Genomic DNA, 72,089 nt, shown 5'->3' with positions numbered 1-72,089 from the left:
GACAAGGCCATACAAGTATCCATATATATGACATATGTCTACAAGCCTCTAAGAGTACATAAACGTCATAAAGGTCGGGAGAGGGTCCTGCCATACCAATCAATACATGTCCAAATCATACTGACAAAATAGGCAACTCCGGAGCAAATGAAGTGCACCAACACCTTCCGCTGAGCTGATAGCCTACTAGGAGGACTCTTAACCTATCTATCGGGACCTGCGGGCATGAAATGCAGCATCCCCAGGCAAAAGAAATGTTAATACAAATACCGAGTATGTAAGGCATGAAAGAAACATGGAGTAAAGAACTCAACCTGTAAGTCTGAATAACTCTGTGAATCATGAAACATTTATAATGTCATGCATATGCGTATAAATGTCATATCATCCATAGGTATATGTGTACATAACATCATCAAGCCTCTGAGGGCATCCCATCATATCATCTCGGCCTCTGTTGGCGAATTCATTAATGTATACTAGCTGATCAAGTGGTGGTACGTATATAACGCCGTAACCTTTTCTCATACCCCATATACGTATAATATACGCGTATAAAATGCTATCTGGTCATGGGTCAATATACATGGGTAAATGAATGCAATGCATAATGAAGTAAGTCAATAAGATCTCTCGAAATGTCATAAGATCAATATGCCTTCGGTTAATATCATGAAATAAACTTTATCAACTTACGTATTTTCTGAGACCCATGAATAGACGATATAATAATAGGACCGATGGGGAATCAAGAACATAGGCACCCCTAGTACTTCTAAGAATAGACTCATTTGTGAAAGTTTCACATTTGCTCATTTCGTTTGTATCATATGGATCATGATAAAAGGAAAGAAGGGATAGCCTTAACATACCTCAAATTGTCAATGCAACTCAACAACAAGCTTATGACAACTAGCGCGCCAACTCTATAACAAAGAAATACATGTACAACTTAGATGGCGTTAGTATATCACGTATCTCAAACGATAACTCAATTCTAAAATAAAACGGACAGCATTTCCCCTGATTTTACTGCTCCCTCAAGCCTACTATAGGCGAGATACAAACACAATACAATCAGCAACTCAAAAAAAATCCAACTACAATTCGGGACCTTCAATACAACAAAAATCTCAAATATACCATAACACACCCAATCAATAAGTTATCAATTAGCCTGAATTTACAACGATGAGCGACCAGCCTACTATCCTACCATATGTGGAATTTATCCACGCCCTTCATCCTTCCAAACTACATAAATCAGCTGCACAATAGGCCAACACGAGTGGACTACAAAACAATCCACTAAAGGTGAAATAAATCGAACTCACAGCTTTCGATCACCGTCCTGTGAGTTCTGACTATTAGGAAACGAATTTATCAACCTTTTTTGATATTTAAAAGCTTAAATATAGAAAGTAGGTATTTTCTTAACTATGAAGTACCTTCCAAACTCCAACTAAAAAGAAAAAGAGAGACGGTATAATGATACTTACGTCGTAGGGATCGTTCTAATGTTATCGCTTCTTGATTTCGTGAAAGGAATGTTGATCTTGCTTGAAATTTCTTGTAAAAGTCCTTGGAGAGCTTGAGAGTGTTTTGATGTTTGTATTCTCTATATATTGACGAGATATAATGGGAAAAGACACACTTATAAGACCACTGCCTCAATTCTCCAAGCAGGTGGGTAAGCTACCTGCTTGGTAGCTTGAGCAGTGCAACTTCGGACGCTTGTATGGATAAACGGTTTGCAGCGTTAGAAACTAGACACATGTGTATTTAATGCCATATAAAAAACTCCATGTAACCCGCAATATATTTGGAGAAAACTGTCTCGCAACCTCGCCTATAAACCTGCCAGTTTCTCCGAAGTGCGGCGACGTGAATTGGTGCCCCTACTTTAAAAATCCATATTTCTCTACCCCGACGTCGTATGAATAAATGGTTTTGACAATTGGAAACTAGGTTCCAAGACCTTCATTTTTATATGAGATATGTCCCAAATTTACATCATAAAGCTTACGAATTTAATTTCTCAAAACAGCTCGTTACAAGGAAAATCTTAGCTTGATATTTCCGCAACTTAAATCCGATTTGTCTCAAACTTTATATTTTATATCCAAACATCATATATAGTCATATAATGACTTTAAACACATTTAAATCATGATTAACAAGTCTCCTATTCATCTTAACTTACTTAAAACTTCGGTAAACCTTTCTTATCCTTGTAGAAAGATTTCGTCCTTTTTGAGCTTACATCAGATAATCCTATAATGACAGTGACGTCTGAAGTACGGGGTGTAAAAACATTAAATCACTTCATATACTTTCAAAGAGGATCTCATTTACGAGCTTATATCAACTGACTTACGACGTACTTTCACGTACAAAAACATGGGTGTAATAATAGGGCTAAAACACGTTGTTCATCAAGTGCATGGAAGCTGCTGGGGCATTTGTCAGCCCAAACGACATCAACAAAAACTCATAATGTTCATAAAGGGTCTAGGAAAGCAGTGTCCAGAATAGATGAAGCCCTAATATTCAACTGATGATACCCCGATCTCAAATCAATCTTTGAGAACACCCTAGCACTCCGAAGCTGATCAAATAAGTCATCAATACGCGGTAGTGGGTATTTGTTCTTGATAATAACCTTGTTCAACTACATGTAGTCAATGCACATCCTCGTAGAACCATCTTTCTTTTTGACAAATAGTACTAATGCACCCCAAGGCGACACACTGGGACTGATGAAACCCTTATCAAGAAATTCTTATAATTGTTCCTTCAATTACTTCAACTCCATTAAAGCATGCGATATGGTAGAATAGAGATAGGCTGAGTGTCGGACATCAGATCAATACCAAAATTAATATCCGTATCGGGCAGCATGCCCAGCAGGTCTGCAGGAAACACATCTGGGAACTTCCTCACTATTGGAACTGACTCAACAGTAGGAGTATCAACACTAACATCTCTCACGAAGGCCAAATACACCAAACACCCCTTCTCAATCATCTGTTGAGCCTTCAAAAAGACACCACTCTATTAGGAACATGATCCAGGGAACCTCTCCACTCTACCCGAGGCAACCCCAGCATCACCAACATCAAAATCTTAGCGTGACAATTAGGAATGGCATGATATGGTGACAACCAATCCATGGTCAAAGTCACATCAAAATCCACCATGCTGAGGAATAAAAGATCAACTCTAGTCTCATAACCCCCAATGGTCACCACACAAGACTGATACACACGGTCCACCATAATAGAATCATCCAACGGCATACGCGACTTAGAGATCGCAAATACAAAAATGCCTAGGCAGATTGTATTTAATTGAGGGTTTGTTCATTTTATCACATTTGGAGTTTTGGAGCCCGGTATTGAGCGATTTTGGAGAGGTATTTCACAACATGGATTGGGGTAAGTATTTTTGACTTGGTTTTTATTATATTCCATTGTTCCATCTTCAATATTTGCATTTGATTGATGATTTTAAAAGAGAAATTGGGATTTTGTTTGTCTAAAGTTTCCTAAAAATGAATTATTGAGTTTTGAACATCTATTCAGAGTCGGATTTGAGTAAAATTAGTATGGCTTGACTCGTATTCAAATGGGTTGTCAGAATTTGTGAGTTTTTTGGGTTCTGAGGTGCAGTCGTGGGTTGACTTTTTGGTTGACTTTGAGTATTTGATTAAAGATTCGACCTTTATCGCTTGGGTTTGTTTCCTATGGCATTAAATGATTTTTTGAGTTACTTTTGGCTAGTTTAGAGCTGTTCAGAGGTTGATTCATGCGGGATAGCATTTCTAGAGTATTGTTTAGCTTGCTTGGTGTTCGTTTTGGCTTGTTAAAGGTAAGTAACATATCTAAACTTGGATTTTAGGATAATTATCCTTGAGAACTATGATATTTGAGATGAGCTGGGGGTGACGCACGTGCTAGGTGACGGGCTTGTGTATGCGTACCAAGGTATTCATGATTCGAGTAGTTCGGAGGCTATTATGTGTCATGTGTTACTATCATGCTTCATGATATCATGTTTTCCCTAGTGGTATGATTACGTGAGTTGTTATTCATGCTAGAAATCATGTCTAGGCCATCTGATTTATTATTTGAGACTCGATATGGTTATTTTGCCAAGTTGAGCTATTTGCCTTAGCCGTAGTCATACTGTTTCAGTCATGATAGTTATATCCAAATGTTATATCTCTGCCTCTGTGCATTCTTGATATGCTGTCTCATATGTTATTGGTGTCTTAGTACGTGACATAAGTTTGAGCTGTATTTGAGGCACATTGTGGTATTCTGGGTTATATGATTGGATTATGTTTCTGTGATATGTTGATATATGGAGACTTGAGCAGATTGATGACTGATGTAGATCGTAGAGTCGTGTTGTGAGTTATGTAGGATCAGGTTGCACGCCGCAGGAGTTATATTGTTATTGAGGTGACGCGTATGCTAGTGTAAGGCCCCGTAAAATTTCACCGAGGAATTCAAGTTTTGTGGTGCGGAGGTAGGGTAATGTGTGCGGAGGTAGTAGTTAATCTTTGTGGCTCACAAGATCGCCGCGGTACGGACTTTTTGGATTGTAGAATGCATTGAAGGTGGTGGAATTTTTGGCATAAGAAGGCAATTATGTGGTCAGATTCGCGACCGCAGATCCATTCTGTGGACTGCTTACCTGTCACATAGTTGAGCAGATAAATGGTTGAATTTTGAAGGTCATTTTGCGGTCCATTATGCGATCTCATATCTATTTTGCGGTCCGCACTTCCGCCACAGATTTGGCATGAAGAATTTTAGAGAGTGATTCTGCGGTCCACTCTACGGCCGCATAAGTGGTACGCGGACCGCAGATATATCGCAGACCGGTCCAGGCCATCCCGATTTTTGGCATCTCTTTCGCGGTCCATTTTGCGGGCCGCATATCTGTTCTGCAGTCCATTCTGCGACCGCAAACATGAGCTCAGAGGGTCCATTTTCCTATTTTTATAACCCGATCCCATTTTGATAAATAGCCTTTGGGGCTCATTTTAAAGTGAATGTATGATGATTTTAGAGAGAGGTAAGAGTATTTTAGAGAGAGAAAGAGAAGACCTAGAATTCTAATCATCCATTCTTGCACCAATCTTAAAGAATCATGGAAGCCACTCACTAGACCACCATCTATCCGGGTAAGTTCTTATCCTACATCACCCATGCAAGTTATTTTAGGGTCTAAGTATATTGTGGGGTCAGAAATAGGCCATGCATGTGACAGTAGGTTGTAGTATGTAAGGTTATTGGTCTATTTTGGGTAGTATCTGGTTGAAATTGGTTGAAGGAGGAAGGGATTACCATTGTAAAGCCTTGTAGTCTATTTTACATGATAGGTGTTTGACATAATTCCTAAGAGAGTTACATCATGAGAATCCTTCTAATTATTAACCGATTTTCGCTATCTTCCTATAGAATATTATTGCTAGAAGTGTTGGGATGTTGTAGTAATTAAGGAAAGCTCAATCAAGGTATGTTGGCTAAACTTCTCTTTTAGAATTGAATTTCATGATGTCCCCGTAAGTTTCAAGTATGGTGGGCCCAAGTTCCTAGTTCCCATGTTCCGGGTTATCCCTTATAAATTTTACTATTTCGAATAAGCTTGTGGTGAAAGATATGTACTAGAAATGAGTGTCGAACGCTCCTATCGTATTGTGCTCTCCTTCGGGGATGTATTCAAATGTGACCAATGTGTCGGAATATTATAGTTTCAATCATGTTTTTATTGCAAGTTATTATACCAAGTTGTGGAAGAAAACTCAATGTGCTAAGACTCTTATTGTTATATACATATCAAATCTCGATTCCCAAATGACCTTATTGTTGATAAACTATGACTATGTTTGGAAGTGAAAGAAGTAAGAGTGAGATATAGATGTGGCCATGGATGTTGTAGTCAGTGCACTTGATGTGAATTCGTGTTTCAATCGTAAATCACCATGCTCCCCTTTATAAATATTTCCAATGTGATTATAGTTGTTACATACTCATGTGTTGAGATTGTGTATTGCCCTTTTTGGGAAAAAGTATTTCAAGAATAAATAGTGTATTGCTCGTTTATGATTTTATCTTATGCTTCAATTGCTAGTCATTTTGCTCCATACTTTGGAAAGAAATATATTGTGGTTAAAGCCTTCACTTCTAATGAGTTTAAAGTGATGATTTCCGGAATATTCTATGTGTGTATGTTGATAATGGTGATCCTTGAAAGTAAAGCAATGAAGGTGTGAAACATAGATAACGGTCACCGTGCCTTGAATGGAGAATCATATGAATGTGGTTGAAATTACTAATAAAACTATATAAATGGTGTGAAAGGTTATGAGGTGTAGGTATTTGTATCTCTGTTTCCTTAGTACTCAAAGCAAAAAGATATTTTTGGGTGTATCGTCAGTCACCGAGGAAGGGTAGGTTGAAATAACCTAACCTTGGAACTACAAGTGCAGGTGTAGGAGTGCATTGTGATTATTCCCCTTATTTTGGGATGAGATTGATGTGATGAGAATATTCCCCTAAATTGGGATGAGATGATTGCTAGCTGAGGGTGATGTTGATCCACACGGCATTTTGGTGAGATTGCCTAGCCGATCGGGTCGTGATCAGACGCTATGCCACACACATGGTGGTGATTGTCATTGTGATTAAACCTTCACTTGCACACATTGGGGTGAGGTGGCATGGCCGATTTGTGTAGAGATTGTCATTGTGATTACACCTCCACCCGCACTCATTGTGGTGAGGCGGCAGGGCCGCTTTGTGTAGATATTGTGATTGTGATTGTGATTACACCTCCACCTGCACACATTGGGGTGAGGCGGCAGGGCCAATTTGTGTAGAGATTGTGATTGTGATTACACCTCCACCCGCACACATTGGGGTGAGGCGGCAAAGCCGCTTTGTGTAGAGATTGTGATTGTGATTACACCTCCACACACACACATTGAGGTGAGGCAGCGGGGCCGCTTTGTGTAGATAAAATGTCTTCGGGTGAGATGGCCTAGCCGATCGGAACGTGATCGGACTCCTTGCTAAAATCACGGTGGTATATCGGTACTAAAGATCTCCCAACCAAAAATAATATTACTTTCGTATTTTGAAAATTGTTATGTTTGGCATTTGGATATCATTGGTTGTTGTTGTTGTTTCCATGGTTTTCCCTTTGTTCTATTGGTATTCTATTTCAAAAGAGGTCATTTAGCTTTACATACTAGTACTATTCCATATGTATGAACGTCTCTTTTATTGGAGGTGCTGCATCTTCAATAGATACAGGTGGTTCATTAGTGGGCGATCTTGATCCTTGTTAGCAGTTACTCTCTAACGTCTCTATTCATTTGACATTGTATTTTGTGCTTTGAAATATAGCCGGGGCCTTGTCGCCGGCACTTCCATACTACTCTTATGTTGTACTTAGAGGCTCCCTAGACAGGTTATGGGTGGTGTTTGATGTTGGAAATTAAACTAGAAGTGTTGGTATTTGGAAAACATATTTTTCATCATATCTATAAACTTGTAATATTTTGGAAATCGTAAATGAATCTCTTTGAGTAATGGAAAAAGAATGTGGAACACTTTACTCTCCTCATGTATATCTCTTGATATTGATTTTTTTATATTGTTCATGGGTAAGTTTGGATAGAAGGCATCAAGTAGGCTTGCTTGACCGGGGTATCTTGAGCATCGGTCACGCTCCCCGAGGTCGGGGAGTGATAGCCAAGCCCTATATTTGGCTAAGTGTTACTGATTTTGAGGCTACGAGTGCACCAGTCCCTAGCGATTGGGCTATGTGATTATGATTAGTGCTTGGGAAGGATCTGCCCCTCTGGAGTCTGACATACTAGCAGTGGGCGCTTGCAGAGTGTTTTATATACATGCTTTAGTGATGGGCATTTATGCCAGGCACCGGTATAGTGCTAAATATTGTGTGTGATGGTGAGGCCTTGGGCCGGGCACCGTGAGTGTGCTAAGTGTGGTTATTCTTGATTATTTCACTATTATGATATTGAGTTAACATGAATATTTGATATGTAGGCATAGGGATGCATTATTTCTCATGCTAGATGGTAATATGACATTTGATGAGTTGACATGTATATTTGACATATATGCATAGAGATGTATATTCCTTATGCTAGACGGTATATGATAATTGATGACTTGACATATATATTGACAAGTAGGCATAGAGATGTACTTTTCTCATGCTAATTAGTAAACGGAAATTCGTATCCGGTGTTGTGAATTGGTGAATACAGTTCTTTCGATAAACTCATGTTTAGTTGATTTTCAGTGGTAAGACTTGGACTTGACTGTTATACTTGAAAAGCATGCCTACTTTCTTATAACTGTGAACGAGCTGGGTATATATCTCTTAAGTTATTTACCTTTACTCTCCTCATTATATTATTAGGAGTTTTTATTGGCTATTGTTGGTTGATACTGACCATCTTCCGAGGTCGTCAGTACTTTCAACCTGAGGTTAGGTTTGTTACTTATTTAATACATGGGGTCGCTTATACTCATACTGGATCATGGAGCTGATGTTGCTGTGTATGGAGAGAGTTGGCATTGAAGATGTACCTGCATTCCAGTCATAGCTGCCATTTGTCCTTGGTAGCATTAGATTTTCAAATCTATCTATGTATATTTCGAATAGATGATGTATTTATTTCTTACCAGCTTTGTAAATTCTAAGTCTTAGAAGCTCATGATTTGTGCTACCAATCCTTAGGATTTTGTATAGAAGTTCAATTATTGTTCTCATTGACTCCTATATTTCTTATTGAGTTGTGTTGACTGTTATTTGGACTTACCTAAAGGGTTGGGTTAGATGCCATCACGACTAGCCGAATTTTGTATCGTGACAGAAGGCATGTCAATATCAACTAACAACTCACTAAAGTACATGACGAAGTTTTAAGAAAAACATGCATATAAACAAAAATATCAACCCCATTTCATTACATAAACAACATCAAAAGAAACACCCCCAAATAAAACATAACATCATTTACAATTCCACCCTTATTTCTTCGCTACATGCTCATATCACCACCTTTATTTTGCCACGTGGGCAATCCGAGAAAATGTCACCCTTATTACATCCCACGCGCACAACAATAATAATAATCGCACAACAAAGACCTCGTGCCAAAACCCAATCAATCTACTCAACATGTCCACATGTGCCACAATATTACAAAACAATAATGCCACAAAGTCATCAAATATATAAGTTCATAATTTATCAACAAGGTGCACATACACATGAAAATAGTAAAATGCGGATGTGTGTTTAACATATAAAGCATTACTATTGCTAAAACAATTGTAGTGATCATGTTCACGTAGCCACAAAGTGATTAACCATGTTTCATATAAAATACATCCTCAAATTAAGGCATGTTAATAGCCTAAGGTCTAATCCGGTCATAAGCCACACATAGCACTTGTGTACACGCTCGTCACTTCGTGTACACGTCATTTTTCACATAAAACGAATAAATAATTAACTCCAAATCCTAAGGGTATTCCCTCACACAAGGTTAGGAAAGATACTTACCTCAAACAAGTCAAATCATTACTCTAAAAAACACTTGCCTCTCCAATCAGCCTTAGAACGGGTCAAATCTAGCCAAAAACAACACAATAACATTAAACACAGCTATAGAAATCGATTCTAAGTAATAAAGCTCCAATCTTTATCAAATATCAAAAAAGTCAACCAAACATTCAACCCGAGCCTGCCTCCCGAAACCCGACAAAAGTCACAAATCTCAATAACCCATTCGAATACCATTCCAAATAGATAAGTTTCATCCAAAACCGACTCCAAATCGGAGCTCAAATCTCCATTTTTCTCTTTAGTTGGTTTGCCAAAACCCCTAATTTTTCTCTCTTAGATTCACCAATCAAATGCCAAAATTAAAGATAAAATCATGAATAACAATTAAACCCGAGTCAAGAACACTTACCCAATCCAAGTGGGTGACAATTGCCACAAATATTACCTCAATCCGAGCTCCAAATCTCAAAATATGATTAAATAAGCTCGAAGTCCCAAAAATAACAACTTAAAGGTCTGCCCATCGCAGCCTCGCTTTCGCGAAGCACAAAATTACACTGCCCAGAAAATACATTTCGCAAATGCGGACCCCACCCCACAAACGCAATGCACAAGCTTCCCAGAACTACGTGAACATGATATGCCTCTCGCAAACACGAAGGCTTAAATCTAGCATGTCCCCAACCTTCCATCCTCTTACACGAACATGATGCCCATGTCGCGAACACGAAGACCAACTGCTTTAATTCACCGCGAACGTGACTTCCACTTTGCGAATGAGAAAAACATAAATTCCTCTTCCAAATTAAGCCTTCGCGATCGCGAGACCTGCTTCGTGATTGCGAAGCATAGCAGACACCAACAACTTCAGCAAATTCCAAACTTCACGAAATGATCCGAAAACCATCTGAAATACTCCCAAGCCCCTTGGGACCCTGTCCAAATATACCAAAAAATCCCAAAATATAACACGGACATGCTCAAGGTCTCAAATTACACAAAATAACATAAAAGCTACAAATCGCACATTAATTCAAGCTTACTGAACTCATCAACTTCCAACTTTCAAAACTCTTGCCGAACCACGTTTAATCAACTCGGAATAACGCCAAATTTTGCAAACAAGTCCTAAATTACATAAGGAGCCTATTCCAACTCCCAGAACAACAATCCAAATGAGATATCCTCAAAGACAACTCCCGGCCAAACCTATGAACTTTTAAACCTTCAAATTTCTAATTTTTACCAAAAAGAACCAAATCAAACTAGGAACCTTCAAATCCAAATCCGAACATACGACTAAGTCTAAAATTACCATACAAACCTATTGGAACCATCAAAATATTATTCCTGGGTCTTTTACACAAAAATCAAACCTGGGTCAACTTTTATAACTTAAGCTTCCAACCTTGGAACTAAGTATTCTAATTCACTCCAAAACCTTCTATAACGTAAACCAAGTATCCTTGGAAGTCACATAACAATAAATACAAATACATGGAGCATCAAATGGGGAAATAGAGCTCAAATACATAAAACAACCGGCTGGGTCGATATAACATGGTCATGTGTTATAATAGTGTCTGGACTAAGGGATGCTTGCGGATTAGTTATGCCTTGAAGAGGATAACTCGAGAAAGAAAATTGTTGGATGCATGATGTACTATACATTAGGGATATATAGAGATCTTGGAACAATTCAGGTTTGACATTCGTTATGGATGTAGTGTTCAAGGAAAATGAATAGCTTGGTTGCTTCTTTTTGGGTATTTATGTGCTGGTACAGCATAAGTCGTTGCACGTATTAGTTATGCATTGGAGATTAGATCAGAGTGGATGAATCTTGAGAAGATCCTAATGGGTTTAAGATTTATATGTGATGTCTAAGGATTCCCAAATTTGCGTACGACTAAGATCTGAGATTTGCACTTGATGGTGTTGAGACTTTCTATATTTCTATATCATTATTGATACCTTTCAGTATTTGAGAGATAAAAAAATGACTTCAAATTCATAAAAAGTCTTGTCAATTTAGGCATTTTGGTCTGCGGTACTATCGGGTGCATAAGAGGGAATAAAGTGGATTATAGGTCTTAAGACGACATGGTTTCATGTTAGGATAATTTTGGGTGAGTTTTGATCGAGGACTATCGCATACTAGTGAATAGAAGTATTATCTTGAGGGAAAGTCAAGAGGAACTTGAAGAATGATTGGTTTCTTTAATATGATTGGGATTTACATGTGTTTTATGGCAATACTTTTGGGTTTGGTAGGCTGCGTGACTTGGTAGGCTTAGATGGGTTTAGTACTGGTGGCTAGGTTATGTTCAAATGGGTTCGAAGTGTTCATGATGGTTTTGACCATGACTCGAGGTTGATGTCTTCTACGGGTATAGAAGGTTTGTTACGTGTTGCGATGTTCTCCCAAATTGAGTTAAGTGGATGGTTTCTGGTTGATAGGGTGTCTACCCTGCTTGTGATTCAGAGTTGATTATGAGGTTCTCGCATTTTCATATGATAAAGATGGTGCATCGTATGGGAGATTTTCATGGATAAGGTTGCGGTTCAATTTCGAAAGGAAGGTCATGAGTTCTAGTCAGCATGGGAGATTTCAGATGTTTACGAGAATGTTGGCATGATCTGGTATCACCTGAGAAAGTGTGTTTTGTAGAAGACACATTGTGTTTTAAGTTGTTGATTCTTGATTGGTACTATAAAGATCACATGGTTGTTGACCATTGATGTTCAGGTTTTTTGCTCGGCGTGGAAGATTTATGGGAGTAAGTGTCACAAGGTGATTGTGTATGAGTGACGTATCAGTCATTTGAGTAGGAAAGTTGGAGATCATATATGGAGATTCATGGATTCTTGAAGTTTAAAGACCGGATGTTCTCATAGGCAGACTATTCCTTGGTTGCAGATTGTGAATGTGTGTTACGGGATAGAAAACTGATTGTATGTGTTATTGATAGGTTACTATGGACATTTGAAAGGTTATTTACCTATTTTGGGATGATCAAAATTGAGTTGGGCCCATTGATAGGCCTAATGAAAATGTGTATTCTACATCAGATCGGGTTTGCTTACTCTTACCCAACATTTACTCTGGGTGTATCGTCAAGCATAATGGATGTTATTCAAGTCCTGATTGTTTCATGTGTTACTCTCTTATGCTATGATGGCCTGTTAGATTACTTGACTATTCACATGCATGATGTGGTTCCGTTAAGGCCTTGTGGCGAGATTTGAGCGAGATGGCTCTTGGGGTGTTGAGATGTTTATTGTACCTTAGTCATGCTTTTCCATTATGTGGTATATAGTTCTATTCGTTTCTCCATGGTTATGGTTATGCGCTTCACGCGCATGCTGTTGATACACATATTTGTTGAGTATGAGCATTTTGGTTCGATGGGTATTCCATATGGATTGATATGTTAGATCGGGTTACGCATTGCAGCGGAGTTATGTTGGAATGTGATTCCTTGTGTATTCCGTGTATTTTGTTTCTCCCTTGTGGGATAGATTCATAGCGTTGTGCTTTTCTGGTTGTATCTATTGAACTTGTTGGACAGTTCTCTTATTTGGTTCTCTTTCCATTATTGGTCACATTCGAGTTGTTATTTCTTTGATGCACGAATTGTGTTGTATGTGGTTCTAATTGTTATTTCGTGTGGCCTCACAGCTGAGCATCTTGTATTGGGTGAAATTAGGTTATTGGACCTGGAATTAGTGCAATCAGACTTAGTTGGGGTATGTTTGGAAGAAAAATGTCATTGATCAACATAGAATTTGGCAATGGTCCTTTTCGGGCAAGAGTGTTCCACGACTTGTTTCTTGGGTGGGTGATTATGAGTTTCTACATGTTTTTTTTTTATCATTAGCAGTGTTTTTAAGGTATGAAACAAGGTTTATTTGATATGAGGTATATTATCGTTACCAGATTTAGTAATGTGCAGCTATTTCGATCTGAAGATATTACTATGACTACATGAGTTATGTGGTACATCATGTGGTTATATCTTGGGAATATAGTCATGGCTTGATGCATCTTGTTGAGATTTATACGGTATATGTATGCGAGAATCAAATCTTATAAGGAATTTTGTATGTTAGAGTTTGGTTCTAAGATTTATGAGCTAAGTTTGAAGAAAGAATCTTCAGTCGGGTTTGCGCTAATGGACTATATGAATTTTGGTGATGTGTGATCACTCATGGGTATGTGTATGATGAGTTATATAGTAATTGGATGACTTTGGAATGATTCTTGGCATGTTCGAGGATGAACTATGTTTAAGTGGGGGGAAAATGTAACCATCCGACTGGTCATTTTAAGTTCTAGCATTTCATACTGTGATTTGAGACTTTGATCAGCTTCATATAATGTATTACGACTTGCATGCATTGTTGGTTTTGATTTTCAAGAGGCTCGGAATGTATTTGATAGAGTGATTCTCAATTTGAGAAGCTTTAAGTTGGAAGAGTTGAGGTTTGGCTTTTCAGTAAACGTCCGCGGATTGGTGATTTGATGATTTCAACAGGTTTGCATGTTGATTTTATACTTGGGCGTATATTCAAATTTGAATGTGGATATCCTTATGTTTGGATTTGAATTTGGATATTCCTAAAAGGTTTTGGCTTTATTTTTCGAAAGTTGGCAACTTGAAAAATTGGAGAGTTCATAGGTTTAAATGGGAGTTGACTTCGGTGTTATCAGACTCATATTGTGGTTTTTAGACCTTGTATAAGTTCTCTTAGTTGATTGAAACTTGTGTGAAAAGATTGGTTGTGATACAGAATGTTTAAGTAAGACTCGGACGCATTCGGCAAAGTTTAAGGTTTGAAAGTTAAGAGAATGATTTTGATCTTCGATCCTTGGTTTTGATGCTATTTGTGGTATTTTGAGCCTTTGGATAGGTTTGGATATTGTATATGGACTTGTTGGTATGATTGAATTGGGCCCTGAGGTGCCCGAGTATGTTTCGGGGTGGTTTTCCACCGCTTCTATTCGAAGCATAAGATTTTACTGGTGTCTGGTGTTCATCACGTTTGCGATGGTGGCATCGCATTCACGATGAAGGATTTTTGGCAGGCGAGATTTTTGTGCTTCGTGTTCGCATCAGAGGCTCGCGTTCGCGAAGGGAAATGGGCCAAAGGAACTTGGTGCTCCGCGTTTGCGAAGGGTAAGGTCAGTTGTGCATCGCGAATGCGATGGTCTTGCCACGTTCGCGAAGAAGGACTGGATGGTTAGTGTGATTTGTGCTTCGCATTAGCGAAGTGTTGGCCTGGAATGTGATGAAGGATTTCGGCCATGGGTATATTTTGTCCAGAAATTCGAAAATTACTTATTTTTCTCTATTTTGAGTTTTGAAGCTCGGGAAGAGGTGATTTTGGAGGAGACTTTCACTACTATTTCATGGGTAAGTTATTTTTACTCGAATTTGATTATATATCTTGTGTTTTCATGGATTTACACACTTTAATCATAGAATTTTGATGGATAAATTTGGGAGGTTTTGACTACACTTTAAAAGAGTGTATTTTAAGGATTTGAGTATCGATTTGGACTCAGTTTTGAAATCTAATTATATATTTGAACTTGGCAGGTTATGGATGATCAGATTTTGGTATTGGTTCTGGTTTTCGGGCATGTGAGCCTGACTTGACTTTTGTTGACTTTTTAAAAAAAAGATCGAAGCTTTATAGAATGGGCTCGCTTTTTGTAACATTGTTCGACTTTATTGGATGATGATTGGCTTGGATTTGTGTGATTGGAGGGCTAGAGAGAGATTTCAACGCGATTGGTGGTTGAAGGCTAGCCCAGAGAAGGTAAGTATCTTGCATAATATTGTTGAGGGAATAACCCTTGGGATATGAATTTGTTTGCCTAATCGAAATATGTGAGAAGCAACGTATATGTGAGTTGACGAGTGTATATACGGGTGAAATGTATGATTCATGACCGGAATAGTCTTTAGGTTGTACTATGCTTTGATTTGGATATCGTGCTTCTTACTATCATGCTTTTTTATGTTTGTATGACTCCCTGAACTTCGTGAATCATACTAGAGATCATGTGTAGGTGTTGATTCCTTATTTGTGCATGATAATTGCATTTTTATGGAACGTGAGTTGTCCATGCGGTTATGGCACATGAGTTGCCCGTGCAACATGTGGACAAGGATCTATCCCCTTAAGGTCACCCTCTCATGTTTCTCTCTTGATGGTGTACATGCAGGATGTGAGAAACCGACGGGTTTCTAATTGGCATGGAGTATGGAAATTGAATCATTGATTGGATTTTTCATCTCTTCTCTATTTGCAAACTCCTTGGATTTATATATGATTTTCATTGCATATATTCTCTATATGCTAGCTCCGAAATGTATACATGCCTTTTATGCATATCTTCTCTAGATGCGACTTTACTTGATGAGATGAATCATGGTACATATCTTCTCTATATGTGGATTCGTTTAACTAGACTTGCTAAATCATGCATATCCTCTCAATATGCAACTATTGATAGATTACTTGACATTCCATGTGTATCTTCTCTATGTAAAATTTTTGACGGACTACTTGATATTACATGCATATTTTCTCTATATACAATTGTTGAGGAACTATTTGATATTTTATGCATATCTTCTTTATATGCAAGCTTTAATGATGTAATGATGTTAGACACATATCTTCTCTATATGCTAAGCTGTTAAACTGGTATGATACTTGTGCATAGCCTCTCTATATGCAATTGTTGATCGGTTATCTGGTATCAAATACATATATTCTCTATATGTTGAACTGCTATAAGACTTACACACATTTTCTCCATGTGCCTTAATTGGTTATACCTGAATTTCATGCTTAGATTTTGATATTGTTGCTGGTACATGTATATCTTATTGAGCTATACAGGTTATGTAAAGTGAGTATCCTTGACCTGAGACCTCGTCACCACTTCACCGATTTTAGTCAAGATACTTACTAAGTACATGGGGTAGGTTATACTCATACTAGACATCTACACCTTACATGCAGATTTTGGAGCTGAGCTGCTGTGAATGATGGAGGCTGGCATTGAAGATGTACCTGCATTACGGATATAGCTACCACTTGTTCTGGGTAGTTTAGGATTTGTACTTCTATTCATGTATATTCCAAACAAATATTGTATTTATTTTCAAACCAGTTTTGTAATCCAAAAATCTTAGAGTTTCATGACTTGTAGTACCAATCCTTGGGATACTATATGGAATCTAGCTATTTTTATTCATTGATATTGATGATCTTTCACTTGAGTTGTCATTGTTTAACTTACGCAGCATGTTAGGGTTAGGTTTCATCACGACTAGGTAGGATTTTGGATCGTGACATAAAGCTTGGCTTTAGGACCCCATTTATATTGAGCCACCCTTTCCTGAAACACTAAGACTCTATTCAGTTAACAAGCATACTCATACAGAAATGCATTTTTGAATTCCAAAGTTTTAGCAAAACTTTTAGGAAGTTGATATTAAACTCATCACAATTTTCTTTCCGATTACTTTTCTTTCACTCTTCTTTCTTATTCAGGTACCTTTTCTTTGTATCAAAAAATCAAAACCATATTACTTAATTTCTTTTCCACTATTACCAAAGAAGATTAGTTTAGATTGAATTACTGAAATAAATTTTTGGTGTGTGGGACTTGCTTTTTTAATTATCAAAATTGATCTCATTTTGAATTTGAAGATTTCCAAGAGATACTTTGAAGATTTACGGTTTTAATTTCGAAATTCATGGATAACATTTTCTCACTTGAGCAATATTTTTTTTGAGTTTTTAGAATATGATAAAGCAACAATTCAGATTCAAGAGCTTAGGAATGAATGACAGTCTAAAATTTTAATACATATAAAATAGTACTACCTTTACAAATTCTAGAATAAGAAGTATATAAAAGGAGAAGAGGATGAAATCAAACTCACCACCACACCTTCAAAGACTTGGTTGAGAACAACCACTCTTTTTCTTCTTCTTCTTTACCAACAGTGTTGTAACGATCCGAGTGGTTGTTTTGAGTATTTTTACTTTGTTCGGTCGTTTGAGGTCTTGAGTAGCTTCATATGGTGTATTATGACTTGAACGTATTGCCGGTTTTGGTTTTCGGGTGGTTAGAGATAGATTTGGAAGAATGATTCTCATTTTAGAAGCTTTAAGTTGGAAGGGTTAACCAAGGTTGACGTTTATGTATTTGACCCCGGATCAGAATTTTGATAGTTCTGTTAGGTCCGGATGGTAATTTAGGACTTGGGCATATTCCCAGATTTACATTTGGATGTTTCTAGAAGGTTTTGGCTATAATTGGTGAAAGTTGGCAACTTGAAGGTTTAGAAAGTTCATAGGTTTAACCGGGAATTGAATTCGATGTTATCGAGTTCGGATTATTTTTCGGGAGTTGAAATAAGTTCATTATGTTATTTAGGACTTGTGTGCAAAATTTGAGGTGATTCCAAGTTTTATAGAGGTGTTCGGCATAAGTTCAAAATTTGGAAATTTGAAATGGTTCATTAAGCTTGATTTGAGGTGCGATTCATGGTTTTGATATTGTTATGTGTGATTCAAGGCCTCAAATAGATCCGTGTTATATTTTGGGACTTGTTGGTATGTTCATAAGAGGTCCTGAGGGCCTCGGGTATGTTTAGAAATGGTTACAGATCATTTTTGTGTTATATAGGTTCTGCTTCTGGTGTCCTCTCATCTGCGGGGGATTGGTTGCAGATACGAGCCCGCATATGCGAATATGTTGTCGCAAAGGGGAAGTTGGCTGGGGAAGGAAGGAACTGCAGATGCAGTTGGATGAGCGCGGGAGCGCATCTGCGGCGAGAGGTCGCAGATGTGAGTACGCAGGTGTGCTTCTTTGACCGCAGATGCTGTAGGTCAGCAGTAGGGTTGCTATCACAAATGCGAGATATCTACTGTAGAAGCGGCTGTTGTAGATACAACTTAATGACCGCAAAAGCGGATTCATTGGCAGATTGTATTTAATTCGAGGGTTTGTTCATTTTATCACATTTGGAGATTTGGAGCTCGATTTTGGACGATTTTGAAGAGGATTTTTGCCACATGGATTGGGGTAAGTACTTTTGACTCGGATTTGCTTATATTTCATGATTATAAACTCGATTTTAGGGTTTGATTGATCATTTGAATTGGACAAATTGAGAATTTTAGTAAAAACTTTTCGAAAACATAAAATTGTGATTTGAAGGTCGATTTGATGTCAAAATTGAATGGTTTTGGTATGGTTGGACTCGTATTGGAATGAGTGTTCAATATTTTTGAGTTTTTCGGGTTTCGGAGTGCGGGCCCGAGGTTGACTTTTGAGTTAAATTTTTGATTTTAGTTAATAATCTTAACTTTATTAATCGAAATTCGTTTCTCTTGCATTGCTTGTTAATATTAAGTCATTTTCGACTATATTTTCGGCGAGCAAAGGTGAATTTTAAGGGAAAAGCTCTTTTGAGTGATGAATTGGCCTACTTGAGGTAAGTATCTTGCCTAACCTTGTATGGGGGAACTTCCCAATAGGATTTGGTCAGACTGCACTATTTCAATTATGTTAAAGACGTGCACATGAGGTGATGAGCGTGAACACGAGCTTATATGTGTCATTTGATCGGTTTAAAATCTTAGGTTATTTATATGCCCTTAATTGAAGTTGTTATTTCATGGAACATCTTTCATTGTTGAGATTATTCTTTCTGCTTCATTGTGTTGTTGAAATTGTTGAACGTATTGTTGTTGAGCTGATGACTATATGTGGCTTCGATTGGATTAGACCGCGGGCTATTAATATTCCTTTTATGTGATAGTGAACTTTATATAAAACATGTTGATATCACTATATGACTACTTGATCATACTCATTACATTGATTTAGCCATAATCATGCTTTATTTAATTGAACACCCCTCCACTGTTATGATTATTTGCTATGTCCTTGTGCACTATTATCGAAAGTTGTAAGATTATATCTCGATATGACTTGGTATCATTATTGTGATAATGTGGCACTTGGTATTGTTGTTTTGTGGTATCATGGCTTGTGGACATGTTGAGTTGATTGATTGGGGGTGTCAGCACGGGGTTTTGCCATGCGATTGTATCTATTGTTGTGCGCGTGGGGAGAAATAAGGGTGGCTTTATTTCGGGCTGCCCACATGGCAATATAACGGTGGCTATATGCGCATATGGCGAAATAAGGGTGGCGTATCATGTTTACGTGCACATGCGGTGAAATAAGGGTGGCTACATGGGGATGTTATGTGATGGCATGGGGGCGTGTTGTTGATGAAAGAGGAGTATCCTGGTTGTTACTTTTTACTTGTGTGTGTCATGCATATTACGTGATTCATTGTGTTGTGCCCAATGTGCTACTCAGTGTCTCTGATATGACTTGGTGATTTGAGTTGTGATAGTATACTTGCACATGCATACACCATAAAATGTCATTTATACCAGTCCAGGATTATGAAACTTGATGTCCATTGATCATGTACACGTATTCTTGTATATCTGCTTTCTCTCTGATATAGTTGGAACTAGTAGCCTGCGACCATGCTGGGTGGATTATGATATTGAGCCTGTTAACATATTGATCCGGTGAACATGCCGGGCGGTTGTGATATTGGCACGTGAGTTGTCTATGCATCACATGAGTTATCCGTGCGGTTGTGACTTATATTGTGGCACGAGATCTTTGTCATACGAGGGTGATTGATAATGTGGGCACAAGGTGCCATATGTATAATATTCGTGATTTGTGACCTTAGATTTGTGGTTATGAGGTGTGGTTCCTTGAGGTGACTCTTGTTGTAAATCCTTTGACGAAACGATTTATTTATTAAAATTGTTGTTGATTTTACTTAATTGATTCCACTTGTATTTTATTTGTGCCTTGATTATTTTGTTATTTTATCCTATGATTACTATTCGTTTCCATTTATTGATTTCGTTTTCTGTTGTAAGATTTATATTGATATTCTGTACAGGTTATTTGATTAGTAAGTGTCTTGACTTGAACCTCGTCACTATTCTACCGAGGTTAGTCTTGATACTTATTGGGTACTGACCGTGGTGTACTCATACTACTCATCTGCATATTTTTTATGCAGATCCGGCTATTGGGGATAACGATCCCAGGCAGAGTTGGCTTCTAGATCACGAGGATTCAAGGTGGAGCCGCCTGATCGTCGCAGTCCCTTGGAGTCCTTCCCTTTACATTTAAACTTTCAAATTTCTATTCGATCGGTATTGTTTTTTGAGCTATTATTATGTATTCAGCTAGAGTTCGTGACTTTGTACTACCTAATCTTAGGGATTTATTGTGATTATTGCCGTGTTGGCTTGTATCACCTTTACTCTTTGCTTTTATATTAAACTTTGCTTCATATTATCATTTTTTAATGGTTTAACTGTTGTAAGTGATCGATTTACCTAGTTTTAGAGACTAGGTGTCATCACGATCCTTAATTTGGGATTTCGGATCATGACAATTTGGTATCGGAGCTCTGGGTTAATAGGTTATACGAGTCACGAGAACGTTTAGTGGAGTCTTGCGGATTGGTACATAGACGTCTGTACTTATCTTCGAGAGGCTATGGAACTATTAAGAAATTCCACTTCTTTCATTCCTTATCATGCGGTATTGATTCAGTTTGAAGAGTATATATTGTATTCCCTTACATCCACTTGTATATGATGTTGTGCACTCAGTATTAGCGATGCACCGACGGCTTGTAATGTTGTGGAGGTGTTACGAGGGGCTATGGATGCCTGATTATTGTCTCGAAGTTTTTTCCAGACTGAGGATGTAGATGTGATGGTAGGACTCTCAGTTGTTCACGTGTGGGATGCAACAGGTTTCGGTATTTGGTTGGTGAGTATGAGATTGGGAGGATTTAATTGATTGCCTGGTTGTTGTAATCGTGGTAGAGTCATGGGAGAATGTTGATTTGAGGCTATTCGGTGGTATTCGAGGTTATGTGTGTTGTATGGGACTTCTATTTAGTGGAAGGTACATATTTCCATTCAAGGCACTTGAGGAAGCGGTCTTTACTATCACAAGAATGAATGTGCACTTAGTAGATGATTTGAGGTATCTATGATTGGTGCTATACGAGCTTATGAAGGCTGGTACTGTGGACATCAAATGTTATGTCCTATGGCTTCACGCCAAGTGGATGAGTCTTCTATCACCTATCATATTTCTTGGTCATATGTTATATTAGTTTTGGTCTAAGGTATATATGTGGTATGAGAGGGTTCCTTGAAATTGTATAGGGCTAAGAGATGAGGTTTGAATGCGATAGTGTTGAGACTTGAGATATTTCTGTATCATTATTAATTTTACATTTGAGTATCAGAGTGGTTAGAGAAATAACTTCAGATTCACAAAAGGTCTCTTCAGAGTCGGTATCTCGGTTGCCGCATTATTGAGTGTTTCATAGGAAATACAGTAATTTATGGGCTTTCAGACGACGTGGTTCATTCCAGGATCTTTTGCGGTGAGCTTTGGTTTAGGACCATAGTGTACCGACAAGGAGAAGTGCTAACTTGAAGGCAAGTAGAGGAGGATTCGAAGAAATGGGTAAGTTTGGTGGTGTTGGGTCAACATAGTAATCTAGGTAATTAGCTCCTTTGGTGCGGTGATGCTTTATCGGTGTTTTGTGATAATACTCTTTGGTTTGGCAGCCTACATGACTTGGTTGAATTGGGGAAATTAAGTTTTGAAGGCTTGGTTATGTGCCTACGGGTTTCGAAGGGTTCTTGATAGTGTCGACCACGACTTGGGCCGGATGTTTACTGCCGGCATAAGGTATAGGTTGCGTGTTATGATTTTTTCTCCTAGATGGGGTCACGATTTCTTGATAGCATGGGCTATTTTAGATGTTTAGAAGAATGCTAGAATTATCTGGTATCACCTGAGAAAGGTGCACTGTGTTTCAACTTGCGGATACCTGACTGGTATTACGGTAATCGTCTAGTTGATCGACCACTGATGTTTAGATTTTTCTATGTGGTATGAAAGAATTATGGAAGTATTTCTCATGAGATGATTGTGCACGAGCGATGTGTCAGTCATTTGAGTGGTGGAGTTGGGATCAGACATGAAGATTCTTGTATTTTAGGGATTTGAAGGCTAGGAGGGTTCTCGGAGGTAGATTGTTTCTTGGTTGCGGACGGTGAAGGTATGTTAAGAGTTGACGGCTGATTGTACGTGTTATGGATAGGTCATTGTAGACTTTTCCGAGGTTGTCTACCTATTTCAAGAGGATTATAATAGATTTGTAGGCCACTAGTAGGCTTAATGAAAATGTGTATTCTACATCGGGTCGGATTTGTTTACTCAACACATCTATTATTGAGGGTGATGTTTCCAGTTGGAGTTGATCTTATTTGTGTTCTGATGCATTCCATGGGTTACTCTCCTATGCTACGATGGGTTGTGATCTGGTTGTGATTTGCGCACCTAATGCAGTATTGTTGGACCTTGTGGCAGAATTCGAGCGAGATGGCACTTGGGGTGTTGCATGATTGGCTGCGCCTCAGTTATAGTTTTCCTATTTGTGGTACATTGTGTTATCCATTTTTCCATGGTTATGCTTGTGCAATTCACGTGTTTGCTGTTGATATGTATATGGCTACGGATTGTGAGCATCAGGGCTCGAGATGTCCCATGAGGTCTGGTGTTTGGATTGTGTCATGCATTGTAGCGACGTTATATTGGGATATGAGCCTTTATATTTATTTTGTGTGTTTTGGTTTCCCCTTTTGTGATGGATTTATGGCAATGTGCTTTCTATTGTGATATTTGTTGGGCTTGCGGGACAGTTCTCTTATTTGATTCTCTTTCCATCATTAGGTACATTCGAGTTCTTTCTTGTTTGGTGCAAAGATTGCACGATGTGTGGCTTGAGGTGGTGCTGGTGTGGTATGTTGGCCGAACAACGTGTACTGGGTGAGATGAGGTTATTGGACTTGAATGAGCGCTATGCGATTTGATTAAGGTATGTTGGGAAGGATAACAATGCTAGTCAGCTTAGAATTTAGCTATGGTTCTTGTTGGGCAGGAGAGATCCACAACGTGTTCATCTGATGGGTAGTTATGAGTATATGCATATTTCTTTCATTATTGGCAGTGTACGACAGGTTCAGAACATGGTTTTAGTTGATATGCAGTTTGTTATCAGTACTGGGTTTGTTATTGAGCAGCTATTACGGTCAGAAGTTATTGTATGGGTATTTGAGTTATGTGGTATATCATGTGATTATGTCTTGGAATGTGGTTATGGATTGATAGTACTTGTTCATACTTATACAGTGTACAGATGCAATAATCGGGTCTTATAATGAGTTCTGGATGTTTGGGAGTTGGGGTCTAAGGATCATAGACTAAGGTTGAATAGGATCTTAAGTTATTATCAGGCTTATATGGATTGAGGTGACGTCGGATCACCCATGGTTATGTGTATGGTGAGGTTATATGGTGATTTGATGGCTTTTGAATGACTCTTCGCACATTTGAGGACGAACCATATTCCATATTTAAGTGGGGAAGAATGTAACAACCCGACCGATCGTTTTGAGCATTTGAACTTTATTCAGTTGTTTGAGGTCTTGAGTAGCTTCATAGGGTGTATTATGACTTGCGTGTATCACTGGTTTGGTTTTCTGGTAGTTCGGGATCGATTTGGAAGAATGATTCTCATTTTAGAAACTTTAAGTTAGAGAGGTTGACCAACGTTGACTTTTGTGTATTTCACCTCGGATCGGAGTTTTGATGGTTCAATTAGGTCCAGATGTTGATTTTGGACTTGGGCGTATTCCCATATTTGCATTTGGATATTTCTAGAAGGTTTTGACTATAATTGGCGAAAGTCGGCAATGTGAAGGTTTGGAAAGGTCATAGAGTTGACCGGGAGTTGACTTTGATGTTATCAGCTTTGGATTGTAGTTCCGGGAGTTGTAATATGTTAATTATGTCATTTGGGACTTGTGTACAAAATTTGAGGTGATTCCGAGTTGTTTAGAGGTGTTCAAATTTGAAATTTTAAAATGGTTCACTAAGCTTGATTTGAGGTGTGATTCGTGGTTTTGATGTTGTTTTGTGTGATTCGAGGCTTATAGTAGGTCTGTTTTATGTTTTGGGACTTGTTGTATGTTCAGACAGAGTCCCAAGGGTCTCGGGTATGTTTAGAATTGGTTACAGATCATTTTTGGGTTACGTAGCTTTGCTGTAGGTTTTGGTTCTGCTGTCTCTGCATCTGCGGAGGGTTGGTCACATATGCGAGCCCGCAGTTGCGAATATGTTGTCGCAGAGGCGAAGTTGGCTGGGGAAAGAATTAATTGCAGATGCGGTCGATTGAGCGCAGCAGTGGGAGTGCATCTGCGGTGCGGGATCGCAGTTGCAAGTGCGCAGGTGCACTTCTTTGACCGCAGATGCGGTAGGTCGGTTGTGGGGCTACTATCGCAAATGTGAGATATATACTGCAGAAGCAGCTGTCGCGGATGCGACTTAGTGACCGCAAAAGCGGATTCAATTCTAGATTGTAATTAATTCAAGGGTTTGTTCATTTCATCACATTTGGAGATTTGGAGCTTGGTTTTGGACGATTTTGTAGAGGATTTTCGCCTCATGAATTGGGGGTAAGTGTTTGTTTTTATTTCATGATTCTAAACTCGATTTTAGTATTTGATTGATGATTTGAATTGGAGAAATTGGGGAATTTAGTAAAAACTTTTCCAAAACATAAAATGGTGATTTGAAGGTCGATTTAAGGTCGGAATTTGATATTTTTGTATGATTGGACTTGTATCGGAATGGGTGTTCAGAATTTGTGAGTTTTTTTTGGTTCCATGGTGCGAGCTCGAGGTTGACTTAAGAGTTGACTCTTTGATTTTAGTTAAAGATCCTAACTTTATTAATCGGAATTGGTTTTTTGCATTGCTTATTAATATTAAGTCGTTTTTGGCTAGATTTGAGCAGAGAAGAGGTACATTTTAAAGGAAAAGCTTTTTTTGAGTGATGAATGTGCCTCATTGAGGTAAGTATCTTGCTTAACTTTGTGTAGAGGAACCTCCCCATAGGATTTGGTTTAATTGCACTATTTGAATTATGTGAAGGACGTACATGAGGTGACGAGCGTGATAGGCTTACCTAGTCGTAGAGATTAGGTGCCATCAACGATCCTTAAGATGGGATTTTGGGGTCGTGACAAGTTGGTATCAGAGCTCTAGGTTCATAGGTTCTACGAGCCATAAGCAAGTTTAGTAGAGTCTTACGGATCAGTACAAAGATGTATGTACTTATCTTCGAGAGGCTACATAACTATTAGGATATTACACTTATTTCATTCCTTATCATGCGACATTGATTCAGTTTGAAGCATTTATCTTATATTCCTTTACATCCACTCGTATATGATGTTGCACACTCGGTATCAGCTACGCGCCGACGGTTTGTGATGCTACATGTGGGTACAAGGGGTCTATGGATGCTCGATCATTGTCTGAATGTGTTTGTCAAGACTGAAGACGCGAATGTGTTGGTAGATCTTTTAGTTTCTCACGTGTGGGATGCAGCGGGTTCTTGTATCTGGTTGGTGAGTACGATCTTGGGAGGATTTAATTAATGGCTAGTTGTTGTGATCGTCATGAGAGAATGTTGATTTGAGGCTAGTCTGTGGTATTAGAGGTTATGTGTTTTGTATGGGACTTCTATTCGGTGGAAGGTACATATTATCATCCAAGGAACTTGAAAAAGCGAGCTTGACTGTCACGAGGATGGATATGTGCTTAGTAAATGATTTGAGGTATCTTATAATTGGTGCTATACGAGTTTATAAAGCTTGGTATTATGGATCATCGCATGTTATGTCCTATGGCTTCACGCCAAGTGGGGGAGTCTTCTATTGACGATCAGATTGCATGGTCATGTGTTATACTAGTTTTGGTCTGAGGTATATATGTGTTATTTGAGGGTTCCCCGAAATTGTATATGGCTAAGATCTGAGATTTGCATGAGATAGCGCTGAGACTTACAGTATTTCTATATCATTATTAATTATACATTTCATATCAGAAAGGTTAGAAAACAGCTTCATATTCACAGAAGGTCTCTTCAGAGTAGGTATCTTCGTTGCGACATTATTGGGTACTTTAGAGGAAATACAGTGGTTTATGGGCTTTCGGATGATGTGGTTCCTGCTAGGATCTCTTGTGGTGAACTTGGGTTAAGGATTATAGTGTACTGACAAGGAGATGTGTTAACTCGAAGGTGAGTCGAGAGGAATTCGAAGAAATGGGTCAGCTTGGTGGTGTTGGGTCAACATAGTAATAAAGGTAATTAGCTCCCTCGGTGTGGTGATGCTCTACCGGTGCTTTGTGGGAATACTCTTGGGTTGGGCGACCTATGTGACTTGGTTTATTTGCGAAATTCAGTAATAATGGCTTTTTATGTGCGAACGGGTTTTTTAAAGTTATTGATAGTGTCGACCACGGCTTAGGCCGGATGTTTGCTATTGGCATAAGGAATATGTTGTGTGTTATGATTTGTTTCCTGGATGGGGTCACGATTTCTAGACAGCAGGGATGATTTAAGATTTTTTGAAGAATGCTAGCATTTTTGGTACCACCTGATAAGGGTGCACATTTAAGAAAGTGCATAGTGTTTTGAAATGCGGATGCTTGACTAGTATTACGGTAATCACCTGGTTGACTTACTGTTGATGTTTAGATTCTACTATATGGCACGAAAGTATTATGGAGGTATTTCTCATGGGATGATCGCGTATGAGGAATGTGTCAGACATTTGAGTAGTGTAGTTGGGATCGAGTATGGAGATTTTGGTATTCTAAGGATTTGAAGACTAAGAGGGTTCTCAGAGGCAGATTGTTCCATAGTTGTGAATGGTGACGGTATGTTAAGAGGTTGACAACTACGTGCGTGCGCTATGGATATGTCATTTTTGACTTTTCGGAAGTTATCTACCTATTCCGGGAGGATCAGAATTTATTTGGAGGCCACTGATAGGCCTAATGGGAATGTGTGTTCTACATCATGTCGAATTTTTCTACCCAGCACAGTTATTTTGGAGGGGTGTGTTATCGGTTGGAGTGGATCTCATTCGTATTATGATATGTTCCGTGAGTTACTCTCCTATGTTACGATGGGTTGTGATTTGTTGGTTATTTTTACACCTGATGCGGTTCTGTTAGGGCCTTGTGGCAAAATGCGAGCGAGATGATTCTTAGGGTGTTGAATGGTTGATTGCGCCTAGGTTATGGTATTTCTGTTTGTGGTACATTGTGCTATTCGTTTCTCCATGGTTATAGGCATGCACTTCGCGTATTTGTTGTTGGTATGCATATGATCATTGATTGTGAGCATCATGGCTCGACGTATTCCATGTGGACAGTGTTTGGATTGGGTCATACATCATGGTGGAGTTATGTTGGGATATGATCCTTTGTGCTTATTTTGTATGTTTTGTTTCTCCTTTGTGTGATGGGTTCATAGCATTGCGCTTCGTGGGGGTATTCGTTGAGCTTGTGTGGTGGTTCTCTCAGTTGATTATCTTTCCATCATTTGGTACAGTTGAGTTGTTTCTTGTTTGGTGCACATATTGCATGTTATGTGCTTCTAGGTAGGATTGGTGTGGCTTGTTGGTAGAGCAACTTGTGTTGGGTGAGGTGAAGTTATTGGGACTGAAATGAGTGCCATCAGATTTGATTAAGGTATGTTTGGAAGAATAGTGTCACTAGTCAGCTTAGAATTTAGTTGTGGTTCTTGTCGGGCAAGAGAGCCCCATGACGTGTTGATGTGATGGGTGGTTATGAGTTTTTGCGTGTTTCTTTCATCATTTGCAGTGAATGAAGATTTGGAACAAGGGTTTTATTGATAGGAGGTTAGATGTCGGACCGGGTTTGCTAATTGAGCAGCTATTGTGGTCGGAAACTATTGCTATGTGTATCTGAGTAATGTGGAATATCATGTGATGATACTTGGGATATGGTTATGTCTCGATGCATCTTGATTAAGACTTATACAACGTACAGATGCGAGAATCGTGTCTTATAATGAATTTCAGAAGTTGGAGATTGGGTTCTAAGGATTGTGAGCTAATGTTAAGGTAAAGATCTCCGGTTAGATTGTGTTTTTGAACTTATATGAATTGGGATAATGTGAGATCACCCATGGGTATAGGCATGGTGAGTTTATACACTGATTTCACATCTTTGGAACGACTCTTGGCACGTTCGAGGACGAATGTATGTTTAAGGGGGGAGAATGTAACGACCCGACCGGACATCTTGAACATTTGTATTCAATTCGCTGGTTTGAGGTCACGAGTAGCTTTGTATGGTGTATTATGACTTGCGTATATCATTGGTTTTGATTTCCGAGTGGTTCGGAATTTGATTTGGAAGAATGATTCTCGACTAGCAAGCTTTAAGTTGGAAGAGTTGACCAAGTTTGACTTTTGTGTATTTGACCTCGGGTCAGAGTTTTTATGGTACTAATAGGTTTGTATGGTGATTTTGGACTTAGGCGTATGCCCGTAATTGAATTCGGAGGTTTCTAGGTTGAGTTAGCTTGTTGTGTCGAAAGTTAGAAATTTGAAGGTTTAGAAATATCTTAAGTTTGAGTGTAGGTTGTCTTTATAGCTATCGGGTTCAGATTGTTGTTTTGGAACTTTGAATAGGTTTGTTTTGTCATTTGGAACTTGTCTGCAAAATTTGGTGTCATTCCGAGTTGGTTTGATAGGAACCAGATGCATAGTTTTGTTTCTAGTAATTCTTGTGTTTCATTGTAATTTTCATGTGTTTTGGTATTTTGATCGCACGAGCGAGTTCATATGATATTTTTAGACTTGTGTGGATGTTTGGTGTGGATCCCCGGGGACTCGGGTGAGTTTTGGACGCATTCCAGAGAGTTTGAGTAAGGTTTAGCTTTTCCTGGTGCATTATTCTCGCATTTGCGAGGGGATGGTCACATTTGGGACCACCGCATTTGCGACCAATGCATTTGCGGACCAGTGTTCACATTTGCGGAAGCTGGTTCGCATTTGTGACTGATGCCGTGTTCGTATATACGGACCCGTGTTCGCATTTGCGATGGGGAGCTGGGGCTTGAGCAGGCCGCTTTTGCGATTGATCTCTCGCATTTGCAAGCATGCTAGGATCGCATTCGCGCATAATTTATCGCATTTGCAAGAGTCTTAGGCTTGGTAGGCTTCAGCCTGTATCGCATTTGCGGAGGTCGCATTTGCAAACCTCCTGTCGCAAATGCGACATCTGCAGCTAATTATATGTAGTGTATTTCGGGACATAGTCTCTTTTTATCACATTTAGAGCCTTAGACTCGGTGGGAGGCGATTTTGAGGAGAGATTTTCATACCAAACTATTGGGTAAGTGATTATAATCAAATTTTATTTATATTACATGATTGTTTAAGAGATTTAACATCTAAAACGAAAAAGCAACCCAGTGCACTAAGCTCCCGCTATGTGCGGTGTCCGGGAAAGGGCCGAACCACAAGGGTGTATTATAAGCAGCCTTACCCTGCATTTCTACAAAAGGCTATTTTCACGGCTTGAATCTGTGACTTCTTGGTCACATGGAAGAAACTTTACCAGTTACGTCAAGGCTCCCCTTAATGAGATTTAACATCTAATACATGGAATTTGAAGAGAAGTTTTCGAAAATTTTGACTGTGTTTTAAAACATGAAAATTTGAGATTTGAGAGTCGAATTGGACTCGGATTTGAAAACAAAAATATATTGACTCGTGGGGTTATGGGTAGTCAAGATCTACCCTCGAACTCGGGTTTTGACCGGGCAACCCGAGGTTGACTTTTGTTGACTTGTGGGAAATTTTATAAAGATCTTAACTTTAATTATGGAAATTGATTTCTCTTGCATTGTTTTGATGATATTAAGCCATTTTTAATTACATTTGAGTCGTGCGGGGGCGAATTTTAAAGGAAAAGCTATTTTTGAGTGTTGATTGACCTAATTGAGGTAAGTATCTTACCTAACTTTGTGTGGGGGGAATTTTCCCGTATGATTTGGTCTAATTTCACTATTTGAATTAGGCGAAAGACGTGTATGTGAGGTGACGAGCGTGTACATGGGCTTATATGTGGTATTTGACCGGTTAGACTCTTAGGCCTTTAATATGCCTTTAATTGAAGTTGTTATATGGAACACCTTACATTATTGATTTATTTTTTGTTTCATTTTGTTGTTGAAATTATTGTACACCTTGTTGTTGAGCCATGGGCTATGTATTATTGTGACATTGTTATTGTTATATGAGAAATGTTGTGGCATTGGTATTGTTGTTTGAGAAATGTTGTAGCATATGGGCATGTGGTGTGCGGTTGATGGTGTGTTGTGATTGAGATGCGTATGCGGCGGCATAAGAGTGGTGTGTATATTGATGCGCATGTGGCGAGATAAGGGGTTACTTATGTGCGTAATGCTAGTAAGGGGAATTACTTCATTTTGAAGCACACGCGGCAAGATAAGGGGGCTAAAGTGCGTGAAGCTATTTCGGAAAAAAATATTTTAAATCTAAAGCTCGTGCGGCATCATAAGGATGATATGTGATTATGATATGTGGCACATCGAGGTGACACTTTTGTGGCTTCTTGTGTGTATCATGCATTTTATGTGATTTGATGTGTTGTATTAATGTGCTAATCTATGTTTCCGTTGTTACTTGATGATTTGGTTGTCAAGTTGGACTTACTTATGTGGAGTTTTTATCTCATATATTGTTGAGTTGTTGGTAACATAACGGATTTAAATAAAGAAATTGTTATCATATTTTATTTTAATTGATTCTTAAAACAAACTCATTATCTCATTTAATGTTTGTTTTACTTTATTTAAATTATCATCATGCTTTACTTTATTTAATTCTTATATTAAACTCATTATCTCATTTGATGCTTTACTTTATTTAAATTGCTATCTTGCTTTACTTTATTTAATTCTTAAATTAAACTTATTATCATGTTCGATGCTTTACTATATTTATATAAACTTTCTGAACATGTTATTGGTAATTGACATGGATATGGGGTACGTGGTGGCACGAGGTCTTTGTTGTGCAAAGATGATTGATAATGTGGGCACGAGGTGCCATGTGTATAAGATTTGTTATTTGTGACTTGTGAATGGTGATTATGAGGTATGGTACCTCGGGGTGACTCTTGTTGTAAATTCTGTGTTGGAATGGCTTGATGATTTGAACTATTATTGCTTTCCTTAATTTATTTCACTTGTATTTTAGCAGTGTTTTGATTATTCTGTTGCTTATTACATGTTTACTCCTGTTGCCATTTATTGCTTTTACTTTCTGTTGTTAGCTTTACATTAATATTCTGCTCAGGTTTTCATGTCTAGTGAGTATTTTGACTTGTACCTCATAACTACTCCACCGAGGTTAATCTTGATAAATACTGGGTACCGTTGTGGTGTACTCATACTACGCTTCTGCATATTATTATGCAGATCTAGGTTTTTCAGATCGTGTTAGTTTGGGAGTGGTGCATGTGCGATTGGAGACTTCAAGGTATACCTATTGTTCCGTTCGTAGGCCTTGGAGTCACCCTCTTACTTCATCTATGCTACTGTTAAATTGTGATTCATAACAGTATTGTATTTTGGAATATCTTGTGTACTCTCCGTACAGCTTATGACTCTGTATTACCGAGTTTTGGGATTGTGAAAGTCATATATGATATTGGCTATGTTTTGGGCCATTTTTCTCATCTTTATTTAATATTAAGTTTTTATATCCTGTATATTGTTATTGTGTGATAGGCTTACCTAGTCGTAGAGACTAGGTACCATCACGATTCTTAAGTTGGGATTTTAGGGTCATGACACATTTGAAATTTTTTTCCCGAAATAGCTTCACGCGCATAAGCCCCCTTATCTTGCACACATAAGCCCGTGTGCTTCATAATGAAGTATTTTCCCTTACTAGCAACACGCGCATAAATTCCCATTATCTCGTCGCATGTGCATCAATTCACACCATCCTTATGTCGCCGCATGCGCATCTCAATCATTGCACAACAATAATCTCGCACCTCACGTACACATATATCATAGCATTGCCCAAACAACAATACCAAAGCAACAACAATGCATAGCACATGACTCAACAACAAGGTATACAAGAATTTCAACAATAACACAATGAAACGGAGAATAACTCTACAGTGAAATGTGTTTCATATAACAACAACTTCAATTCAAGGCATATTAATAGCCTAAGAGGTAAATCCAATCAAATTTGCACACATAAGCCTGTGTACACACTCTCACCTCATTGATAAAGTCAAAAACCGAGTCGAAGGGTATATCTCGACTACCCATAGCCCCACGAGTCCATATATGTGTTTTGTTTTCAAATTCGAGTCCAATTCAACTCTCAAATCTCAAATTTTTATTTTTATAAAGCATAGTCAACATTTCTCTTCAATTATCAATATTGAGATGTTAAATCTCATAAGCAATCATATGAGGTAATAAAAATGGATCAAAATATAACTTACCCAAAAGTTTTCTATGAAAGTTTCTCCTCAAAATCGCCTCCCAAAGAGTCTAGGGCTCAAAATGTGACAAATGAGACTAAGTCCCAAAATTCCAACCTTTTGTTCAACTGTAGAAGTTGAAAATACGAACCAGGTTTTGCAATTGCGAACCCCCACAAATGCGGAAAACCTAGCGCAAATGCAGCGACTGACAAACCCAGGGAATGTCGCAAATGCGACACTAACTTTGCATTTGCGAAGTCAGTCCCTTTCGCAAATGCGGTCAATTGGTCGCAAAAGCGACCTGCCCAGCCAAGGACCAACATTCGCAATTGCGATCAATGTGTCGCAATTGTGATACCTGAGACCCCCTACCAACTTTGCAATCGCGATAATTGCACCAGCACACCAGCAACCTAAAAGAAGTCCAAACAAATCCGAAACTCACCCGAGCCATCGGGGATCCACACCAAACATTCACATAAGTTTAAAAATATCATACAAACTTGCTCGCGCGAAATAACATTTGGAATTAAGTCAAACTTATGGAATTCACAATGAAACTTAAGAATTGCCAAAATTACAACCAAGTGCCCGATTCCGATCAAACCAAATCAGAATGACACTAAACTTTGCATGCAAGTTCAAAAACAAAAATGGGCCTATTCCTAGTCCCCAAACCAAAATTCGAACTCGATAGCCATAAAGTCAACCTGTGGTCAAACTTATAAAAATTTTAAACTTTAAAATTGCCAACTTACGGCAAAACAAGCCAAATTAACCTAGGAACCTCCTAATTCAATCTCTGGCATACGCCTAAGTCAAACATCACCACACGAACATATTGAAACCCTTAATATACCGTTCCGGTGTCGTTTTCATAAAAGTCAAACCTCGTTCAACATTTCCATCTTAAGCTTCCAAACTAAGAGGAAATTAATCCAAATCATTCCAAAACCTCCCCGAAACTAAACCAATCATCCCCACAAGTCATAAAATCATAAATATAGATACGGAAAATTTTAAAACTGGAAACAAGGCTCAAATACACAAAACGGCCGATCATGTTGTTATATTCGCAAAGCACAAAAGCTCAATGCCCAGAAAACCTCCTTCACGAACACGAATGGCGTCTTTCGAATGTGAAGGCCAAATTCCCCCTCCCCTTTGCGAATGCGACTTGCACCCTCGCGAAAGCAAAGTCGTACTACCTAGATCTACCTCCTTCTTCGCTAACGTGGCTGCCCCTCCTTGAACAAGAAGAGAAAAAAATCCCTAGATCCCAAATCCTTTATCGCAAACATGTGAACCCACGTGAACACGAATAACATCAGATTGTTTTGTAGCTACCCACTTGAGAAATTAAATTCGTAAGCTTTATGATGTTATTTTGTGACATATCTCATACCAAAATGATGGACTTGGAACCTAGTTTCCAATGGTCCAAACCATTTATTCATACAATATCGGATAGAGAAATATGAAATTTTAAAGTAGGGTTGCCAAGTCACATCGCCGCACTTCGGAGAAACTGGCAGGTTTATAGGCTAGGTTGCGAGGCCATTTTCTCCCAATCTATTGAGAGTTACAGGGATATATTTATATAAAATTAAAACCCCATGTGTCTAGTTTCCAACGCTGTAAATTATTTGTCAATACGATGTCGGAGTAGAGAGATACAAGAGTCCAAAATTGCACCGCTCAAGTTGCCAAGCAGGCAGCTTACCCACCTGCTTGGAGAAATGAGGCGGTGGGCTTATAAGTGACCTTTTCCCTTGTATATCTCGTCAATATAAAGAGAAAATTACACCAAAACACTCTCAAGCTCTCCAAGAATGTTCCAAGAAATTCCAAGCAAAATCAACATCCCTTTCACTAAATTAAGAAGTGATAACATTAGAACGATCCTTACGATGTAAATATCATTATACCGCCTCTTTTTTTTGTAGTTTGAGTTTTGGATGGTACTTCATGGTTAAGAAAACACCTACTTTCTGTATTTAAGCTTTTTAAATCTCAAGGAAGGTTGATAAATTCATTTCCTTATAGTCAGAACTTACGGGACGGTGATCGAAAGTCGTGAGTTCGATTTATTTTACTTGCAGTGGATTGTTTTGTAGTCCACTAGTGTTGGCCTCTTGTGCTACTGATTTATGGAGTTTGAAAGGATAAAGGGCATGGAGAAATGCCACATGTGCAAGGATAGTGGGTTGGTCGCTTGTTGTTGCAATTTCAGGCTAATTGATAACTTGTTGATTGGGTGTGTTATGATATATTTGGGCTTTTTGTTGTATTTAAGGTCCCAAATTGTAGTTAGGTTGTTTTTGAGTTGCTGATTGTATTGTGTTGTTTTCTCGCCTATAGTAGGCTTAAGGAAGCAGTAAAATCAGAGGAAATGTTGTCCATTTTGTTACAAATTAAGTTACTTTCTTTATTTAAATGAGAGAGTCATTCGTAGCTTGACAATAGCTTCACTGTCATTGTTGTAGATTAAGGTGAAGTGAGCTGCATTTCGCATTGTTATTGGACAGATTTCTATAAGGTATGTTGAAGCTATCCCTTCTTTCCTCTTGGCATGATCCATATGATACAAACAAAACGAGAAAATTCGGAACTTTCACAAATGACTCTATTGTTAGAAGTAATAGGGATGCTCGTATTCTTGATTCCCCATGTGTCCTATTATTATATCGTCTATTCATGGGTCTCAGAAAATATGTAAGTTGATAAAGTTTATTTCATGATATTAACCGAAGGCATATTGATCTTATGACATCCCGAGAGTTTGTTTTGACGTACTTCTTATGTATTGCATTCATTTATACATATACAATGACCCATGATCAGATGACATTATATACATGTATATTATATATATATGGGGTATGGGAAAATTTTATGCAGTTATATACGCACCACCACCTGATCAGTTGGTATACGTTGATGATTTCGCCCATGGAGCTGAGATGATATGATAGGATGCCCTCAGAGGCTTGATGATGCTATGTACGCATATACCTATGCATGGTATGACATTTATACACAAGCGATCAGCCCACTATCCTAGAACATGTGGCATTTCTCCACGCCCTTTATCCTTTCAAACTCCATAAATTAGCAGCACAAGAGGCCGGCATGAGTGGACAACAAAACAGTCCACTACAAGTAGAATAAATCGAACTCACGGCTTCCGATTATCGTTCTGTGAGTTCTGACTATTAGAAAACTACTTTATCAACCTTCCTTGAGATTTAAAAAACTTAAATACAGAAAGTAGGTGTTTTCTTAATCATGAAGTACCTTCCAAAACTAAAACTATAAATAAAAAGAGAGGAAGTATAATGATACTTACGTCGTAGGGATCCTTCGAATGTTATCGCTTCTTGATTTCGTGAAAGGGATGTTGATCTTGCTTGGAAAAGCCTTGGAGAGCTTGAGAGTGTTTTGATTTAAGTGTTCTCTATATATTGACGAGATATATAAGGTAAAAGATCACTTATAAGCCCACCGCCTCAATTTTCCAAGCAGGTGGGTAAGCTGCTTGCTTGGCAGCTTGGGCGGTGCAATTTCGGACGCTTGTATCTCTCTACTCCGATATAGTATTAATAAACGATTTATAGAGTTGGAAACTAGACACACGGGGACTTAATTCCATATAAATATCTCCCTGTAACTCTCAACAAATTGGGAGAAAACTGCCTCGCAACCTGGCCTATAAACCTGTCAGTTTCTCCAAAGTGCGGCGATGTGACTTGGCAACCCTATTTTAAAAATTCCTATTCCTCTACCCCAATGTCGCATGAATAAATGGTTTGGACCATTGGAAATTAGGTTCCAAGACATTCATTTTGGTATGAGATATATCCCAAAATGACATCATAAAGCTTAAATATTTAATTTCTCAAAAAGGCTCATTACAAGGCAAATCTTAACTCGATTTTTTCGTAAGTTAAATTTGATTTTTTTCAAACTTTATATTTTATATCAAAACATCATATATAGTATTATTATGACTTTAAACTCATTAAAATAATAATAAACAAGTCTCATATTCATTATACGTCACTTTGGGATGCACAGAATGTAATAATTATCTCATTTGTTTTTTCCCAAGTCTCATTCATATTAACTTACTTAAGACTTTGATAAAATTTCCTTATCATTGTAGAAGGATTTCATCCATTTTGATCTTACATTAGATAACCTTATAATGACAGTAACGTCTGAAATACGTGGGGTAACATCCTTCCCCCCTTAGGAACATTCGTCCCCGAATGTTAACTCTTAAAGGCTTGCGAAAACGGGGTGTAACATCATTAAATCGCTTTATATACTTTCAAAGAGGATCTCATTTCTGAGATTACATCAGTTGATTTAGGACGTACTTTCACGTACAAAAACATGGGGTGTAACATATTAAAACTTGTTGGCATGACTGGACGGGGTTCTGGGAGGCTCGGGAGTGTTTCGGGGGTGGTTTTGGACCATTCCCATGAGTTTTGAAACATCAAATTATTGTTATTGTCTTATGTTATTCGTGTTCACGTGGGTTCATCGTGTTTGCGATGAAAGATTTGGGAGATAGGGAGTTTTTTTCTCTTTGCGTTCAAGGAGGGGCAGCCACGTTAGCGAAGAAGGAGGTAGAGCTGGGTAGTAGGACTTCGCTTTCACAAGGGTGCAGGTCGCATTCGCAAAGGGGTGAAATTTGGCCTTCACATTCGGAAGACGCCATTCGTGTTCGCGAAGGAGGTGTTCTGGGCAGTGAGCTTTAGTGCTTCGCAAATATAATAGCTTGACCAGTCGTTTTGTGTATTTGAGCCTTGTTTTCTAAAATTCTCGTATGTGTGTAATTTTATGACTTGTGGGGATGATTGGTTTAGTTTCGGGGAGGTTTTGGAATGATTTGGATTAATTGGCTCTTAGTTTGGAAGCTTAAGATGGAAATGTTACCGATGTTTGACTTTTGTGGAAACAACCCCGGAATAGTGTTTTAAGGGTTTCAATATGTTCGTGTGGTATATTCGGACGGGGTCACGAGAGGCTCGGGTGAGTTTTGGGGTGGTTTCAGACCATCTTTAGGCCTTTTTTAGTTACTGGTTTTTGGCTACATGGGTGTGCATCATATCATGGACTTTGGGTTGCGTTCGTGAAGAGAAAATGGTTGTTTGGGCATTCTGAATCGCGAGCGTGGAAGCCATTCTATCGAGCACGGAAGCCATTCTCGCGATCGCATATAGGAAGTTCTGCTGTCACATGACTGACTTCGGACTCTTATGTCTTGAAATCTATAAGGAACTTGGAGATGATCCAAAAATGAAAGTTGTAGCCCTTTGTGTATAGTTTTAAAAAGATTAAACCATTTGTCATTTGAAATTCTGTACAAAAGTTATAGCTATTATATTAGAGGCTATCTGGAAGAGTTGGGTAAGCTTATTGGAATTTGTTCATCGCGATTGTGGGGACATGGTTGCGATCGGCTAAGCCATCTCACCCCGAGACATCCAATCACAACATAACCATGTGCGCGGCATGGCATCCGATCTCAGGCCGATCGGCTAAGCCGTCTCACCACAATGCCGTATGGGTCGACATCGCATCACATCCCGCTAGCAATCATCGCATCCCATTTAATGGAAAATATCTCAACACATCAGTCTCATCCCATATAAGGGGAAACAATCTCATCATATAAACATGGGGATTTTACCCCACAATCACTCCTACACTGGCATGTGCAGTTTTGGAGTTAGGTTATTTCAACCTACCCTTCCTTGGTGGCTAAATAATACTCCCAAAATATTTATTATTTAAAGTATTTTCACACTTCTTTCCATTTCCTTGGCACTAGTGGCCACGATTGTAATATCATTCTTGGCACGTCTGCCATATTTCATATTTCATACTATAACATTCAAGCATCATCATGGATTTTAAACAATACGGGAGTTTCTAATCAAAGTCTAAGTGTATATATGAGCAATAAGAGTCTTAATCATGTTGAGTTTTTCTTCCACAATTAGGCATACTAACTTGAAATTGAAACATAATTTTTAAATAACAACACCTTTAATACATTGGTAATACTAGATTACATTCTCGGAGGGAATCATGATATGATGGGAACATTTGGAACATATTTTGAGTACATACGTCTTTCAACACAACACTTATTTTAGAATGATCAAATTTATTAGGAAGTACTCGAATCATGAGAAACAAGAAATTGAAGCAATCATAATTGCCACTTACGAGGACAACATGGAATTCTATTTTTAAAATTTAGTCAATATACCTCGCTTGAGACTTCCTTAAATTACTACAACGTTCCGTAAATCCTAGCGACTTCAATCTAGTAGAGACATGACAAATTTGAACCACAATTAAAAAGATACTCGAGGGTTCAGCTCATTTGAGCATTTTATTAAACACTAGGCGGGCATTATGATTCCAAGGTTCTCCTATGGTGGATTCCTTCATCCCACAACCCAATGTTTACCCATTTGAGCTCAAAAACCTTCCCACCAACCTTGATGGTACATGCATGCATAAATAACACTCTCACACCCAAGAATCATACTCCCCATTACCTATTTGAGATCAATAACCTTCCCACCAACCTTGATGGTACATGCATGCATAAATAACACTCTCACATCCAAGAATCATACTCTCCATTACCTATCTTCTTTCCCAAATTCGAAATAGAAAGCTAGGGCAAGAACCTTACCTCTTTAGAAGACAACTAGTAAGGTTTCCTTGTGTATTCTCCAACACTTGAGCAAAGATTGATGAAACAATAGCTTAGGGATTCCTCTTCTCACTCTAGAGCACCTTCCTCTCTCTAAAATAGTAGTTTGAACTTTCTAAAATAACCCCCCAAGTCTTATTATAAAAATGGGATCTGGTGAAAATTCCAAAACTTAAACTTTACGAAGTCGGTTCTGCGATCGTAGATCGTATCACAAAATAGTTATGTGGTCCGTAAAAGGGACCACAGAAGTTGTCCCAAAAATTGGGCAGGCCTGGACAAGTCTGCGATGGATCTGCGGTCCGAAAATCAGTTCTGTGGTCGCATAATGGATCACAGAACATCCTTTCGACATTTTCTCATGTTGGTTCTATGATGGATGTGCGGCCCGCAAAATGATTATGCGGTCGCATAGTTGACCGTAAAACGACCTCCAAAATTTGCCCATTTTTCTACGTCACTCCGCGGTGGATCTGCGGTCTGTGGAGTAGTTCTGCGGTCGTATAATGGACAACAGAAACACCATGTTCTGCAATAATTTTTCTTCAACTCCCCAACGCACTGTTCAACCCAAAATTTTGTACCGCTTTCTAGAATCATCAGAAACATAAGCCTACCTTAGCATCATGAAACCCCGAGTTCTATGTGAAATTCGATGGGGCCTTACATCCTCCCCTACTTAAGATCATTCGTCCTCGAATGAGGGTCAAAATTCGCCATTAGCATCCAATGTGACCCAATTGTTACTTCACATACCAGCATTTCCAAATTTTGACTAACTCCTTAAATTTCCGAAATATTTGCCAGAATATCCCCTATAACTGGGCCTATCCACCTGTCAGAGAATCTCAGAAACTAATCCTAATAACATATACATAATCCAATAACGTAAAATAACATGAAAACAACACCAATTGTGGCGTCATAAGCGATATATTACCAGAAAGGAATACCCTTAACATCAACTGTACAAGTGATACATAATTCATGGAAGGTAAGCTCTTAACATTTTTATAGAGCACAACTACCTAAATACATAGTTATTCAAACAAATGAGGGTACTTCTTCATCTTTTCCTCAGCCTCCCAAGTGGCCTCTTCAACCTGTTGGTTTCGCCATAGCACTTTCACGTAGGCAATTTCTTTATTTCTCAGCTTTCGGACTTGCCCATCAATAATGGCAACTGAAATGTCTTCATAAGTCAATTCTTCATTAACCTTAATAGTCTCAACCGGAACAATGAGTGCCATGTCTCTAACTACCTTCTTCAACATAGATACATGAAACACCGGGTGCACTAAGGACATCTCTGGAGGTATCTCAAGCCTGTAAGCCACCTGACCAATCATCTTAATGATTCCGTACGGTCTGACATACCCCGGACTCAATTTTCCTTTCTTACCAAACAACATTACACCCTTCATTTGGGAAACCTTCAAGAATACCCAATCATCCTCTTTGAACTCTAAATCCCTACGACGAACATCCAAATAGGACTTCTGATGACTTTGAGCAGTTTTCAACCATTCCTTAATGATCTTAACCTTCTCCATAGCCTGATGCATGAGGTCTGGCCCTATCAACTCTGCTTCCCAACCTCAAACCACCCAATGAGAGATCTGTATCTCCTACCATATAGAGCCTCGAACTGTGTCATCTGAATGCTAGCATGGTAACTATTGTTGTAGGCAAATTCTATGAGTGGAAAACGATCATCACAGCTACCCTTGAAGTCAAGAACACAAGAGTCCAACATATCCTCGAGCATCTGAATGGTCTGCTCTGCCTGCCCGTCGGTGTGTGGATGAAAGGTTGTACTAAGATTCACCTGAGTACCCAAACCTTGGTGAAACTTCCTCCAAATATTAACTGTAAATTGTGCCACTCAATCTGAGATAATTGAAATCGGAGTGCCATGCAACCTGACTATTTCCTTGATATACAACTGAGCATATTGTTCCGTTGTGTCGGTAGCCTTAACAGGTAAGAAGTGTGTTGATTTTGAGAGTCGATCTAGAATCACCCAAATCGAGTCGAACTTGTGAGAAGTGCGAGGTAGTCCTACCATAAAGTTCATATTTATCATCTCCCACTTCCACATTGGAATTTCTATGTTCTGTGCCAACCCACCGGGCCTTTGGTATTCGGCCTTCACTTGCTGACAATTTGGACATCTTGCCACAAACTCCGCTACATTCCTCTTCATATCATTCCACTAGTAGATTTCCTTAAGATCATGATACATCTTTGTAGAGCTTGGGTACACGGAATACCTGCCATTGTGAGCCTTGGTCATGATTCTTTCCCGGAGACCATCTATATTTGGAACACATAATCACCCTTGGTACCTTAGTGTACCATTATCCATGCCTAGAGAAAAAGTCATGGTCTTATGACTATGAATCCCCTCTTTCAACTGTACCAACAACAGATCGTCGTATTGCTTCTCCTTAACTTCCACAATAAGCGGTGATTCAGCCCTATTTAGCACAATCACCCCTCTTTCACTAGAGTCTGCAAGGCGAACTCCCAAACTAGCTAACCAATGAACTTCCTTGGCCAAAGGCCTTTGATATGCCTCCAAGTGAGCCAAACTACACACAGATTTCCAGTAAGAGCATCCGCCACAACATTAGCCTTCCCCGGATGATATAGGATATCGATGTCGTAGTCCTTGAGTAACCCAAGCCATCTTCTTTGCCTCAGATTTAATTCCTTTTTCTTGAAAATATATTGAAGGCTCTTATGGTCCATGAATATATCCACATGGACTCCATACAAATAATGATGCCAAATATTCAGTGCAAAAACCACCACCACGAGCTCTAAGTCATATGTTGGATAGTTCTTTTCATGATTCTTGAGTTTCCTAGAGGCACAAGCGATCACCTTGCCATGTTGCATCAATACACACCCATGTCTGATCCTTGAAGCATCACAATACACCACAAACCTATATGTACCCTCTGGTAGGGTCAACACCGGTGTCGTAGTCAATCTTGATTTCAACTCTTTGAAGCTCTTTTCACAAGCATCTGACCATTGAAACTTAACCGCCTTATGCGTCAATTTAGTTAACAGAGAGGCAAGAGTAGAGAACCCCTCTAGAAATTTCTTGTAATACCTAGCTAAGCCCAAGAAACTACGAATCTCTATTGGAGTTGTAGGTCTAGGCCAATGCTTCACAGCTGCAATCTTCTGAGGATCAACCTTAATTCTTTCTCTGGAGACGACATGACCCAAGAATGTGACAAATTCAAGCTAAAATTCACACTTCAAAAACTTTGCATACAACTTGTGCTGATACAGTATACAGAACTACCTTGAGATGATCGGCATGGTCCTCTCGACTTTGTGAATATATAAGAATATCGTCAATGAACACTATCACAAAGGAGTCAAGAAAAGGCTTGAAGACTCTATTCATAAGATCCATGAAAGCTGCCGGGATATTTGTTAGCCCAAAAGACATCACCAGAAATTCAAAATGCCCATACCGGGTCTCGAAAGCTATTTTTGGAATATCCTGCTCCCTGATCATCAATTGGTGATACCCGGATCTTAAATCAATTTTGGAGAAGTACTTAGCACCCTACAATTGGTCAACCAAGTAATCTATCCTTGGCAGTGGGTACTTATTCTTGATTGTGACCATGTTGAGTTGCCGATAGTCAATACATATTCTCAGTAACATATTTGTTCCTTAAAAAGAGGACAAGTGCGCCCCAAGGTGACACACACGGCCAGATGAAACCCTTCTCTAACAAATCCTTCAACTGCACCTTTAGTTCCTTCAATTATGCCGGTGCCATTCTATATGGTGGAATAGATATAGGCTGTGTGCCTGGCATCACATCAATCCCAAAATCAGTCTCCCTGTCTGGTGGGATCCCAAGGAGTTCATCAGGAAAGACTTCTGAAAATTCATTCGCAATTGACACAGACTCAAGTATAGGTGCCTCAACATTGGTATCCGTAACCCGGACCAAATGAAAAATACACCCCTTGTTGATCAACTTCGTGGCCTTAAGGTAAGAAACAAACCTACCCTTCGGCACCAAATCATCCCCCTTCCATTCAATAACTGGCTCATTTGGAAACTCAAATCTAACGGTTCTGGTTCGGCAATCAAGCTTGGTAAAACACGAATAAAGTCAGTCCATCCCCATTATTACATCAAAATCAATCACCCCAAATTCAATGAGATCGTCCATGGTGTCCCGGCCATGCACTGTGAAAATACAATCCTTATAACCCCGCGCGACCATAATAGACTCACCAACCGGAGTAGATACAGAGAACTACTCATGAAGTTATTCCGGTTCTATCCCAAATTCCATAGCAACATAAGGAGTGACATATGACAAAGTGGAACCGGGATAAATAAGAGCATATACATCACAAGATTGGATAGTCAATATACCTGTGACAACATGTGGAGAAGCCTCTGAACTCTGACGACCCCTCATAGCATAGAAATGGCTGGGTCCTCCTGGAGTCTGTGCACCACCCCTAGATGCACCATGCCCTGTGGGTGCTAGAGTGCCTCGAGCTGGTGAAGGTGATGCAAATGAAGTAGCTACAGAACTAGCTGGATGTGTCGTTCCCCTGCCGACACTCTGGTGGGATGAACGGCAATCCCTCTGAATATGACCCCTTATACCGCACCCGTAGCATATGGTTTGGTCCATGAGGCAGGCCCCAAAGTGTATCTTCCCACACCTAGGGCATGGGGGCCTCCGTTGTTGCTGAAATCTCCCTCTAGGCCGACCCTGATGGTAGGATCCCTTGTTGCCCTGACTGAGTCTGAAATGGCTCCACTGTTGATGACTATACCCTGATAGTTGTGCACTAACCGAAGACTGAGCAAAGGACTGGGATGGCCCTGATAACCCTTCCCTAAATACCGACCTGCCACCAATACCACCAGAAGAACCACCAAAGTTGCCCACGGATCGGGCCTTATTGCTACCCTCTCGCTCTATTCTATTCTTCAATTTGAGGGTCTCTGTGGCTTGAGAAAATGCCGCCATCATCCCATAGTTCATATCAGAATAGATGGTAGTTGTAGCGGCCTCATTAATAACTAAGGGGTTGAGGCTATGCACAAACCGCGACACTCTAGCCTCCATAGTGGGAAACATGTAAATAGCATAATTGGACAGGCACACGAATATCATATGGTATTCCCACATACTCATGCTACCTTGTTTCAAGCTTTCAAACTCAGTGGCACGGGCTGCCTTAGTCTCGGCAGGCAAGAAATGATCAATGAAGGCATCGGCAAACTCATTCCACCTTGTCGGAGGGCTCCTCTCCTCACGGGACTCCTCCCACATCTCAAACCAAAAATATGCCACCTCTTTCAGGCGGTAGGAGGCCAACTACACTGCCTCCATCTCAGTAGCATGCATAACTCGGAGAGTCTTTTGCTTCTTATCAATAAAGTCCTGGGGGGTCCTCCTTAGGATTAGTACCCGTGAACACTGGAGGATCTAACTAAAGAAACATGTTCACCCTAGAACTAGCAGAATCCCCTTGCTAGCTGGAAGAAGTAGGTGAAACATTCGATCTCTGGGCCTGTGAATCCACTATCTGAGACCACATCTGTATGGCTCCCCTAAGGTCCCCATAAAAAACACCGGGACCAAAAGCTGAGGCACGAGGTGGAACTGGAATATCAGTTGGGATTGGTTCAGTTTGAGTAAGAGTAGTAGAATCAGGCGGTGTAGTACTTGGGGGAGTATCCTCACCCCTAGGGTGCTCACCTGCATCACCAGGTATAGAATTAACTGCCACTCCTGGGGTGGCATTGGCTCCTTGGCCAGTTCTTGCTTTCCTCCTAGGCGCCATATACTAAAAATTAGTGCAATGCACGAGTTAAAGGAGGAACGGTCTTATAATCAGCTCTATCGCACGATCTAAAACATCAAAGAAGGGTGTTATTCCCAAATGCCCAAGTAGCCTCCTAATTATAGATGTGGTCGACAACACACCGATAAGAAGGACTCTACTAGACACGGTTCCGAGACATCCTAGGATACTTTAAAACCTGAGGCTTTGATACCAACCTTGTCACGCCCGACCTCGGGTAGCGCGACCAGTGCTCAACCGAGATATCCCAGTCAAGCAAGCCTGTACAATGCCTTCTACCCAAACTCACCCATGAATAAAGAGAAGATATATTTCATTAATTAGACGATGAGAGGTCATGTGAACAATACCAGTTTATTACTATCAGTTATGTCATTACTAAGTCTCAAAATACATACACTTTAATAGTTTGAAGTGGAATATGTGATACAAATACGACATTACTAGTTTGACTTTCCCAACACCAATATACAACCCACACTATGTATACGGAGCCTCTAACAGAAACAAACGAGTACTACGATAGTGCCGGCAACAAGGCTCCGGCTATACCTCAAAAGACTATACATAGAGGGCAAGAAATACAAGATATCACTGATCAATGCCGCCTTCTTTGGAACCACCTGCATCCATTAAAGATGCACTGCCCCCGGCAAAGGAGACGTTAGTACATATGGAATAGTACTAGTATGTAAAACTAATCACCCTCTCAATAGAACGAGTAATAGTAGAATAAAAAGGAAACATGGAATCAATGAGGGCCTTAAACAATATTAAAGGACCAAGTAAGAAGAAAGACAAATTTATAGTAAGTTTCAATATTTTTAAGTTGGGAGATCTTTTTAGTACCGATACACCACCGCGCTTTTAGCACGGAGTCCGATCTCGGCCCGATCGGCCAATCCATCCCAACCCGAGACATCTAATCACAATACCACCATGTTCACGTCATGGCATCCGATCTCAGCCCGATCGACTAAGTCGTCTCACCACAATGCTGTGTGGGTCGACATCATATCACATCACGGTAGCAATCATCTCATCCCATTTAAGGGGAAATATCTCAACACATCAGTCTCATCTCATATAAGGGGAAAAAATCTCATCATATAAATACGGGGATTTTACCCCCTCAATTACTCCTACATCGGTACGTGTAGTTTCGGGGTTAAGTTATTTCAACCTACCCTTCCTCGGTGGCTAAACGGTACTTCCAAAATATTTATTATTTAAAGAATTTTCAGCTCATTTCATAATCTTTCACACTTCTTTCCATTTCATTGGCAAGAGTGGCCACGATTGTAATATCATTATCAGCACCACGGTCGTATTTCATATTTCATACTCACCCATTTAACTTTCAAGCATCATCATGGATTATCAACAATAAGGGAGTTTCTAATCAAACTTTAAGTGTATATATGAGAAATATGAGTCTTAATCACATTGAGTTTCTCTTCCACAATTAGGCATATTAACTTGCAATTAAAACATGATTTTTAAATCACAACACCTTTAATACATTGGTCATACTAGATTACATTCTCGGAGGGAATCCTGATATGATGGGAACATTTGGCACATATTCTTAGTACATACGTCTTTCAACACAAAACTTATTTTAGAATGATCATATTTATTAGGAAATACTCGGAACATGAGAAATAATAAATTGAACCAATCATAATCGCCACTTACGAGGACATCATGGACGTCGATTTTTACCAGAGGAGTTTAGACAACATACCTCACTTGAGACTTCCTTAAATTACTTCAACTTCAATCTAGTAGAGACATGACAAATTTGAATCACAATTAGGAAGATACTCGGGGGTTCAGCTCATTTGAGTATTTTATCAAACACTAGGTAGGCATTATAATTCCAAGGTTCTCCTATGGTGTGGATTCCTTCATCCCACAACCCAATGTTTACCTATTTAAGCTCAATAACCTTCCCACCAACCTTGATGGTACATAACGCATAAATAACACTCTCGCACCCAAGAATCACACTCCTCATTACCCATCTTCTACCCCAAATTCGAAATTAAAACCTAAGGCTAGAACTTTACCTCTTTAGAAGACAACTAGCAAGGTTTCCTTGTGAATTCTCCAAGACTTGAGCAAAGATTGATGAACAAAGAGCTTAGGGATTCCTCTTCTCACTCTAGAGCAACTTCATCTCTCTAAAATAGTAGTTTGAACCTTCTAAAATAACTCCCCAAGTCTTGTTATAAAAATGGTATCGGGTGAAATTTCCAAAACTTAAACTTTACGAAGTCGGGTGTGCAATCGCAGACCGTACCTCAAAATGGTTATGTTGTCCTCAAAGGGGACCGCAAAAGTGATCCCAAAAATTGAGTAGTCCTGGACAGGTCTGCAATAGATCTGCGATCGCATAATGGACCGCAGAACCTCCTTTCAAAGTTTTCTCATGCTGGTTCTGTGATAGATGTGTGGCCCGCAAAATAATTATGCGGTCGCATATTTGACCACAAAATGACCTCCAAAATTGGCCCATTATTCTTCTTCACTCCACGGTGGATCTGCGGTCCGCGAAGTAGTTCTGCGGTTGCATAATAGACCGCAGAAATGCCATGTTCTGCAATAATTTTTCTTCAACTCCCCAACGTACTATTCAACCCAAAAGTCTGTACCGCTTTCTACAATCATCAAACATATAAGCCTACATTGGCATCACGAAACCCCGGGTTCTATGTGAAATTCTACGGGGCCTTACATTTCCATGGATTATTACACCTAAATCAAGGATTTGAAGAGAAGAAATTAGGTGCTTTTTACTTGAACTTAAGAGAATGAATTTTGGAGTTTTGAACATGAAACTAAGGTCGGATTTGGTTTAGTTTGCTTGAGGTAAGTATCTTATCTAAACTTATATGGTTAAACTCGTATTCGAATAGGTTGTCAGAATTTGTGAGTTTTGTCAATTTTCAAGATGCGGGCTCGAGTTAACTTTTTGGTTGACTTTGAGTATTTGATTAAAGATTCGACCTTTATCGCTTGGGTTTGTTTCCTAAGGCATTATTTGATGTTTTTGAGTTTCTTTTTGCTAGTATCGAGCCATTCGAAGGTTGATTTGTGCAGTTTGGAATTTCTAGAGTATCGATTGGTTTGCTTGGTATTTGATTTAGTTTGCTTGAGGTAAGTATCTTATCTAAACTTGGTTGAGGCACTAGTTGCCTATATTTGTGATAGCTACATGCTATGGGTGCGCATGTTTGGGGTTTAAGCCCATCTGCGAGTACCGAGGTATGTATCCATGCTCTAGGTAGTACTTAGGCTATGATATGCCTAGAATTGACTGTTAAGCTTTAATCTATGATATTTCTCATATTTGTAATATTTTTGTGAACTATTTGAACCATGTTTGAGGTTTTGAAAGGCTAATTCCCTGAATAAACTTGGTAATTGTTGTTTCTGTGATGAAATTTCCAATTTGAGCTATGATAGCACACTTTGCACATGCCTATGCTTTAGCATGTTATTATACCAGTCCATGAGCATGACATCTGATATTTATTCATCATATACATGTGTTCTTGTTTACTTGCTTATGTGTGTTATGATTTGGACTTGATGCATGTGGCCACGCCGGGTGGATTGTATTGTTATGCATGTGACCACGCTAGGCGGATTGAGTTGTTATGCCTGTGACCATGCCGGGCAAATTATGATATTATGCCTATGACCACGCCGGGCGGATTGTAATATTTGCATGTGAGTTGTCCGTGCGGATTGATATTATTAGCATGTGAATTGTCAGTGCAACACATGAGTTATCTGTACAGATCCAGATATTGATATTATATCATGTGAGTTGTTCGTCTGGTTGATATTATTAGCATGTGAGTTGTCCGTGCAACACGTTAGTTATCCGTGCAGCATGTGGATACAGATACATCCCCCTAGGGTCACTCTCTCATATTTCTCTCTTGATGGTGTACACGCAGATTATGAGAAATCGACAGGTTTCTAGTTGATGTGAGATCTGGGAGAGCTAGTTACTATTATTTGGATTGGGTTTCACCCTGCAACATGCTTTATTGGCTCATTGTTATTTGGATTGGATTGCACGCCACAACGGGCTGATATTTGGTTATTGCATTTCATCTTTACTTGCAATTTCTTTGACTGCTTACCTAATTTACTTGTATATCCTCCTTATATGTTGGATTGTTGACTAAACAGAACACTTTAAAACAAAGAATAGTGAGCATCAAGGTTGTTTGACCTGAGATTTCCTGATTTTGATAATATATATGTTCTATACTTGTTGAAATTATGAACTGTACATGTGATTACGAGTATCATTTATAATTTTTACTTCTAATACCTTGCCGAGGTTAGTTATGATATTTATTAAGTATATGGGATCGGTTGTACTCATAATACACTTCTGCACCTTGCGTGCAGATCTTGGAGCCGATGTTGTTTCGTATGGCGCTAGCCGGCATAGGAAACGTACCTAATTTTCGGGCATGTCTACCACTTGTACTTGGTAGTTTATATTTGAGTTCTGTTTATGTATATTTCAATCATGACTTTTACTACCAGTCCTTGGGGAATTGTATGGATTCAGTTATTTCACCTTTTGACTTTTATCATTATCATTAAATTGTGTTACTATTATTTGACTTACCTAGCGGTTTAGGTTAGGTTTCATCATGACTAGTTGGATTTTGGGTCGTGATAATTTGTCACTTGCGAAGTTATTAAATAAGCTGCAATTGGCAGAGACTATTATAAAGCAGCAAGCTCCTTTTGTAGAACTTAATTTTGAGACATGTTCTTCTTCTAAGCTGAAAGGCGGGCAGAAAAGAATAAGGCTAAAAAACCTTTGTTGGAGGCACAACTGCTAGTGTGAATAAGGTTAAGGGCAAGTGTTACCACTACAAGAAGCCTGGGCATTATAAGAAATAATGCCCAACTTATCTGTCCAAGTTAAATAACAAACAAGATGATTCACATTTACTTGTCGTAAAAATATTTTTAGCGGCTTTATCTACCTCGTCATGGTGTATAGATTCGCCATGAATGATGTCTGTACTTTTTTGCAGGGGTTTTAGGTGAAGTCAACATTTATCAAGCGATGGTTTAGTAGCTCCGGCTTTAGCTTTAGGAATAATTAGTATTTCGTTTTGGTAATAGTAAAGTATTAACTTTAAAAGACACATTATACTATGTACCTTCTATTAGAAGAAATTTTAATTTCAGTTTCTACCGTTATGAGAGTTGGCTATGACACTAATTTTTATGACTTTGATAAATGTGTTATTAGTCATAATAAGTATTTTCTCTCTTCGACTATATTGATGAATGGTCTTTTATTGTTGATACTACTCATAAACCGTTGCAACCAAAAGAACTGAATTATGTTGACTTTCCAAATAAAAAAAATATTCTTCTAAATTGAGTAAAACTTATTGATGGCACTTGCACTTAGGTCACATAAATCTAAATAGGATTTCAAAGTCACTTAAGGATGGACCTTTAGGTTTATTAATAATGGAGGCACTACCAATATGTGAATCTTATTTATAAGGAAAGATACAACAATAACAATAACAATAAACCAAGTGAATTTCCACAAGTGGAGCTTGGAGAGGGTAGTCTATACGCAGACCTTACCCCTACCTTGGGAGGGCAGAAAGGATATTTCTAATAGACTTTCGGCTAAAGAAAAGATAAAGAGAAGAATTGGCAATAAGTAGTAACAACAACAAGATATTAGGAAAATCGAAATGAAATATAGCAATCAAACAGAATGTAGTAATAGAAATCTAAGAATAAAAAGATACCATACTAACACTGATACTAATTGGGAAGGTTTCTTATAGGATTGCATTGCCTTCTAGCCTAGCGGAGGTACATCTAGTATTTCGCGTTTCCATACTTGGGAAGTACCATAAAGATAGGTCGCATGTGTTTGGACTTCATCATAATGCAGCTTGATGAGAATTTGACTTATGAAGGAAGAGCCGGTGGCTATTCTAGACCGGTAGGTTCAAAAATTGAGATCTAAAAATATTCATTATGTGAAAGTGTGTTGGAGATGTCAACCGATTGAGAATGTTACTTAAGAGTCTGATTTGGACATGAGGAGTTGATACCAAGATCTTTTTACCAGTCTAAGTACATTTCTATGTCCGGTCGAGGACGAACATTTCATTAAGAGATGGAGAATGTGACGACCCGATAGGTCGTTTTGAATACTATCTCCCATTTCTATGTTCTGAGACTTTTTATAGCTCAATTTGATTATTTATATCTTGCATGCATAGTCCATGTCGATTTTCGAAAACTTTACATGGGAATTTTTAAAGAAAATGTTAGTTTTAACTAATGGCTAGAGTTGACCACGGTCAATATTTTTTATAAATGACCTCGGATCAGTATTTTGACGATTCTGATAGGTTCGTATGATAATTTTGGACTGTACCCATGTTTGTCTGGGGTCTGGGGTGAATCAAGGCCATTTTGATACTTTATGTGAAAGTTGGAAAATTGAGTTTTGAACTTTGCAAATCTTGAGTTTTATTAATTGATTCTTGATTTTAGATGTTATTTTGATGATTTGAGCTTGCAACCTAGTTTTTATGATGTTATTATACTTGTGTGAATGTTCAGATTGGAGCTCGGGCTCGGGTGAGTTTCAGATAGGTTGCTGGTGTTGTTAATCTACATATTTCGCATTTGCAAGGTTCTGTTCGCAAATGCAAGACAAGACTCGCATTTGCTAGACAATTCTTGCATTTGAGAAGATGGGATGGGGCTGGGCACTTCGCTTTTGTAAAGTATGTATCGTATTTATGAATTTGTGGTCTTCGCATTTGCGATGGGATAGTCGCATTTGCGACTCTGGGAGAATGGGGCTGCTTCACAGTTGCGATGATATTTCCGCATTTGCGGAGGTTCCTGGGATCACATTTATGATCATGTTATCGCATTTGTGATATTGGAGGCTTAGGGGTTGGTTCACATTTGTGGACATTGCAATTGCGAATCAGAGTTCGCAATTGCGATACCTGCCATTGGGTAAAATGTGGGAATTTATAGACTTAGCTCATTTTACACCATTTTTGAGACCTAGATTCCATAGAGGCGATTTCTGGAGAGCAATTTCTTCCCAACTTCATATGTTAATAACTTTAACTTATTTTCATCACATTTTTATCATTTTTTCGTAAATTTCATTATCAAATCTTGGATTTATAAAGTAGAAACTGGGAGTTTTGGTTAGAAATTAGGGATTTTGAAAAATTATGATTTAGACCTCAAATTGAGGTCGGATTTCAAAGCAAATTACATATTCGGGCTTGGGGTGAATGTGTAATCGGGATTTGGTATTAATTTCGCATTTTGACCATGTAGGCCCGGTTGACTTTTTCAATTATGTTAAAGAACGAACCATTTTCGTACGAAGGTAGTTTCTAAAGCTTGTTTTGACTTGTTTGAACAATAATTGACTACATTCAGGTGGTTCGGAGGCTTGTTCAAAAAGGAAAGTCGTGTTGAATTGTTGATATTTTTCCAAAAAAAGATAAGTGTTATGGTTAACCTTGATTTGAGAGAAATTAGGACTTGATTGGTGTCACGACCCAACTCCCACAGGAACCATGAAGGCGCCTAGCACTACTTGCTAGGCAAGCCAACAGTCACACAACAACAAGAAATTTGAATAATCATGGTTTAATAAACACAACAGTGGAAATATCATAAAATAACTAGTGAAAACAACAACAATACTACTACAACCATCCCAATGATCAGGTCTTAACAAATGCATGAGCACTACTAAATAACAAAATACAAGGCTAAATCCTCAATACAATTGTCTGAATAATAGATCAGTAACAAAGGAAATAAATGAAAGAGAACTTGAAGGACTGCGGGCGACATAACAGCTACCTAGTAGTCTCCCAAAAGCTGGTAGAAATAGAACTCTAGAAATCACCTCGTCCGGAAGTACCTGGATTTGCATATGAAGTGTAGAGTGTAGTATGAGTACAATCGTCCTCATGTACATAATAATTAACAAATCAAACCTTGGGCTGAAGGCAGTGACGATCTTAGAATAAACAGTCAGAGACCAATATCAATAACCAGTAATAGCTCAGATCATAAAGAAAACAATATAAGTAAGTAACTCAATGATATCATGTTCAACTCGTTCACATTTCAAGAATTTAGACATGCTTTCCAAGTATAACAGTTAAATCCCACTAAGGATAAAATATTACATTTACTAGCTAGCATGAGGGAAGTACATCTTTGTGCCTACATGTCAAATATACATGTCAAATCAACAATATCACAATGAAACCATCAAGAATAACTACAGAGCAACACTTAGCACTGTACAGGTGCCTGAAATAAATGCCCATCACCAAACCACGTATATATAACATTGTGCTTGCGCCCACTGGTGGCATGCCAGACTCCGGAGAGGCGGATCCTGCCTATCACGACCCAAATTTCCCTTTGTAAGATGTTGTGATGACACCTAGTCCCTAAGACTAGGTAAGCCTAACAAAAGTGCGGAATAACTTAAATAATAACTGAAATAACGACTAAACCTCAACATATATATATATATATATATATATATATATATATATATATATATATATATCACTAAAAACTGCCGCTCGACATGTACATGTAAATTTGCAACTCAGAGTAAGAACAACTCACATAACCCGGTAGTTATAAGCCACAAGCTCTAAAGAAAATACTAAATATCTATACATCAGAGTCTAAGGAGAATAAGGAAAACAAAATAATAAGGATAGAGGGGGATTCTGAGGTCTGCGGGTGCTGGCAGATATACCTTGAAATCTCCAAACAGCAGCACAACGCTCTACTATCGAGGCTGGTAAGATATACCTGGGTCTGCACAAAAATATGTGCCGAAGCGTAGTATGAGTACACCACAATGGTACCCAATAAGTGCCAAGCCTAACCTCGGTAGAGTAGTGACAAGGTCAGGTTAGGGCCCTACTGGAATATAAGAAAATAAGGCAGAAGGTGAAATAATAAAAAAAATAAATGGCAGGTTAATGAAACAATAAGAATGTACGGAAAAGCAACAACACGGGAAAACAAGAAGACAATTACAACACGTAAGGGAACTAACATCTTACAAGTAAGGAACAACAACAACAAACAATACGGCAAATAAAGGAAAACAGTAACCGCACGGTAGAAACCTCGTGCCACAATAACACTCTGCACGGCAGAAACCTCGTGCCACCTAACACTCCGCACAGAAGAAACCTCGTGCCAATAACACTCTGCACGGAAGAAACCTCGTGCCAATAACACTCTACACGGAAGAAACCTCGTGCCAATAACACTCTGCATGGCAGAAACCTCGTGCCAATAACACTCTGCACGGAAGAAACCTCGTGCCAATAACACTCCGCACTACAAAAACCTCGTGCCACAACCAAATAGTCATCTCAAGAAGAATCACGAAAGTCAACACGTAGTAAATGAAATAATGACATTACAAGCAAGGAATCCTACAATTAAAGAACGAATACGGAACCAAGGAAGTAGATAATTCAACTAAGCATGTTGCACAAATTGCAATTAAGAGATGAGACACGTAGACATGTGAACTTAGGCTAGACATGATGACTACACGTGCTAGAATAACTCAATTCAGGTATAAAAGGGAAACTAATTAGCACAGACTGGGATTTCAACATTTAGCCCGTGCACGCACTCGTCCACTCGCGTACACGGCACTCACATATCAAAAATTATTACAACAGTACCAAATCCTCAAAGGATTTCCCCCACACAAGGTTAGAAAAGTCACTTACCTCAAACCTCGTTCAATCAATCAATAAGAATGCCTTTTCCTCGACTTTCCGACTTCGAACGGTCCAAATCTAGCCAAAAGCAATTACATACTATAAATATAACTATAAGAAACTGATTTAAATAATGAAATCATGACTTTAACAAGAAATTAGAAAATTGCCCCAAACAGTCGACCCGGGCCCACGTCTCAAACACAGGTAAAAGTCACAAAATCCAAACACCCGTTCAACTACGAGTCCACTCATACCAAAATTACCCAATTCCAATGCCAAAACCTCGATCAAAACCTCAAACTTTGGTCTAAGAACTTTACACCTTTTCCCCCCAATTTCTCAACCCAAATCCTTAATTAAATGAAGCAATTAATGATTGATTAGTGGAATATAATCAAAAATGAGTCAAGAATCCTTGCACAAATGTGTCCTCCGAAAATCCACCAAACTCTCGTCTCAATCCGAGCTCTCTAACTCAAAATATGAAGAAAATAGAAAACCATCGATTTTAAACCTTCTGCCCAGCACTATCCACTTTTGCGGACAGAAATTCTGCTTCTGTGGTACCGCATCTGTGGAGCTCACTTAAGCTCCCATACTTTGCACCTGCGCACCAAAATCCGCATATGCGGAAGCGCTTCTGTGGAAAACTTGACCACCTCAGTGCCCTCACACTTCGATTATGCGATCATCCTTTCGCAGGAGTGACTCCATTTCTGCGACCTCCTTGTCGCACCTGCGATCGCTGGCCTCCCTGTTTAGGCCTGCTTCTGTGCTCTCCCTCTCGCTTCTGCGAGCTCACACCTGCGTTCAAACTTGCGTAGGTGTGATTGCACCATAACTGCTGCACTTCAGTCATTCTTTATGTTCAAACTCGATCCGTTAACCATCCGAAATCACCCCGAGGCCCACGGGGACCTCAACCAAACAATCTAACAAGTCCTAAAATACGATACGAACTTAGTCGAGCCCTCAAATAACATCAAACAACATCAAAAACATGAATCGCACCCCAATTCAAGCTTAATGAACTAAGAAAATTCCAACTTCAACAATCGATGCCGAAACCTATCAAATCACGTCTGATTGACTTCAAATTTTGCACACAAGTCACATTTGACATTTCGGACCTACTCCAACTTCCGGAATAGGAATTCAACCCTGATATCAAAAAGTCCACTCCCAGTCAAAGTTCCCAAAAATCTTCCAATTTTCCAACTTTCGCCAAATAACATTGAAATGACCTATGGACCTCCAAATCAATATCCGGACACTCTCCTAAGACCAAAATCACCATACGGAGCTATTGGAACCGACAAAACTCCATTCCGGAGTCGTATTCACACAGGACAAACTACAGTCAACTCTTACAACTTAAACTTCAAACTTACGAACTATGTGTCCTATTTCGCTCTGAAACTCTCCCGAACCCGACACCAAGCACCCCGACAAGTCAATTAAACATAAAATTAAATAGAGGAAGCAATAAATAGGGGATCGGGGATAATACTCTCAAAATAACCGGTCGGGTCGTTACATCCTCCCCCTATTAAAACATACATTCGTTCTCAAACGAGTATAGAGACATACCTAAAGTGGTGAAAAGATGAGGATAACGACTATGCATATCATGCTCGGTCTCCCACGTCGCCTCCTTGACTGTCTGACCCCTTCACTGAACCTTCACTGAAGCGATGTTCTTCGACCTCAACTTTCGAACCTGCCTGTCCAAAATGGCCACCGACTCCTCAACATAAGACAAATACTTGTCCAACTAAATTGAGCTGAAATCTAGCACATGAGACAGATAGCCGTGATAATCCCGAAGCATAGAAACATGTAATACTGGATGAACTATAGCTAGACTAGGTGGTAGTGCAAGTCTGTAGGCCACCTCTCCAACCCTCTCAATAATCTCAAAAAGCCCGATATACCTAGGGCTCAACTTGCCCTTCTTCCCGAACCTCATAACACCCTTCATGAGCGAAACCCGGAGCAAGACCTGCACCTCTACCATGAATGCAACATCGCGAACCTTTCGATCCGCATAACTCTTCTATCTGGATTAGGCTGTACGAAGTCAATCCTGAATCACTTTAACCTTTTCCAAAGCATCCTAAACCATGTCTGCACCCAATAGTCTAGCCTCGCATGGCTCAAACCAACCTACTGGAGACTGACACCGCCTACCATACAAAGCCTCATACGGGGCCATCTGAATTCTCGACTGATAACTGTTGTTATAGGCAAATTCTGTGAGTGGCAAGAATTGATCCCAAGAACCCCCAAACTCCATCACGCATGCACAAAGCATATCCTCCAATATCTGAATAGTGGGCTCGGACTGTCCGTCCGTCTAAGGGTGAAATGTTGTGCTCAGCTCAACCCGAGTACCTAACTCATGATCTACGGCTCTCCAGAACTGCGATGTAAACTGTGTACCCCGGTCAGAGATGATGGATACCAGCATGCCATGAAGCCTGACAATCTCGCGGATTTAAACTCGAGCTAGCTGCTCAGAAGAATAAGTAGTCACCACTAGAATGAAATGAGCCGACTTGCTCAACCTATCCACAATCACCCAAACTGCATCAAACTTCCTCTGTGTCCGTGGGAGCCCAACAACAAAATCCATAGTGATCCGCTCCCATTTCCACTCCGGAATCTCTAGCTTCTGAAGCGATCCACCTGGCCGCTGGTGATCATACTTCACCTGCTGACAGTTTAGGGATCGAGCTACATATCCTTCTTCATTCTTCTCCACCAATAATGTTGTCTCAAGTCCTGATACATCTTCGTGGCACCTGGATGAATAGAGTACCACGAACTATGAACCTCCTGGAGAATCAACTCACACAAACCATCTACATTGGGCACACATAGCCTGCCATGCATCCTCAATACATTATCATCTCCAATAGTGACCTCCTTGGAATCACCATGCTGAACCGTATCCTTAAGGACAAGCAGATGGGGGTCATCATACTGACGCTCCCTGATACGATCATAAATAGAAGATTGAGAAACCATACAAGCCAAAATTCGGCTCGGCTCAAAAATATCGAATCTAACAAACTGGTTGGCCAAGGCCTGAACATCCAATGCCAATGGCCTCTCTGCTTCTGGTAGATATGCTAGACTGCCCAAACTTTCAACCCTACGACTCAAGGCATCAGCCACCACATTGGCCTTCCCGGGATGGTACAAAATGGTGATATCATAATCCTTAAGTAGCTCTAACAACCTTCGCCGACGCAAGTTAAGATCCTTCTGTTTTAACAGATGTTGCAGACTCCGGTGATCGGTGTAGATCCCACAAGGGACACCGTATAAATAGTGCCGCCAAATCTTCAAGGTATGAACAATAGCTGCTAACTCAAGGTCGTGGACAGGATAATTCTTCTCATGCACCTTCAGCTGTCTAGATGCGTAGACAATCACCCTACCGTTCTGCATCAACACCGCGTTGAGACTAATATGCGACGCATCACAATATACAGTATAAGACCTCGAACCTGTACAAAATACCAATACTGGGGATGTAGTCAAAGCTATATTGAGCTTTTGAAAGCTCTCCACACACTCATCTATCCACTTGAACGGAGCACCCTTCTGGGTTAGCCAGGTCATAAGTGCTGCAATAGATGAGAAACCCTCTACAAATTGACGGTAATACCCCGCCAAACCAAGAAAATTCCAGATCTCCATAGCTGAGGACGGTCTGGGTCAACTCTGCACATCTTCAACCTTCTTCGAATCCACTTTGATCCCCTCACTCGACACTACGTGACCCAAATATGCCACTGAATCTAGCCAGAACTCACACTTCGAAACATTTCGCATATAACTTCTTTTCTCTCAAGGCCTGGAGCATAGTCCTCATGTACTACTCACGATTCTCCCGACTCCGGGAATATATCAGAATGTTGTCAATAAACACAATGACGAATAAGTCAATATAGGGTAGGAATACACTATGCATCAAGTGCATGAATGTTGCTGGGGCATTGGTCAGCCAAAATGATATCACAAGGAACTCGTAGTGACCATACCGAGTCCTAAAAGCAATCTTTGGGATAACTGGCTCCCGAATCTTCAACTGATGATAGCCTGAACGCAAGTCAATCATAGAAAACACTCTGGCACCCTGTAACTGATCAAATAGGTCATCAATACGAGGAAATGTATACCTGTTCTTCATTGTGACCTTGTTCAACTGGCGGTAATCAATACACATACGCATAGAACCATCCTTTTTCTTCACAAATAAGACTGGGTCACCCCAAGGCGACACACTGGGCCAAATGAAGCCCTTATCAAGCAATTCATGTAACTGCTTCTATAACTCCTTCAACTCTGTAGGGGCCATATGATATGGAGGAATAGAGATGGGCTGACTGCCCGGTAACAAATCAATACCAAAGTTGATATCTCTGTCGGGCGTCATGCGCAGAAGATCCACCGAAAATACATTTAGATAATCCCTCACTACCAGAACTGACTCGACGGTAGGAGTATCAATACTAACATCCCTCACATAAGCTAGATATGCATCACACCCCTTCTCAACCATCCGCTCAGCCTTTAGAGATGAAATAACTCTGCAAGGAGTATAATCTAAGGTGCCTCTACACACTAACTGTGGTAATCCTTGCATAGCCACCATCTACCATATCAAGTCCATGCCCCCAAATAATATCAAAGTCTACCATACTGAGCAATAATAAATTGGCTTTGGTCTCAAAACCAGTAAGAATAACCAAACACAACCGATACACACGGTCAACAATAATAGAATCTCCCACAGGTGTAGACACATAGACAGGAGAACTGAAAGAATCACGGGATATATCCAAATACAGGGCAAAATAAGATGACACATAGGAATAATTGAAGCCTGGATCAAATAAGACTGATGCATCTCTATGACAAACCGGAACAATACCTATAATGACAGAGTCATATGCAACTTCCTCCATCCGAGCAGGAAGAGCACAATATCTTGCTTGATGATAATTTGACTTATAAAGGAAGAGTCGGTGGCTATTCTAGACCGGTAGGTTCAAAAATTGAGATCTGACGATATTCATTATGTGAAAGTGCGTTGGAGAGGTCAACTAATTGAGAATGTTACTTAGGAGCCTGATTTGGACATGAGGAGTTGATACCCACATTTTTTTACCAGTCTAGGTACAATTCTATGTCCGGTCGAGGACGAACGTTTCTTTTAGAGATAAAGAATGTGACGACCTGATAGGTCATTTTTAATACTAGCTCCCATTTATATGTTTTGAGACCTTTTATAGATCAATTTGATGATTTATGACTTGCATGCATAGTCTGTGTAGATTTTCAAAAAATTTACATGTGAGTTTTTAAAGAAAATATTAGTTTTAACTTTAAAAATGGCTAGCGTTGACCACGGTCAACATTTTTGATAAATGATATCGGATCGGTATTTTGACGATTTCGATAGGTTCGTATGATAATTTTAGACTTGTACCCACATTTGTCTGGGGTCTCGTGTGACTCGAGGCCGTTTTGATACTTTATGAGGAAAGTTGGAAAATTGAGTTTTGAACTTTGAAAATCTTAAGTTTTATTAATTAATTCTTGATTTTAGATGTTATTTTGATGCTTTGAGCTTGCAACCAAGTTTTTATGATGTTATTATACTTGTGTGAACGTTCAGATTGGAGCCTGAGGGGCTCGGGTGAGTTTCAGATATGTTGCTGGTGTTGTTAATCTGCAAATTTTGCATTTGCAAGGTTCTGTTCGCTAATGCGAGACTCGCATTTGCTAGACAATGCTTGTATTTGAGAAGATGGGTTGGGTCTGGGCACTTCATTTTTGCAAAGTATGCGAATTGGTGGTCTTCGCATTTGCGATGGAACAGTCGCATTTGCGAATTTCAAAGAATGTGGCAGCTTCACAGTTGCAATGATATTTCCGCATTTGCGGAGGTCCCTAGGATCGCATTTGTGATCATGTTGTCGCATTTGTGATATTGGAGGCCTAGGATTTGGTCGCAATTACGACCAGCTATTCGCATTTGCGGACATTGCAATTGAGAATCAAAGTTCGCAATTGCGATACCTGTCGTTTGGTAAAATATGGGAATTTATAGACTTAGCTCAATTTACATCATTTTTGAGACCTAGATTCCATAAAGGCTAATTTTGGAGAGCAATTTCTTTCCAACTTCATAAGTTAGTAACTTTAACGTATTTTCATTAAATGTTTATTATTTTTTCGTAAATTTCATTATCAAATCTAGGATTTATAAAGTAGAAATTGGGAGTTTTGGTTAGAAATTAGGGATTTTGTAAAATTATGATTTAGACCTCAAATTGAGGTCGGATTTCGAAGAAAATCACATATTCGGACTCGGGGTGAATGTGTAATTGGGAATTGGTATTAATTTTGCATTTTGACCATGTGGGCCCGGTTAACTTTTTCAATTATGTTATAGAACGAACCTTTTTCGTACGAAGGTAGTTTCTAAAGCTTGTTTAGACTTGTTTGAACAATAATTGACTAGATTCAGGTGGTTTGGAGGCTTGTTCAAAAAGGAAAGCCGTGTTGAGTTGTTGATATTGTTCCAAAAAAATATAAGTATCGTGGTTAACCTTGATTTGAGAGAAATTAGGACTTGATTGGTGTCACAACCCAACTCCCACCGGAGCTACGGAGGCGCCTAGCACTACTTGCTAGGCAAGCCAACAGTCACACAACAACAATAAATTTGAATAATCATGGTTTAATAAACTCAACAGTGGAAATATAATAAAATAACTGGTGAAAACAACAACAATACTACTACAACCATCCCAATAATCAGGTCTTAACAAGTACATGAGCACAACTGAATAACAAAATACAAGGCTGAATCCTCAATACAATTGTCTGGACAATAGATCAGTAATAAAGGAAATAAATGAAAGAGAACTTCAAGGACTTCGGACGACATAACGGCTACCTAGTAGTCTCCCAAAAGCTGGTAGCAACATAACTCTAGAAATCATCTCGTCTGGAAGTACCTGGATTTGCATATGAAGTGTAGAGTGTAGTATGAGTACAACTGACCCCATGTACTTAATAATTAACAAATCTAACCTTGGGCTGAAAGCAGTAACAAGCTTAGAAGAAACAGTCAGAGACCAATATCAATAACCAGTAATAGCTCAGATCATAAAGAAAACAATATAAGTAAGTAACTCAATGATATCATGTTAAGCTCATTCACATTTCAGGAGTATAACAGTTAAAGCCCACTACGGATAAAATATTACATTTACCAGGCAGTATGTGGAAAGTACATCTCTGTACGGGTGCCTAAAATAAATGTCCATCACCAAAGCACGTATATATAATATTATGCATGCGCCCATTGGTGGCATGCCAGACTCCGGAGGGGCGGATCCTGCCTGTGACGAGGGCAAGACACCATTTAAATTTATACCCGCTAATCAAATATAGTATAGTATAATATCGTATCCACAGGGATTGGAGTTAAACATTATTCTCGTAGTTTCTAGTTTGATTGCTATCCAAGATGATCAACAGTTGAGAATTATATAATTTATAACTAAAATTTACTAAGAATCTAAACTATTGACTAATAACAATTGAAACAAGGAATAAGCAAAGAAGGTTATCAACGGGAGAAGATAGGGTTTTGATATGATAGGTGCAAGATAATTGTTCGAGATCTAACTCTAGATACTTCACTTCTAATGTTCAAGTGATTATCTCGAATTCATTCAATTATTAGTTCAACCGTTTAGTAGAAACTCCTCTATCAATTAAGTCTCAACCTCATAAGATGAACTAATTTAAGCTCGGTGAAGATATGCAAGTATACGTAGTGGATTGGTCTTTAGGAGAACCTCTCTCGATTATCCTCCTAACTAGGTTTAATCAATGATTCAACTAGCCTATTTCGATTACAAAGATAAATTACTGAACTCAACTAACAACATAAGTCAAAGATATCACAAGTGATGCCTCTCTCGATTACATGAACAAGTGATTATAAATACAACGATTAAATCATCCAAAAATGTATCAATACATAAAACTAGAGTTATCCATCAAACCCTAAAGGGAACTACTCCATAGATATGGAGTAATTCATCACAAATATAATAAAAACGTAGGAAAACATAAAATCAATCCAAACTCATGCCTTGAGTGAGGAAGGAATGATGAAATCCTTGTGTTTTTGCTCCTCCCACTCTTCCATAGCCTCCTTAGGTCGAATATGTGTCAAAAGACCAGAAAATAACGTTTTCCATGTATTTATACCAAGTAGGGTCGGGACTAGATGAAACCACCTTCTCCTAGCCGAAATAGGACATTGGCTCTGTAAAAATTACATAGGCGCTCCGCCCCATGCGTCGCCCCACGCGGGGAGCTAGTGGGGAAATCTAGAGAGCTCAACTTCTGTCAGGCAGCCAAAAATACACTGTTGCCTCGCACCCTGCGTCGCACTAGTGCAAATTTCTCAGAGTACGACTCAAATCTTGCGTTTTGACGTCCAGACTTGGTCCTCAACCCCCAAACATGATCCCGGTTTAATCCATTGGGCTTTTACTCTTACTTCAAAGCTCCAAATAGCTCGAATTAGCTCCATAACATCTACATCATTCAGAATCACTCCTACAAGGTATAAAACACAGAATAAGTACAAAACACTAGCGATTAAAGCTCAAACACAATAAAAGTGCAGTGAATTAGAGTGCAATAAGCGACTAAAACACGAGATTATAGCGTACCATCAACACCCCACACTTAAACCATTGCTCGTCCTCGAGCAATCAAACTACACTCTATATAAACACGACCTTTTTAAACAATTCTCCTAACTCATCACACCAAGAATATTTAAAATAGATTAAGCACAATAACGTAACCTCCTTGCCTCAAGATTTGACTCATAAGTACCACGCATTTTTCACAACCCGCTCACTTATTCTAACATAGAGGTCAACGACATTACCTTTCCTTTGTGAATCAACTGCCCTCACATAACAATGGAGAGTAGTTCCACATTCACAATAAAATTCAAGAACACTTAGGAACTCAAGATAGAAAGAATTTGCTCACACTCAGAAACAACATTCATATGCAACAAAAGATGAACCATAGGCTTGCCCGTAGTGTACTACTCTACTAATTGAGCTCACTAAGTCAAGGATCAAGTAGGAATTTAATTGGTTGTAATGTAGGCTGCAAGACGGGTAGGATACATTTAGATATAAGAGTCATTATACCTCCTTAAGTACTTTAATCCATGCACTTCATTGTTCAAAAGCCCATACTTATGTCAAACCAAAACTCCACCTTCACATAAATATACATCAACTCCCTACTTCTTTAAGCACAATTACATCAAGAGTTACCACTTTTAAGGAATATTTGCATAACGATACAACTATTTTTTTCTTCTTTCTTTTTCAATACAAGTGGCTCTTACATTTTTAATACAGTGCACCTTTCTCCTAATTTCATTAGTTCCACAGAAAAGCCAAACTAACCACCCCACACTTCAACTTTTGTAAAGTTCATATCAAATTCAAGTGCTCATGAGAGGTACAAGGTTCAAATAGATAGTCAATTCAAATAAATGGGTAAGGCGTGTAATGTGGTTGCCAAATAAACAGGATTACAGGCTCAAAGGAGCTAACTAAGATACATAGCAATTAGGCGGGTAAAAGCATATAACTGGCTCAACAAGGAAATGCCTATATCACTTTCAAGACTGAATAAAACTACTATTTCGCTTTGCAAACACATGGGGCAAGTTCTAGACATCAAATGCAATGCACAGAATAACACAAAACCTCACACACACATGGCACATAACTCAATCAGGATCGGACTCATCAAGACACTCTAGCCAAAGCAGTTAGTTAAGCATAAGTTAAGATCATACAATTTAAGGTACTTATACAAGAGTCAAAAACTGAGCCTAAGCGTCACAACTAAAGCACTCACTATTCTCAATGTACAAAAAAGTCAAGAGATATTGCTTCCAATTCAAATCATAGCACAAGGTTTGCTACTCCTAACAAAAATAAAAACTAATTACACTTGGTTCAAATAAAATCCTTGGAAAAGAACCGCGGGACAAAATAAACCAAGGGGGAATTAATACACTATCTAACAAAAGAAAATCTTTTTGTCTTTTTCCTTCGACTTGAATCCCTCAAGAAACCTCGAGAAAAATTGAAAATTTTAAAATTTTAATGTTTTTTTTCAATTTTTTTCTATCTCTAACTACTACAACTAACAAAAGAAAACTAAAACTAATATACACACAACATATAAATATCACCTACCCCACACTTTAAGTTGTGGCATGTCCCCATGACACACAATTAAAAAGCATAAGGTAGAGAAAACTTCCCTGAATTTTCTTCTTTTCCAAGAACTTATGAACTCCACCCCTAATTCTAAATTCATTCCTCGTTTTCGCTCCTTAGGATTCCTTATGGATCTCAATATGCCCAATTCTTTTGAGAATACCTGCAAGACCCGCTCTTTTCTTTCTTTTTGGGCCTCATCTTGAGCGGTGAATTTCTCTTGTAGGATCATCCTTAACATGTTTCTGCATTCTTTCACATGATCAATCCATGCATATTCATGTAAATCCCCAAAAATGAAATCCGCATGATCAAGGTTAGAATAAGAAGACAAAGATGAAAGGTCGAGTGAGTATTCCTCTGGTATGTTCAAGACCATTTGTTTCTCATTCTCTTCTACTACATGTTGCAGATGTGGAAAGGTGGATGGTGGTTTGAACTCTTCTTCCGTTACTTCATATTCTCGATCATCTCAGTTGAATCAAAGTCTTTTTGTACCGTGGAAATCTCCCTCTATAGACGCTCATCCTCTTGAGTAGGCTCATTCTCGCAGTGTATCTCCTCCATATAGTCACCATCACAACGCAAAGATCTTTCTAAAAGTGTACTTATTATTTGACTTACTTGCATTGTTAGGTTGTTAATGGCTTCATCATCTTGTGTAAATCTCTATTCCACCTTATTTATGAACTTATACACAAGTTCTTCTAAACTATTAATCTCCCCCTTAAGGTGGTTGTCTCACTTCGCTTCTATTCCAGTTATAATAAGGGTATTCATCCCAACCAGAGTCAAGATTGTGCCCATATGAATCCCCATACCTGTACGTACTAGAAACAGAGTGAGGCTGTTCAAAATATGAACCATGGGAAGAATACATACCTGCTTGACAGTCAACCCATAGATGATTTCCACCACATTTAAAACACATAGTAGGTCGCTGATAATATTCAGCAGCTAAATCTTCAACAGTTTTCTTAGGCTGGTTGTACTCCATCTTCACAGCATTTAGAGTTTAATATCTACAGTATCTTCTCTAACTTGTTAAGCACTACAAAACAAATCTTGAAAAGAAGTTAACTAATCAAGAAAATAAAATAGAAAGGGAAAAAGAAAAGAAAAAAATAAACTAAAACCTAATTCCTGAATTAGCACCAAAAACTATTTCAAACACCATATATTGCCAATCCCCGGTAACTGCACCAAAATTTGACGAGTGCAAAACACCACTTAAATTTATGCTCGCTAATCAAATATAGTATAGTATAATATCGTATCCACAGGGATTGGAGTTAAACATTATTCTCATAGTTTCTAGTTTGATTGCTATCCAAGATGATCAACAGTTGAGAATTATATAATTTCTAACTAAAATTTACTAAGAATCTAAACTATTGACTAATAACAATTGAAACAAGGAATAAGCAAAGAAGGTTATCAATGGGAGAAGATAGGGTTTTGATAGGATAGGTGCAAGATAATTGTTCAGGATCTAACTCTAGATACTTCACTTCTAATGTTCAAGTGATTATCTCGAATTCACTCAATTATTAGTTCAACCCTTTAGTAGAAACTCCTCTCTCGATTAAGTCTCAACCTCACAAGATGAACCAATTTAAGCTCGGTGAAGATATGCAAGAATACGTAGTGGATTGGACTTTAGGATAACCTCTCTCGATTATCCTCCTAACTAGGTTTAATCAATGATTCAACTAGACTCTTTCGATTACTAAGATAAATTACTGAACTCAACCAACAATATAAGTCAAAGATATCACAAGTTATGCTTCTCTCGATTACATGAACAAGTGAATATAAATGCTACGATTAAATCATCCAAAAATGCTTCAATACATAAAACTAGTGTTATAATCCACAAATAAATATCAATACACCAAATCCATCAAACCATAAAGGGAACTACTCCATATATATGGAGTAATTCATCACAAATATAATAAAAACATAGGAAAACATAAAACCAATCCAAACTCGAGTCTTGAGTGAGGAAGGAATGATGAAATCCTTGTATTTTTGCTCATCCCACTCTTCCATAGCCTCCTTAGGTCGAATATGTGTCAAAAGTCCAGAAAATAACGTTTTTCATATATTTATACCAAGTAGGGTCGGGCCCAGACAAAACCACCTTCTCCTAGCCGAAATAGGACATTGGCTCTGTAAAAATTACATAGGCGCTCTGCCCCATGCGTAGCCCCCCGCGGGGCGCTAGTGGGGAAATCCAAAGAGCTCAACTTCTTTCAGGAAGCCAAAAATACATTGCTGCCTCACACAATGCCTCGCACCCTGCGTCGCACTAGTGCAAATTTCTCAGAGTACGACTCAAATCTTGCGTTTTGACGTCCAGACTTGGTCCTCGACCCCCGAACACGATCCCGGCTTAATCCGTTTTGCTTTTACTCTTACTTCAAAGCTCCAAATTGCTCTAATTAGTTCCATAACATCTACATCACTCGAAATCACTCCTACAAGGCATAAAACACACAATAAGTACAAAACAATAACGATTAATGCACAAACACAATAAACGTGCAGTGAATTAGAGTGCAATAAACGACTAAAACACGAGATTATAGTGTACCATCAATGACCCAAATTTTCCTCCGTAAGATGTCCTGACGGCACCTAGTCCCTAATACTAGGTAAGCCTAACAAAAGTGCGGAATAACTGAAATAATAACAGAAATAACGACTAAACCTCAACATCAACACACACACACATACATATATATATATATAAAAACTGAAAACTGCCGCTCGACATGTACAAGTAAATTTGCAACTTAGAGTAAGAACAACTCCCAAAACCCGGTAGTTATAAGCCACAAGCTCTAAAGGAGATACTAAATATCTCTATACATCAGAGTCCAAGGAGAATAAGGAAAACAACATAATAAGGATAGAGGGGGACTCCGAGTTCTGCGGACGCTGGCAGATATACCTTGAAGTCTCCAAACAGCAACACAATGCTCTACTATCGAGGCTGGTAAGATGTACCTGGGTATGCACAAAAACATGTGCAGAAGCGTAGTATGAGTACACCACAACGGTACCCAGTAAGTGCTAAGCCTAACCTCAGTAGAGTAGTGACGAGGTCAGGTCAGGGCCCTACTGAAATATAAGAAAATATGGCAGAAGGTGAAATGATAAAAAAAATAAATGGCAGGTTAATGAAACAATAAGAATGTACGGAAAAGAAACAACACGGGAAAACAAGAAGACACTTATAACACGTAAGGGAACGAACATCTTACAAGTAAGGAACAACAATAACAACAAACAATACGGCAAATAGAGGAAAACAATAACCGCACGGCAGAAACCTCGTGCCACCTAACACTCTGTATGGAAGAAACCTCGGGCCAATAACACTCTGCACGGAAGAAACCTCGTGCCAATAACACTCTGCATGGAAGAAACCTCGTGTCAATAACACCCCGCAAGGCAGAAACCTCGTGCCAATAACACTCTGCACGGAAGAAACCCCGTGCCAATAACACTCTGCACGGTAGAAACCTCATTCCAATTACACTTTGCACGGAAGAAACATCGCGCCACAACCAAATAGTCATCTCAACAAGAATCACGAAAGTCAACACGTAGTAAATGAAATAATGACATTACAAGCAAGGAATCCTTCAATTAAAGAACGAATGTGGAACCAAGAAAGCAGGTGATTCAACTAAGCATGTTGCACAAATTGCAATTAAGAGATGAGACACGTAGACATGTAAACTTAGGTTAAACATGATGACTACACATGCTAGAATAACTCAATTAAGGCATAAAAGGGAAACTAATTAGCATAAACTGGGATTTCAACATTTAGCACGTATATGCACTCGTCACCTCGCCTACACGACACTCTCATATCACAAATTGTTACAACATTACCAAATCCTAAGGGAATTTCTCCCACAAAAGGTTAGACAAGTCACTTACCTCAAACCTCGCTCAATCAATCAATAAGAATGCCTTTCCCTCGACTTTCCGACTCCGAACGTCCCAAATCTATCCAAAGCAATTACATACTATAAATATAACCATAAGAAACTAATCTAAATAATGAAATCATAACTTTAACAAGAAATTAGAAAATCACCCCAAAAAGTCGACCAGGGCCCACATCTCGGAATCGGATAAAAGTCACAAAATCCGAACACCCGTTCAACCATGAGTTACTCAATTCCAATGCCAAAACATTGATCAAAACCTCAAAAATTTGTCTAACAACTTTACACCTTTTCTCCCCAATTTCTCAACCCAAATCCTTAATTATATGAAGAAATTAATGATAGATTAGTGGAATATAATAACAAATGCGTCAAGAATCCTTATCCAAATGTTTCCGATGAAAATCCGCCAAATCCTCGCCTCAATCTGAGCTCTCTATCTCAATATTGGAAGAAAATGGCAAACGCTCGATTTTAAACCTTCTGCCTAGAACTTTCCGCTTTTGCGGACAGAAATTCCGGTTATGCGGTACCGCATCTGCGGTGAAAACTCCGCATCTGCGGAGATCACTTAAGCTCCCAGACTTTGCACCTGCACACCAAAATCTGCATCTGCGGAAGCGCTTTTGCGGCCACTCGTCTGCTTCTGTGGAAAACCTGACCACCTCAGTTCCCCCACACTTCGCTTCTGCGATCATCCTTCCGCAGGATCAACTCCGCTTCTGCAACCTCCTCGTTGCACCTCAACCACTGGCCACCTTCTTCAGGCCCGCTTCTGTGCTCTCCCTCTTGATTTTGCGAGCTCTCGCCTGCGTTCAAACTTGCGCAGGTGTGATTGCACAAGAATTGGTGCACTTCAGCCATTCTTTAAATTCAAACTCGATCCGTTAACCATCTGAAACCACCCCGAGGCCCCCGGGACCTCAACCAAACACTCTAACAATTCCTAAAAAGCGATGCGAACTTAGTCGAGCCCTCAAATTACATCAAACAACATCAAAAACATGAATCACACCCCAATTCAAGCTAAATGAACTAAAGAAATTCCAACTTCTACAACCAATGACGAAACCTATCAAATCATGTCTGATTGACTTCAAATTTTGCACACAAGTCACATTTGACATTACGGACCTACTCCAACTTCCGGAATCGGAATCCGTCCCCGATATCAAAAAGTCCACTCTTGGTCAAACTTCCCAAAAATCTTCTAATTTTCTAACTTTCGCCAAATAACGCCGAAATGACATACGGACCTCCAAATCAATATCCGGACACGCTCCTAAGACCAAAATAACCATACGGAGCTATTGGAACCGACAAAACTCCATTTCGGAGTCGTCTTCACACATGTTAAATTACGGTCAACTCTTATAACTTAAACTTTAAACTTAGGGACAATGTGTCCCATTTCACTCCGAAACTCTCCCGAACCAAACACCAAGCACCCCGGCAAGTCAAGTAACCATAAAATGAAATGGAGGAAGAAATAAATAGGGGATCAGGGCTCATACTCTCAAAACGACCGGCTGGGTCGTTACACTACCTAAGCGCTAATCATAATCACATAGCCCAAGGGTGGGACATGGTGCACGCATCGCCCTAAATCAGTTACACTTAGCCCAATATGAGCCTGGCATACGCGTCACCTCACAATCATTTTCAAATTGACTCTATGGCCAAAGCTCAGTTAAAACTGCTCAAGTCTCAGTTAACCACACCTCACGGTGCTCAATTCAACAGTGTTACACATATGTGGCATAAACATCATGTAAGGAAACAAATAAGAAAGTACTGAAATAGAGATATCATACACGGATATAGCATCATGATTTAGAGTATGTGTATAATTAAGGAAAATAGCTCAGAAACAACAAGTATAGCCTATCATGTCTCAAACAACTAGCATATAGCTTATGCATGATTTCTAACATGAATCAGAACTCAAATAATCGTACAGGTTTAAAAACGGATATAATGAGGCATGATAGCAAAACAATCCCATAACAGTTTAAAAGTCACCTCCGATTATGAATACTCTGGTGCACGCACACACGCCCGT

General features: G+C 39.1%; 2 protein-coding genes across 2 annotated transcripts; both read right to left on the bottom strand.

Annotated features, from left to right (window-relative positions):
• Positions 1–41,010: 41,010 nt before the first annotated feature.
• Positions 41,011–41,319, bottom strand: LOC138901565 (uncharacterized). The gene has a single exon (XM_070189336.1). The coding sequence runs from the start codon at positions 41,317–41,319 to the stop codon at positions 41,011–41,013; it is 309 nt and encodes a 102-aa protein (XP_070045437.1).
• A 986-nt stretch (positions 41,320–42,305) lies between these two features.
• On the bottom strand, positions 42,306–45,309 carry LOC138901564 (uncharacterized). Its single transcript, XM_070189335.1, has 4 exons — positions 44,424–45,309; positions 43,825–43,886; positions 43,011–43,231; positions 42,306–42,564 (listed from the first exon to the last, which is right to left on the bottom strand). The coding sequence occupies exons 1-4, from the start codon at positions 45,307–45,309 to the stop codon at positions 42,306–42,308; spliced, it is 1,428 nt and encodes a 475-aa protein (XP_070045436.1).
• Positions 45,310–72,089: the final 26,780 nt, after the last annotated feature.

The sequence above is a fragment of the Nicotiana tomentosiformis genome, chromosome 11, assembly GCF_000390325.3.
Source record: "Nicotiana tomentosiformis chromosome 11, ASM39032v3, whole genome shotgun sequence".
Lineage (NCBI taxonomy): Eukaryota > Viridiplantae > Streptophyta > Magnoliopsida > Solanales > Solanaceae > Nicotiana > Nicotiana tomentosiformis.
This window is presented reverse-complemented; position numbering and strand designations above follow the sequence as displayed.

Bases quoted from the DNA above. Each gene is read 5' to 3' on its own strand.
- LOC138901564 (XM_070189335.1), bottom strand. From the start codon at position 45,309: ATGTGGGAGGAGTCCCGTGAGGAGAGGAGCCCTCCGACAAGGTGGAAT. The intron at 43,887-44,423 runs GTTCAGAGGCTT...ATGAATTTTCAG, and splicing joins TGCTATGAGGGGTCGTCAGA to AAGTCTTTCCTGATGAACTC. The intron at 42,565-43,010 runs GTCAGATGCTTG...ATCTGTGTGTAG, and splicing joins AAGGCGGTTAAGTTTCAATG to TTTGGCTCACTTGGAGGCAT.
- LOC138901565 (XM_070189336.1), bottom strand. From the start codon at position 41,319: ATGATTGGTCAGGTGGCTTACAGGCTTGAGATACCTCCAGAGATGTCC.